Source organism: Oncorhynchus kisutch, linkage group LG14 (assembly GCF_002021735.2).
Source record: "Oncorhynchus kisutch isolate 150728-3 linkage group LG14, Okis_V2, whole genome shotgun sequence".
In the NCBI taxonomy this organism is placed as follows: Eukaryota; Metazoa; Chordata; class Actinopteri; order Salmoniformes; family Salmonidae; genus Oncorhynchus; species Oncorhynchus kisutch.
This window is the reverse complement of record NC_034187.2, coordinates 32,628,819-32,700,907: the sequence shown is the minus strand read 5'-3', so window position 1 is coordinate 32,700,907 and position 72,089 is coordinate 32,628,819. Positions and strand designations below refer to the sequence as shown.

The 72,089-nt window shown below is 41.4% G+C and overlaps 1 protein-coding gene and 1 long non-coding RNA gene across 3 annotated transcripts; both read left to right on the top strand.

The window, feature by feature from the left end:
- The first annotated feature begins 12,699 nt into the window (after positions 1 to 12,699).
- foxa2 (forkhead box A2) lies at positions 12,700 to 15,442 on the top strand. The gene is made up of 2 exons (XM_020499795.2): positions 12,700 to 13,101; positions 13,858 to 15,442. The coding sequence occupies exons 1-2, from the start codon at positions 13,030 to 13,032 to the stop codon at positions 15,037 to 15,039; spliced, it is 1,254 nt and encodes a 417-aa protein (XP_020355384.1). The 5' UTR covers positions 12,700 to 13,029; the 3' UTR covers positions 15,040 to 15,442.
- A 2,212-nt stretch (positions 15,443 to 17,654) lies between these two features.
- On the top strand, positions 17,655 to 37,180 carry LOC116353362 (uncharacterized). 2 transcript variants are annotated; one of them, XR_004202764.1, is made up of 3 exons: positions 17,655 to 17,986; positions 34,506 to 34,698; positions 36,389 to 37,180. It is a non-coding gene; the product is annotated as an uncharacterized LOC116353362 (long non-coding RNA). The 2 variants fall into 2 exon arrangements; XR_004202765.1 differs by having other exon boundaries at positions 17,672 to 17,986; positions 34,509 to 34,698.
- The last annotated feature ends 34,909 nt before the right edge of the window (positions 37,181 to 72,089 follow it).

The following is a 72,089-nucleotide window of genomic DNA, read 5'->3' as shown; positions in this document are numbered from 1 at the left end:
TCCACCACATCTCCTTTGAATCAGCTGTTTTCTCAGAGGAGAAATGCACGCACATATTTAAAAATTATACGCTACTTATGCATTTATCTTGCACAACTAGTTTAATTAGTGTTTATAACTTTACAAATTATTTTGGGATTCCACCCCTGTAAAGGTAATTTGCCTGATGACGTGCAAGTGGAGAAGGACAGTCATTTCATATAAGCGCATTTGTTTCCATGTTTCCTCTCCTTGGCTCCTCGATTACCTTTGACCTTTTTCAAAGTGTCGAGGAGAGGACAGAGAGGAGGTGAACAAATCCAATTGGGATTCTCCCTAAGTCATTTTTTTTATTTTATTTTTATTTTACCTTTGTTTTACTAGGAAAGTCAGTTAAGAACAAATTCTTATTTTGACGGCCTAGGAACAGTGGGTTAACTGCCTGTTCAGGGGCAGAACGACTTTGAAAAAGATACTCATTGCCACAGACGTTAATTCAGTGTCTATTCCACGTTGGTTCAACGTCATTCTGTTGAAATGGCGTGGGGGACAAACGTTGATTCAACCAGTTTGTGCCCAGTTGGTAAGGAGATTCTCAATTGGGCAAAAGTCTGTATCAGTATCAGCTAACAACATCATACGTTAGAGCAATCTGGTTCCCGACAGTCGATTATGTACAACACAACCATTAGTAGATGCATGCAACTTCCGAGCATGGGAACACGACCATCATGTGTTTAGCTGATACGTAAAATACCTATCCAGGCGTTGTAAGATCTTGCATGGGTCCGCAACGCCTGGGCAGAGGAACGCGCCCGGAGAGTCTAATTTCATACGGAGTGCATTTGTTTCCCCGTTTCCTCTCCTCGTCTTCGGTCCTAGATTACCTTTGACCTTTTTCTAAAGCAGGCGAGGAGAAGACGGAAGAGAGGCGATAGGAGTTGAGCAAAACCAATTGATTGTATTGGTTGCAATGAGAAACATCATCAATCACACGACTATTTGAAAGGAAAGTAAAAGATAATGGCAACACACTTGAAACAACATTGCTGGATAAAGAGAACGAAGTAGCATCAAAAGTTCTCAATATCACTCTGTACTACAGATAAATAGTGTAAGTTATTTCTTACCAAAATGAAGTATCCTATAATATGCCTACCCATATGTCAGGAATGGTCCATACAATGACTTTGTATTTAAACCAACTGGGATCACTCTCTAGTCTCCAGCCAAGGTTTACACCCATTCCAGTGTTACTCATGATGTAGGCCTAAGGCTTGGCAGTCCTTCAAAATGATTTAAAAGATTTGCGAGAGCCCAGATACAGGCAGGTTTGTATGTATATATTGTATAAATTCAGGTAATAACTCCAGATGTAGCCCCCAGTGGTCGTGAGATGGTCATGAATTAAGTAAGCATTTTTTCAAGTGATCAATTTCTTATATAATGCATAATGGCTCCCTCCTCTGGACACATGCTGAACAACATCATTACACCCCATCATTGCCTTGTCACCAGGTGTCGCTCTATACAAGAGGATAGTCAGGTCAGGGGCCTGTAGCCCCAGAGAAGCACAGGTTCAATCGGGATTCTGTACGGTGAAACACTCCCAACAACGCATTGCTCTAACAAAATACTGTATGTAATAGATATCATTTCAATAAAGATTGCGATCTCTCAAACTGAGGTGGTGGAACAGGGTTATAATCCGTGGTGGAAAAAGTACTCAATTGTAATTAGCTCAACAAAGAAATACTCATGTAAAAATGAAAATCACCTAGTAAAATACTACCTGAGTAAAAGTCTAAAAGTATCTGGTTTTAAATGCACTTAAGTACAGTGATGTAAAAAGTACTATATTAAAAGTTAAAAGTAAATTCTATTAATCAAATTCCTTATCAAGCTAATCAGATTGCACAATTTTCCAACACTCAGACATAATTCACAAGCACCGTATTTGTGTTTAAGTGATTCTGCCAAATCAGAGGCAGCACCTAACCATAGAATGCGTTATATTAATAGCTGTGTGAATAGAATCATATTGCTGCCCTGCCTGAACTTTTGGGTGTCAGGGAAAATGTATGAGTAACGAGTACATATTTTCTGTAGGAATGTAGTGGAGTATAAGTTCTCAAAAATATAAATAGTAAAGAAGTACAGATATCCCCCCCCCCCAAAAAAAAGTACTCAAAGTACACTTTACTGAATGACTTTAATAAGAAGATGGCACTGATAGACATGGCAGCTCTGTTTCTAGCTCCTACATGACTGGTTATAATGTCCTTTATTATGTTTTTCATCTTTAGCAAAAGAAAATGAATATGCCTCTGTGAGGACGGCTTATATTGCACACAATATATATAGTGATATATTGTGAATATATGTATGTTTCATGACACATTAAATGACTGAAATGTATATATTTTTTCTACACAGCAGATATTACAATTTACCCTCTTCACGTACCATTTGTCTATGCACTTACACAAGCACGTTTTTGATTACCTTTTTATTTTCTCGTGTGTATTTCTTTTATATGACTTAGTATTACTGCATTGTTGCGGAGGGCTCGCAAGTAAGCATTTCACGTAACAAAAACCCATTCATTTTTTTTTCATGTAACAAAGGATCATGGAGATGGACGTCTGTCTTCGCGACGTCCTCATGTCTGCTTGTATTTGTACTAGACCAGCTTTGCTCAAGAGATTCACTGCACTTATCGTCTTCTTCTCATTTCCTTCTCCATGCCAGGTGTCCAGGTGTCCACGGGTATAAGACCAGACAAGCAAACAAACAACACAACAGCAAACCACCTCACAGACAAGATTTGTCTGGGCTTTGGGAGAGATGCGAAGAGATCTTGTTTGCACCATGGGCCAGTTCCATTTCAGTGTGATGACAGAGGAACCCTCTCAGGACAGGACAGGCCTTGAGTGACTTCTGGGTGATACAACTGCCTCAAAACTATATCACAGAGCACCACGAGCCCCAATACACTTTGTTATAGCCCTAGTCTTTATCTAAGCTAATCAGAAATATCTTTAAGATGATAGTAGCATTTCACTGCCATTCAGAAGTCTTCCTCTCAGGACAGACTGTGTTGTAGCTCTCAGCATCCTTCCATCCTGCCACGCGTCATCTGATTAGCCAGTCCATTAATGACATAGTGTGAAGAAACTTGAAACACTCAAATACTTGTTTAAAAAATGTGTTGGATATAGAGTCTATTATAAACCATCCCAAATATACTAAGGCACCCTTACCAGACAGCCTAGGAAACCAAAGAGCACCTAACCATATGAACTACTAGTACTCTGATATCACAAACATGTTTTAAATTGGTTAGATTCTATGAGACATTGAATAAACCGACAAATAAACAGACATAGCTACCATGCTTATTTCAAAGTTGTAGTTATATAGTCTTTGAACATTCCCTACGTGTTTGTTTATTCTGTCCTTCCTGGAGGACAAAAGTCCATGTCTCCAATCTCTAATGCAATCTCACAGCCTACAGTATTTATTTCCCCCAGCTTTTTCCCACATTAAGGCCCAGGTGAGAATTGAAAGCAACGACTCGGGTCATTTACACCTTTGCGTATGTGTATTAGGGACAAAGGTGTTTTAAAAATGGCAAGTGGCTGACAAGATCAATTTTCAATTCCTCTGTCTCTTTACCAGTCATGGCAGTAGCATACAGTAAGTGGCCATTTTCCCTAAAGGCTAATAAAGTAGCATGTAAGTTAGAGAAGAGATAATCAATTAGGATTCATAACATGGGTTTGTCACTAAAGTCAGGTTTCCACTATGCAATGCCAGAAGCAATATCTGACCATTGGAGTCAGAAGAATGCAAAACAACGCAAAAGAGAGCACGTCCAGGTTTACTTCTTGATATACTACAGTATCATGACTGGAGGATGACACCAGTTTAATGTCTATTATGATTTTGAGATGACTGCAGGAAATAGAGTCAGCAAGGATTTCCTCAATGGTAGTAAATGCAGATGAAGTATATTGGAGTGTTAGATTTGCTGAGCCCAGCTGTGGCTGAAGGTTTCCCATGACCTTGCAGGGCTGCCGTGAGGGCCACACATATACCCTCCTGCAAGCAGGCACAATACGCAACCCCTGAAAGGGATGGCCATTGAACTCTCAGGCAAGTGGCAATATTTGCTCACCTGAAATACACACATCTTGCCAATTGGTGTCGGGGTGGGGAAGGGAAGGGCCCCTGGTACAGCTGCGGCCTGGAGAAAGGGCAGAGCAGGAAGTTTTGTGGGGGGCTCCCCTGCTGAGCGGCTGTTTAGCAGTGGCGGACCCATTGTGTTTTATGTGAGGCAGGGCCATATTTGTTCCAAGCTGCAGGAGGCTGATGAGGCGCTAATCTGTTGAGTGGCCGTGTCATTGGGCCTCCTTTGCCAATGGCCTGTTAGCTGTCAGGGCCTGTAAAAAAGGCCACATTTACAGGCTCCGCAAGACTCTGCCAAGGGTGTTCATGGGTAAGCAAACACAGATTGGACACTTATGTTGTTGGGCCGGCAGGGAGGCTTTATCGCCGAGCTCCTGGAGTGACACGTAGGGAGATCTCTTTGAGCCCTCTTCATTACATAGCCGGCCCCCGCAATGTTCCTCAGTAAACACTACAAAAGACCCATATACACATCTACATATGGATTGCTACCGGAAAATACAGGAAGGATGCTGGACTACTCCTGAACATACAGTACCAGTCAAAAGTTAACACACCTACACATTCCAGGTTTTTTCTTCAGTTTTTCTGTTTTCTACATTGTAGAATAATAGTGAAAACTATGAAATAACATATATGGAATGATGTAGTAACCAAAAAAGTTTAAAAAAAAATCAAAATACTGTATATTTTATAGTTGAGATTCTTCACCCTTTGCCTTGATGACAGCTTTGCACACTCTTGGCATTCTCTTAGCATTCTCTCAATGTCACGGTTTTCTGTATGTGAAAGAGAGTCAGACCAAAATGCGGCGTGGCTATTTGCGATCCATGTTTAATGAAAACAAAGTAAACACGAATCAAATACAATAAACGTAACACGAAAACCGAAACCGCCTAATACTGGTGCTAAGTAACACAGCCAGAACAAGGACATAAGGACAATCACCCACACCCCCCAACACCAAACAGGCTACCTAAATATGGTTCCCAATCAGAGACAATGACTAACACCTGCCTCTGATTGAGAACCATATCAGGCCAAACACAGAAACAGACAAACTAGACACACAACATAGAATGCCCACTCAGATCACACCCTGACCAAACAACACATAGAAACATACAAAGCAAACTATGGTCAGGGTGTGACACTCAAACAGCTTCATGAGGTAGTCAGCTGGAATGAATTTCAATTAACAGGTGTGTCTTGTTAAAAGTTAAATTGTGGAATTTCTTTCCTTCTTAATGCGTTTGAGGCAATCAGTTGTGTTGTGACAGGGTGAGGGTGGTATACAGAAGATAGCCCTATTTGGTAAAATACCAAGTTCATATTATGCCAAGAACAGCTCAAATAAACAAAGAGAAATGACAGTCCATCATAACTTTAAGACATGAAGGTCAGTCAATATGGAAAATGTCAAGAACTTTAAAAGTTTCTTCAAGTGCATTCGCAAAAACCATCAAGTGCTATGATGAAACTGGCTCTCGTGGGACCACCACAGGAAAGGAAGGCCCAGAGTTACCTCTGCTGTAGAGGATAAGTTCATTAGAGTTACTAGCCTCAGAAATTGCAGCCCAAATAAATGCTTCACAGAGTTAAAGTAACAGACGCATCTCAATATCAACTGTTCAGAGGAGACCGTGTGAATCAGGCCTTCATGGTCAAATTACGGCAAAGAAACCACAACTAAAGGACACCAATAAGAAGAAGAGTCTTGTTTGGGCCAAGAAACACAAGCAATGGACATTAGACTGGTGGAAATCTGTCCTTTAGTCTAATGAGTACAAATTTGAGATTTTTGGTTCTAACCACCATGTCTTTGTGAGACACATGTGTCTTCCCACCGTGAAGCATGGAAGAGGAGGTGCGGAGGTGCTTTGCTGGTGACACTGTCTGTGATTTTATTTCGAATTCAAGGCACACTTAACAAGCATGGCTACCACCATCCCATCTGGATTTCACTTATTTCAATTTTTATTTAACTAGGCTAGTCAGTTAAGAACAAATTCTCATTTACAATTACGGCCTAACCTCAGCCAAACCTGGACGACGCTGGGCCAATTGTACGCTGCCCTATGGTACTCCCAATCACAGCCAGATGTGATACAGCCTGGAATCGAACCAGGGACTGTAATGACACTTCTTGCACTGAGATGCAGTGCATTAGACTGCTGCACCACTTGGGCGTGGGACTATGACTTGTTTTTCAACAGGACAATGACCCAAAACACACCAAGAAGGAGAGTGATGGAGTGCTACTTTGAAGAATCTAAAATCTAAAATATATTTTGATTTGTTGAACACTTTTTGTGTTACTACATGATTACATATGTGTTATTTTATAGTATTCATTTCTTCACTATTATTCTACAATGTAGAGTAAAAAATAAAGAAAAACCCTTGAATGACATGACATGATGACTCCTTGAATGACCTGACATGATGACTCCTTGCTGTCCCCAGTCTACCTGGCCATGCTGCTGCTCCAGTTTCAACTTCCACCTGACTGTGCTGCTGCTCTAGTTTCAACTGTTCTGCCTTATTATTATTCGACCATGCTGGTCATTTATGAACATTGAACATCTTGACCATGTTCTGTTATAATCTCCACCCGGCACAGCCAGAAGAGGACTGGCCACCCCACATAGCCTGGTTCCTCTCTAGGTTTCTTCCTAGGTATTGGCCTTTCTAGGGAGTTTTTCCTAGCCACCGTGCTTCTCCACCTGCATTGCTTGCTGTTTGGGGTTTTAGGCTGGGTTTCTGTACAGCACTTTGAGATATCAGCTGATGTACGAAGGGCTATATAAATAAATTTGATTTGATTTGATTTGATTTGAATGAGTAGGTGTGTTCAAACTTTTGACTGGTACTGTATATCAGCTCTCAACAGATGCACCATCTTTTAATTTCACCTTATTCTGTTAACTCACGCACATGATTTATAAACAGAGGTAGTCTGGTGTGGCTGTAGAAATGTATTTCTGCCTCTGAGGCGGTGGGATCTAGTGGGGGGCCAAATGAAAGGCTCTGCATCTCTGGTGGCAGGCTCAGGTCAGCCGTGGCTGTGTCAGAGATAATCCCAAACATGACGTTTTCCATCAGCCTGGAATAGAGAGAGGACAGATGCAGATATGGGACTGGTGGAAAAGGAAATGGTCAAATGCCATCAGATGTATAACCAAATATTTTCTAAAGGTCCTGATGTTTCTCAGCTTCAGCTCAATGGATTTCAAGATCTCAAGTCGTTGTGATGATTACAATAATCTTTTATGTTTCAGACTATCAAAATGTCTGCATGTGGTGAATCATATGATCCCCAACTATTCCCTATGGATGAATCCAACCAGGTGTTAGCGGCTTTTGGAGAAATCCCTTGATAATGTTTACCATTAGATGGGCCATTAACTGTTGGATTCATTTCCAATCAGCCCTCCTGATTGGTGCCTGTTTTCTGAGACCATGGCAGGTGAGTGCGAAGGACATTAGCTGACTGATTATCAGGGTTGGTTGGAGTGACATTAGACACAGTTCTTCCCATGGGATCACACCAAGTTAATTAGCATAGCACTACTTTGCCTCATGTTTAATTGCCTTCTGTCTGTGATGAAATGTGTATTGACATTGCAGTTCACTTCTAATGAATAACAATGGATAATTGGGCAATATTAAATATGTTGCCCAATACACATCCGTTCAGATGGTTTAACATAACATAATCAGACCTGGAGCACTATGCAAATGTGTTGTGTCCAAGCTACTGTACAATATGTTAGCAAAAATAGAGGCTCATAGACAAAGATAAGAATTGTTCAGTAACTAACTTCACAAATAATGCTCCCCACATTATACACTGAGTGTACAAAACATTAGGAACACCTGCTCTTTCCATGACATAGACTGACCAGGTGAATTCAGGTGAAAAATATGATCCCTTATTGATGTCACCTGTTAAATCCACTTCAATCAGTGTAGATGAAGGGGAGGAGACAGGTTAAAGAAGGATTGTTAAGCCTTGAGACAAATCAGACTTGGATTGTGTATGTGTGCTTTCGACACCTTGTAGAGTCCATGCCCCGACGAATTGAGACTGTTCTGAGAGGATAGGGGGGTGCAACTCACTATTAGGAAGGTGTTCCTAATGTTTTGTACACTCTATGTAGTTCTTGTTGTATTATGTCCTTGTATTACTGTAAGTCCTTTTCTCTTAACCTTTTTGAGATGACATCTGATGTTAGCCACTCTCAAGATGTTGGGTCCCATGATATCTCCTCCTGTGGTCCACTGGGTAGACAAACACCAAGTTGGATCGATACAGATCATCACTCAGCTTAGGCCTCCTTTCTACATGACAAGGGAAAAGTAGCACAAATGAAATTGCCAGGCCCTGGATACAGCACACATAAAACGTAGGCTATTGCGTGGCATTCCCGAGCGCATTCCTCTCAATATCCAAAGGTGCGTATTTGAGGAAATCCTTAGGCCATTTGTGCCCGTGTTTGCCCCAGGACCCAGTGGGGTGAGTCGGTGTAATAACTGCTGCCCCCTCCCTCTGAATCACATCACTATGGCTGTCCTGCCTATTTATTTAGCCGGGTTGTGTGCCTTCCCAGTCTAGTCGCTTTTCAGATTCATTTCCAGGTAAACACACTGTGGCAAGCCGCAAACCTGCAGCCAACAAGCGTTGTCACAGCTGTGGCATATAATGGGAAGTCCAAACTCCGGGCCTGTTCTGGAATGTTTACTGTCACCACAGGCACTTGGCAGCAAACATTTTCCATCGCTTTCCGAAGAAAGAGGCTCACTTTATAAATTTTATTTTTACGAATCACAAGCTTAACTTATTGACCCCAGTGTTTTGTATGAGGTAAGGCAACAAAAACTCGAAAAGGGGGAAACTAAAGTGAATTTTTAAAGGTTGATGAAAACTAAAGAAGCACAGTGGCAAGAAATCCTACTCTGAAAGCGAAGCTTGAAGCAACACATTTCTGCAACAACTTCTGGGTGTTTGAAGGAATGTTAGATGGTCCTACCTTTCTCACAGAGCAGAGAGGAGCGCACCCAGTTTCCATCCCAAAGCCCAGCTCTGTTTCCAAGTACCTCTTAGGATTACCCTGAGGTGAAGGGGATCCAGAGAACTAGGCTTTGTGATATGATGGCGTGATATGATGACGTGATATGATGGCGTGATATGATGACGTGATATGATGACGTGATATGATTATGTAATTGAAGGTGTGTTGTCATAGCACAACCAGGTGTCAGACTGTCACCTTTCCATTGGTCCACAAGGGAATCTCTAGTGTGGTAAGGACTGGAGTGTTCAACTCCGGTCCGTTAGGGCCACAGTGTTTGAAAGCGGCCTTTGAAGGCTGGAGCTGTGCACCTGTGGGTGAGAGACATAAATTCATATTCAATGTTTCATTCATGGGGGCAGACAAGAAATACATGTAGCCTATCCCCCAAGAGCTGCCATATCCCCTTAGCTTCCAGTACCTGGTATGAATATCAAATTGGCTGAGAATAGAAGCCAAAATCTCCATAAAATCAAAGCATAAAGTGCCCTGATGTGAAGCTGACCATCCAGTACCATCCAGTTTTTAAAGACCCTGAACCATAAAGATCCAATACCATGCAGTTTGTAGAGTCCCTAGTGAGACTGGCCATGTAACATATTGTACAACCAGTATTCCTCTTGTATGGTGGCAGAAAGGTGAGAACCAGCTAGCGGGATATTGCACTGCAATGCCAGCGCTGAAGTATTATAGCACAACCCCTTCTGAAAAAGGTGAAAAAAAAGTGGGATATCCTTTTCTGTCACCCATTGGACAAATGATTATTGCACTCACCTCCATCTCACACATGACAAAGCATTGAGGCATATGCAAGTTTGTTAAAATGGTCTACATCCATTGTTGCAGGCAGAGGTCTGGCCCAGAGGCCATTTTAGCTGTTATATATAAAATAATGATGTAAAAATATTGATGTCTAATGTTTGTAGACAAATTATGAGATTAGGATAAATGGACTATTTTATTATTGATTGATGTATTTGTTATATGTTGTATGGTGCTGTTTTGTACTGATTATTGTGCTTTCCTTGTGTTTCGTCTGTATTGTGTGTTTTCCATCAGGGACCAGGTTGGAAACAAGTGAATCTTGCTGTAACGTGTTATCCCCTGTGTTTTATTCAGTGCATATTTTTTCCAATCAATATGGACATAATAACGTTATATTATAGTTTTTGTTTTTATAGTAATGAACAAATGTGTGAAGACATGTGGAGGGGATACGCTGGTTAACAATTAACTCCGGAATTAGCTAAATATTTTACAAGAACATTGGTCATATTGTCATTTATAGCATGTTTTTTTTTTAAGAATATTACTTTGTGATAGTATGGCCAGTCACATTTTACCATATTTATGTACAGTTGGGAAAGAGGTCAATGACCTATAGTTGTCATGGACACAATGTATTCAGAACTCAACACTCTTATAAAAAAGGTTTCCAAAATGGTTCTTTGGCTGTCCCCATACGAAACCCTTTTTGGTTCCAGGTAAAACCTTTTTGGGTTCCAGGCAGGGGGCCAGTAACAGAACGACTGCTCGATGAAATCCCCAAGCTGACATGGTAAAAAATATGTTTTTCTACCCCTGAACAAGGCAGTTAACCCACTGTTCCAAGGCCGTCATTGTAAATAAGAATTTGTTCTTAACTGACCTGCCTAGTTAAATAAAGGTCAAATAAAAAATCAACTTTTGGGTTCTGTGTAGAACCCTATGTGGAAAGGGTTCTCCCTTGACCCAAAAAGGGTTTTTCAAAGGTTTATCCTATGAGGACCTGCAGCCTAAGAACCCTTCTAGGTTCTAAATAGCACCTGAAATGATCCAACAACGTCAGCATGAATATTGCAATGCTCAGCTTTTTAAAACATTGTAATGCAAAAAATAATATATATATATTTTTATAAGAACAATACTTTTCAATGTCTATACCATGACGATTTCGGCTTATATTACGCCTCTCAATAAATGGAAATAACTGTGTTGAATGTGTAGGCTATGTGGTCCTTAGACACACCAAGGGGTGGTCATGATCTCATTTCCAAGTTAAGCAGACGGTCTGTTGTCCCCTCGTCAACACCGAATGGTTTACTCTCCTTTACTAATGGGTTTTTACCGATAGTTATGCTCTTACATCTATATGCAGTCAAATAGATGTTCAACCAACGGCACGTGGCTGGCACCATTCTGTGTCCTCACTTTGATCCGGTAAATAAGATAGGAAGTTATTCTATAGGCTAGTTGATTAATTAATGTAACGATAGGCTATAGAGATTTTAGAGGGTGTTGTTTTCTGTACGTAGTCTAATGCACCACTAACAATTATTGTTGGACAAATATAACCAAGAGAGGGCGCTGAAACGTAAATCTTCCTCTAATTGTTCTCGCGCACAACACTAATACATTATCACAAAAACATGTAAATAATTCTAAAAAATAAGGAAACCTTAAGACATGGCCATTATTATTGTTTTATGAAATCTGTAGTGAAAAAAACATGGAACATAACATATTACTGATTAGGCCTATTTGTAATTTATCTGCCATGATTTTAAATGTTTATTTTTCATATTTGTTGTACTTTATTTTATTTTTATAATTTCAAATAGGCCATTCCCTATTCCCTAGGCTACACCAAAATGTAAATTCGTTAGTGGCTGGATTGATTTTATTCTAGCCTAAATCATTCTTACTTTTTTTCCTAAAGCCTATCAGCCGACATCGAGGCAATCCGTTAAATCGTCAGTGCTCAAACACATTGAATAAACTTTACTTTGTTTAAGGTATCTAGCGCTTGTGTCCTGGGAAATCAATAGTCCACACCTTGACACACACGCGCGTTCACGGACGACACGTTCTCTTTCCTATTTTAGTCCACACATTCAATAGCAATAGAAGCTACCAAGTGAATATTACCTTGAAATTGTCAAACGCAAAACCGTGGCAATATGTTTTGATATAGGCTACATATTAGGGCCATATGTTGTTATTGCTTGCAATTGAGGTTGAAAATATCAATATTATTCTTAAGGGGACAATAATATACGTTTTTACCGTAAAACTGGTTGTGAAACCTGAATTGCTTAGGCTACGAATGATTCAGACTAATGTATCAAACTTAAACTAAATAATTTCTCTATCACTTTACCAAAGCTATATGAAATTGGGTGGCTTAAGATGGAGTAGACTTCGATAAGATCGAGTAGACTAATGAAATAGTACATTACCTCGTCAAATACTCAACTAAATCTAGGTCCTTGGTGGTAGGGAAGAAAAACAATTAAGATGCATTTAAATTCCTTTTTCAAGCAACGTCTGAAAAGAACATCGCAAGAGAAATAACGCATGATAAAAAAGCAGCGCCAAAACAGCAATTACCCCCCCCCCCCCTTCTGAAATTCAATAAGATTATAATGAATATTTTTATATGAGACTGGTATTTTTATTCAGCGCAGGTGTACAATAGGGGGGCAAGTCGAGGAGTCTAACGCCTAGGTGTGAGGAGATTATTCAAATAGGGCAAGTGAAGAAGTAGGGATTGGAGGCTCGCCTGGCGCACAGAGCTATATCATAGAGTTTACAGCCAGCTCGGAACGTCATTTGAACTCCGGTCATCATCAGACGCTTTTCAGCGCCCGTGGGCACGGCTGGCTGAAAGACACACATGCGCCAGTCCTTGACTAAGGATCCTACCAACGACCCGAATACCCCGTGGTCCCAAATCACCGTTTGTTAGAGCGCGTTTTGCCATTTCTTCTGCGGAGAAACGGTTTGACAACTATTCGGAACTTCCATGATGCTTGGAGCAGTTAAAATGGAAGGACACGAACACACAGACTGGAGCACCTACTACGGAGAGCCCGAGGTGGGTACCTTAAATATTTTTTTTCGTCTGCAGCCGATCCCATTTTATACAACTCAATATTAGCCCAGAGATAATATTAACTTTGTGATCAAATATTGACTTGAGGCGCCTCCAAATCCTGCCCCATCTCTACGCACGGCACTATCCTAACGAAGTTGTGCTTGACATGTAGGGAAAACTTTTTACTCAGATTGTAATTCCATATGTCTACATTTATCTTTACAAAATCATACATAGTTGTGTCATTTTACCCAATGAGCAAACATTTGTTTAACCGTTTTGATTGGTGAACGATGAATTCAAATATTTGTGTTGCATGTTCTATAATATTGTCCACACACTAGAACAATTTAATCAATTTTCTCTTTGTATTTAAGCTGATTACCTGACGTAAGATATGGTGACAATTCTTCGTTTTTACTTCCTTGATGTAGGCTAGACATTTAAGCTATTGGTCACATCATCGAGTGAAATTATATTTCTGTCAAGCAATTTGCTTTACCAAATTTAGCATTGGATTTCAGAAGATGGAACTGCGCTGGGATTGCTTGCTTTGATATCAATTTCGATCATTTATGTTTACCATTATAATAATACTGATTATCGTAGTTTTGCTGGTTGTTATAATTTTTGCTGATATATTTGATATTATGTCATTATCATAGCTTTATTAGGTTCACTACATATGAACACTATCAACCCTTCCCGAAAATCTCAAACAGGCTAACAATACTTGTTTTCTGTCTTGCTTTCCAGTGTTACACCTCGGTTGGCAACATGAACACAGGCCTGGGCATGAACTCAATGAACACCTACATGAGCATGTCGGGAATGAGCACCACGGCCAACATGACAGCCAATCCCATGAACATGTCCTATGTCAACACGGCCATGAGTCCCTCCATGACCGGAATGTCACCGGGCACCGGAGCCATGAACGGCATGGGCGCTGGCATGACAGCCATGAGCGCCACGCTCAGCCCCAGCATGAGCCCCATGACCGCGCAGCCTCCGTCCATGAACTCCCTTACGTCCTACGCCAACATGAACGCCATGAGCCCCATGTATGGACAGTCCAGCATCAACAGATCTAGGGACCCGAAGACATACCGGAGGAGCTACACTCACGCCAAGCCCCCTTACTCTTACATTTCTCTCATCACTATGGCTATCCAACAGTCCCCCAGCAAGATGCTGACGCTGGCCGAGGTCTATCAGTGGATCATGGATCTTTTCCCGTTTTACCGACAGAACCAGCAACGCTGGCAGAACTCAATTCGCCATTCTCTATCGTTCAATGATTGTTTCCTCAAAGTGCCTAGATCTCCGGATAAGCCCGGTAAGGGCTCGTTTTGGACCCTCCACCCGGATTCGGGGAACATGTTCGAGAACGGCTGCTATCTGAGGAGGCAGAAGCGGTTTAAGTGTGACGGCCAAAAGAAGATGTGCAAGGAGTCAGGAAGGAAGACATCCGAGGGCGGCTCGAACAGCAGCTCGGAGAGTTGCAACGGCAACGAGTCCCCCCATTCCAACTCCTCCCCCAACGATCACAAAAGGTCTCTGTCAGACATGAAGTCGATCCAGGCTCTGAGTCCGGAGCACGCCGCCTCACCGGTGTCCCACTCCCAGGTGCATGGGCACCTCATGTCCCAGCATCACTCGGTCCTCGCACACGAAGCGCACCTGAAACCCGAGCATCACTACTCGTTCAACCACCCCTTCTCCATCAACAACCTCATGTCTTCGGAGCAACAGCATCACAAAATGGACCTAAAGACTTACGAGCAGGTGATGCACTATTCCGGCTACGGTTCCCCCATGGCCGGGGCGCTATCCATGGGTTCAATGGGAAAAGTGGGTTTAGATTCCTCGTCAATACCCGCTGACGCATCTTACTATCAAGGCGTCTACTCCAGGCCTATTATGAACTCCTCATAAACTCAGTCCCCAAACAGAAAACGGACTCTTTCCAGCAATTTGTACATTTGTAAACTGATAGTTTGTGCATGTAGGACTATTCCATATATTTTTGACGTTTCCCACTGATTTAGTTGTCAAGTTGGTTTAGTAATTATTTTGTAAAGGGATGTTAATAATAATGTGACAAAATCTGTTCAAAATGCGACGTTAAGAATGGACCAAAAGACAATAAGCCTAGTGTAAAATGCATCTGTATAGGCACTACCTACCGGGATTCTTAAATGAATTTAAATGCATCGTGGGAGACTGAAGTTCTTCAATCATTTGTGTAATTCTTATTTATGGCTTGTAAATGTGTGTTCTTGTAGTTGACGACAAGAACAGAATCTATATTAAAGTGTTATTTGGAATTTTTTCTGAACACAATTTTGTTATTTACACTGTTGGTCTTGGCCTATTACGCATCAATAAAATAATAGGCCTATTATTATTATTATTAGTAGTAGTAGTATTAGTAGCATTGGTATTATTATTATTAGTAGTAGTAGCATTATTATTATTAGTAGTAGTAGTTGTAGTAGTAGTAGTAGTAGAAGTAGTAGTACTATTCGTATTATTACTAGTAGTAGTATTAGTAGCATTGGTATTATTATTATTAGTAGTAGTAGCAGTTGTAGTAGTAGTAGTACTATTAGTATTATTATTATTAGCATTAGTAGTATTAGTAGTATTAGTAGCATTGGTATTATTATTATTATTAGTTGTAGAAGTAGTAGTAGTAGTAGTGGTAGTGGTAGTAGTAGTAGTAGTAGTAGTAGACCTTGTAATATGCAGCAGTGGCAGCATCAGATATGCCTAATATTTTAAGATGACAATATTTTTTTCAGGTCTTCACTCTTATAAAAGTGTTCCGTTGTGTCCAATAAAATAATATTTAGGAGGAGTTACATCTTTAAACACCACGAAAAGGCGCATTTTATTTAGTGAGCTGTGTGCTCATAACGATACTGATCATCTAGTTGTGTAGTGAGGATGGAGGGAAAATAAGTTTTGAGCCTCTCAATGACCAAACCATTTTCGAAAACATAAAGAGCAAACTATAGGCCTATTGATAAGTGGTAAAATGTTGACAATGACAACAACAACAAAACACTAGGTTTATGCACAATATCGAACATTTACGATTTCTTTCAAATTTTGGATTGCAGTTATTAATCTGCACCTTCATTTCCCCTGAGATAAAAAAAAAAAAGTCGTACAACTATCTTATAAGTGTTTCTTTGTGCCTCCCATGGGTGACAAGTGGACTATTCTCACTTTGGCCAAAGATGTTTAATTTAATTCCATCTATCATATTGTAATATTTAAAATGTGAATGAAATTCATATAAATACTAAGTATAGCCTGCCTACTTGAAAAATAACAGGAAGGCCCACTCACTGAATATGCTCCCAATCACTGACGATGATCTTCGTCAGGTCAAACAGAATGAATGATCCCATCCACATGATCATTAAGCAAATTATGATATAATTCATATTCACACAATTCCTACTCGAAAGAAACCAGAAAAATTGACATATTTATCCACATGTCTCCTAGATATTTAGCAAACAACATAACGTATATTAACTACCTGAAGGATATGTTACAAACTTTGATTCCAAGTGACAGTGGTGAAATAGGGGTGGATGGAGGGCAGAGACAAGGATAGGCGTTGAAAATGGTCAAAAGCAGTCAAGCTATGCTATAGAAGTGAGGACATGCCCCAAACAACAATATCCAGCTCAGCTCAACACAGGCATGTGTTTTCTATCATAATATTATGCTAACGATCTTTTCAAACGTGATATCAACAACAGTTAGGGGCGGCTCAATGTCAGATAGCAGAAACAACAACAGCAATGTTAAAATGTTCTTCATGCGATAAAGGCTTTATACAGTTATTATACTAATAATTACTAGGCCTATACAAGTAATTACCTCGGCACACGGCTTTTGTTTTAGTCATGTCTTTAGTCATGTTACAACCTTAAAATGCATTATGAAACGTATTCATCAGTAAATCGTAAACCCCCCCCCCACACACACACCCGCACACACACAGTGAGTCCCCCCTGATGGAAGACACACTCATGTTGAGATCTTTGGATGAAATGTGTTTAATTATCACATAAAAGTGTCCCGTGGGGTCAGAGAAAAGTTGTGGGGAAGGGGGCTGATTGAGAACAGTCTACTGAATGTGATGCTCCGCCTGCTTTGTTCTGTATCACTAAGCCATTGTCTAGGGGTACTTTTAAACTACTGAGAGATGCCTTCTCAATGAGCCTAAAGATAAGATATAGTTATAGTCGAAATTATTCAAAAATCCTTACATTCCCAAAACGGCAAGACACCAATTATTTTCCTCCACGGACCGGGGGATACCAAGCCCCTGCCGGTGTACTTAGAAATCCAAGGGCAGGGAGTTTGTCCCTTTGCCAGATAGGACACTGCTTCACCTTCTGAACACGTAAAGGGTGCATGCGTTTATTCTCCAGTCCCTCTCACAAATCGTACTTTAAACACCCGTGATCTGCGAATAAACAAAGGCAGTAAACAATGGAGTGGAGGCTATGCCCACAATATAGGAAGTACATGCACAACCAAATTGCAGGAGTGTAAACTTTGAAGAGGACGTCACCGCTCAGTAAATGTACACAGACATTCAATTTCGTTCTCTTCATTTTAGACATAATGCGTAAGTGATTATTTTTTTAGCACACTGATCGATATCTCGGTAAAATAATCTTCTTTTTTTTTTAACTAGCGGGGCAGTGAAATCTTTGCTTTGTGCTAAAGTCAACAGTGACAGAGTTTGAGCTCAAATAAATGCCGTGATGTCTCCAGCCCTTTGCAGAAGGCTGAAGGAGAGGTTCCACATTGGGCTCCTAGCTTGCCACTAAGCATCCACCGTATTTCACAGGTATGGACATTTTATTGTATATTTCCTAACTTTGTTTCAATTCAATCGTTGTGTGATGATAGTTATTCGTTCGGGGCCGGGGGTATGCTAGATGAGAATTGAGCACTGGCTGAAATCCTGGTTAGAAAGGTCCTCGAGCAGGCCCAATTGGGTTTCATGACAATGGTTGGTTCAAAGCTTCAAAAAGGCTGATGTGATTTGCATGTTCTGTGATAGAGGTTGTTGCCTCTTCATTCAGTGTCTTTCAATTGCATGTCAGAGAGCTATCGCAGCTGATATATATCATTGATGTCACGAGAGGAGCACTTGCTCCATTGCGCATGGAACTCTGTTTTATAGCCTACATTGAAACCCTGCGGTTCCAACATTCAAATGTTAGCGTCCGAGTGGTTTATAGCCTGTCATTTTTTTTATGTTTCATTGCTATCCATATTTGAGTGTTTTGCTGTGTGCGTCAGGTTTTCAGGAACCCATTGAGTATTTTCTATTGGCTTTCTTTTGGGGATGATTTAAAGATAATTTTACACACACTGCTTGAAAATAATTCAAACACTAATCAATACTGGAATTTCAAATGTCAAGATCATTTTTTAAAATGAATTAGCTATCATAAATTATCGTCATTGTCTTCCCCATCTTATTCATGATACCTATTTACAATTGGTTGCGGACTTCTAATGATAACATATGGCTAATAAAATAATGATGATAATAATAATAACAATAATAATAATAATAACAATAATAATAATAAGAAGAAAAAGCCTGCGTAATAGGCTTAGGCTACTGTATAAAAAATACACCATTGTGCTCAGAAAATAGTAGTAGCCTAGTAAAAGTTGTAATGTTGAGATGAAACCGTATGATGCGTCCAAAACACTGGGGACCGTTTTCAATAATTAATTCCCCTCCAATCTCGCTCTCACAAGGAGCAAGAGCCCTCGAAAATACCCATTACCCATTATTAAAATAGCATATGCCGACGCACTTCTACTCCGATCCTTTGATGGAGGTGATAACCTCAGTCAAGCCTCCTCCAGGATGGAGTGAAATGGGAATGGCCTTTAGGAACCCTAGTTCAAAGGTAACCGGCCTTAATCGGCACTGGAGAACCTTCTTACCAAAAGTGCACGAGAGTTTACCCACTGACATCAGCCTCCTAGGCCTACATCATCCAATGTATTAGTTACCTGAGATAGCTAGGCTACACGACATGAAGGACCAGGACCTTCATTGTTGTGGGGAACCATTTATAAAGGCCCGCCTCCGAAAAGTTTTTTGTTTTCGCTTAAGTTAAAAGATATCGGCAATAGAAATATATGCATGAGTCCTCGCTGGCTGTTCAGGCAGATGCACGCGCGTATAAGCACGCGTGTATAAACACACGCACGCACGCACGCACGCACACACACACACACACACACACACACACACACACACACACACACACACACACACACACACACACACACACACACACACACACACACACACACACACACACAAAGGGGTTTCACATTTCAGCGCAGAGATGCCTCTGCAAAGGGCCTGGGCACACCATCACAGGCAACCCCTTCACTGTTGTTATAGCAACAAGATGAGCGATGGTCCAACTTGTTGATCCCTTTACTTTGCTAACCCATTTTAATTACATTTCTTACCGGTCGCCCTATTTGCATATTTCTAGATTAGTTTGAGTAACACGAGGAACCAATGGCATTTCTCAAGACCGAAACCTAGTCTGGATTTATTGGAACAAGTTGTGGTCAAACTTGGATGAAATTCCACTTGCTGTGAGGACGCCAGGTTTTGTTCATTCATGCTCCCTTCTAGACTCTGAGGCTGAACTCGCGGATGCCTTATCTGTACTTCTGTTTGCATTTCTATTGCATGAGCTTTGGAACAAAATTCTCACAACACTGGGACACATCGATATAAGGTCTATAAGCATCAAAGCAAAATGTTGAAAACTGGTTTGAAATAGGTTTTCATTTTGATTACAGATATCGCTGGCCCGGGGTATTGCTCTTCATGATGGAACCATGGATTGCATCATTTGAATTAACCAAGTTTATTCATAGCAGTAGATGCACATGGTCCCATAGACCCATAGGCCCATAATAATATCATGTGTGACGGGTTACCAACTCTGGCCCTATATTCCCGTTGAAAGCACTAGTAGCCTAAGCTCACATGCAGCCACCACCAGGACCTGGAACACCCAAGTAGAACGGTCTCCCGGGTGATAGCGGGACACCGGTCTAACAAGCTGTAATTCGGTTTTAGCCTATTGCAGGGGTGGGACCGTCCACACTGCCACAATTTAACTCCTCTTTCACGCGAAATACTCCTAATCCCATATTTTAGTAAGGGAAACTGCTATCCTACAGTATGTTAAAGACAATAAAGTGAAAACTCAAAGCCACCCATGGTTTCTCAGCAGTCAGTTAGTTCCTCTTGCTTCAATTAACACTAGCTTTAGTGGCCATTTAATTATCTGACACTTTGCATGAATAATTCTCAATGCGGGAGCGCGAGTTTATGCTATTCAAATAAGTGCATACATTTAGGATCCAGTACATATATACATTTATTTAGGGAAGGGATATAATTCCTTTAGCCAAATAGATTTCTAGAAAAAATCAGCAACATAGATTATGTCTGTTGCTGATGGCAAACCTATTTTCCCTCTGGGAATACATTATCATTTTCATTATTATTATTGTCATAATTTTTTAAAATGACAATTATTATTACTATTTATTATTATTCATGTAGACTATTAATAATTAGGCTACTGCTTTAAAATTGATGATCGAATTGCCCATAGACTAAATAACAGACGTTGAGACCATTAGGTGCAAACGAGAAAAAAAAATTCAATATCGAGAAAGGTTGATAATGGATCCTTTGAGAACTACAGATAACAACACCAATTGATTTACTGATTTTCAACGATAAGCATTTTGACTAGAATAATTTGACACTTTCAATTAGATGGGGGGGGGGGGGGGGGGGGAAACTAGATGTAAAAAAAAAGAATGATATACATTTTCGTTTTCTGTAATCCACCTAATATTGGTATGCACCCTGCTATAAAAGCCCATAGATGATGAAGGAGAAGGAAAAAGTGAAAAAGCTAAGAATAATCTGTTCATAGGTTACCCCAATAATTTTTTCTTACAATATTTCTAATTTGGTATGATAATTATCCGAAGTACAAAATTGGAAAAGATACCTTATACACCTTTTAAAAACATGAATGTATTGCCAGGTTTCACATGATTTTGACCAATATTTTCAATGTATTTAGCCATTCATATCGGAAGTAGTATGAGAAATTAAATTGATTTGAGTCAAATGGTGATAATAAATATGGTTGCCTGAATGGTGTGTGAAACACCCTGTGGTCAACCCAATATGGGAAACTGTGTCTGCCTGATTCTGTGGCAGAAGCCTTCTCTGTTCACTTTACAGTAAACCTCCTCATTGTCTGTTTGTACCCTAATTGAGTGGGTCCTAAATGTTAGTTCCTCCAAAGCTCCACCTTGAATGAATCATTGGCTGTTCTAATGGAAACAAAACGCTATGGAGAGGGATATGGAGAGGGCTCTCAGAAGCATTGAGAGTAGGCAATTGTACACATCCCAATGTAGCACAGAAGGGCGTAATGTAACAGGATGAAAAGAGAACAGATGCCCACTCTACTCCCTGTGTGTTGCTCCGGAGAGGAGTCTGTATTTAGCTGCTGATACTGTTTCAATGGAGACTACACTAGGAAGTATCCCATTCTCACTGATAACTATCAGGAATTAGCAGAGTCATGTCATGTGCCACACACCTCTCTATCATACCCAGGTGTGCATCTTTTGTAATAGAAGTGTGGGGGATAATACAATTTTTGTTTTGTTATCGGTCGGATAAACACTCCAAACAGCCTATCTGACCTCTCGGAGGCGTCCGCATGTTCCAAAAGCACACCGTTGCCTCGTTATGTATCACATTCCAATGATAAAACTGGGTGGGGGGGACAAAAATGCCATTTCAAAATGTGTGTGTGTGGGGGGGGGGGGGGGGGGGGGGGGGGGTCTGGCCATACCTACACTTCTCTCCGATACCTCGCTTATTGTACATGCTGTTCTTCTGAACCTAGCTGTCACTCCTATAGATACATACTTCTGCTGTACACACCTCTTAACTTGACATCTCTTTCCCATTCATTTGAGAATGTCTGATTTCTGAACAGACATGTCAGAAGAAATATACAGAGACAGCTTGGAGGAAACAACTCCTATTTGAACTACAGCTTTGAGGAAACAACTCCTATTTGAAGTATAGCTTTGAGGAAACAACTCCTAGTTGAAGTACAGCTTTGAGGAAACAACTCCTAATTGAAGTACAGCTTTGAGGAAACAACTCATATTTGAAGTACAGCTTTGAGGAAACAACTCCTATTTGAAGTACAGCTTTGAGGATACAACTCCTAGTTGAAGTACAGCTTGGAGGAAACAACTCCTATTTGAAGTACAGCTTTGAGGAAACAACTCCTATTTGAACTACAGCTTTGAGGAAACAACTCCTATTTGAAGTACAGCTTTGAGGAAACAACTCCTAGTTGAAGTACAGCCTGGAGGAAACAACTCCTATTTGAAGTACAGCTTGGAGGAAACAACTCCTATTTGAAGTACAGCTTTGAGGAAACAACTTCTAGTTGAAGTACAGCTTTGAGGAAACAACTTCTAGTTGAAGTACCGTATTGAGGAAAAAACTCCTATTTGAAGTACATTTTGGACGAAACAACTCCTATTTGAAGTACATTTGGGAGGAAACAACTCCTATTTGAAGAACATTTTGGACGAAACAACTCCTATTTGAAGTACATTTGGGAGGAAACAACTCCTATTTGAAGAACATTTTGGAGGAAACAACTCCTATTTGATGTAAAGGTAACACCATTCATTACATCTGGCTTGCTTTTCTCAGATGATAAATTCCAGCCATATTTTCAGGTTTGACCCACCAGAGCAGGTAGAAATCAAAGGTCAGAGGGTCAGTATGGGAAAAGGAGGAGTGTGAGATGGGAGTGGGGGACATGGTGAGAATGCAGCCGGTGACTGTGATGTGTCCGTACCTCCCTAACACGGCAGTGTGACATTACAGACCAGCGATTCCTCTCAGCCTGAGCCAGGCCGCATGGCCGTGTGGTCCACACATCCACACACACAGGGCCGCACTGGCGTCACAGAGAAACAAGTCAACAATGCCCATTGACAGTACCGAGGCAGCAGCTGGTGGGACAAGCACTAACCTAAAGACAACCTATTCTGATCAGGACGGGGTGCCTCTCAGTACCCCACTGCTTTTGTATCACTCAGAGTGGAAGGATTGTTGGTGCTTGTCCATCTACAGTATGCACGGTAGAAATAATCCTAGATTTATAGATGTAGTATCTTAATTTGACCACCCTGTTGTTGTAGGACATTTCCTGTATAGCCAATAGATATAGCAGAAAATGCAAACTCGTAGTGTATTCAAGGTATAAAATGGCTTCTAAAGTTTGTAAATTTCACTTAAACATTTCCGACTTGATTTGCCCTAACTTTAAATGTATCAACCAAAATGTCTATGAATTATAATCCAAACAATAACTCACACTTCCTGTTGCTGCAGCATTATTTTCCTGATGTGAACAAACTGGCTCAAATTAAGATCCTACATCTGCATTGAAGAGTCATCTGAAAATATATGCAGTGATATGGATACAAAGTAATCCGCAAAAACAATGGACATCCTTGTGGATAAATAGGATGAAAGGATAAATAAGACCACAGACGTACAAGTGGTGTTGATTCTGCTTGAATGAAGCAGATATTGCTTTTTTTTTAGGTTGGTTCGGCTTTGGTTCATTATAAAAATACAATCACCGTTTTTGATTGTGGTTTCAATGATTTGGGTTTAATGCAGTAACAACACAGAATAACATAGTTAATAAAAGTCCCATGATGGTAGTGACTGACCATTATTGATGTCACTTATTAACCATAATTTAGTCACGTTACTTTACTTTAAAACAATATTTCAGTTGTTGTGTATATTACTCTTTTGTTTTATTTGATGACTTTATTATTTAATTCCAAGTCATCTCATCTCTATAGAGCTGCTTCCTATGCTGTCTGACAAAATCACATTTTTTTTTTTAGTTCTTCAAAGTTAATATGGCATACATTTATGACTGCTGAATACCAACTATCAATCACTTAGATCGTGTATTTTCAGGTAGGGATAGCTGGCGAAGCAACAGCTGCTCTATATCCCCTCACGATCGCGCATTCTTCTGTCTCTTCGGTAGAGGTTTAAAACAAAGACATACCCGACAAGTCGATACGCAATGAATTATGGTCATTGTAGTTAATTACCACGTTTTATGTGCTAAACAATGTATAATATTAGCGTGTTGGAAACTACAACTCTTTTCTACATAGCATAGTTCAGTCTGGATCTGATGTATATCTAGAGAAATGTGCAATGTGCCACGTTGAGCTCACAAAAAAAAATGGAATTCAAACGTCTGTCAATTAGTTGTTACAAAACGGAAAAATAACTGACATTTCAGTTCATGCTCAGTACTAAAAGCAGATGAACATTTAATGGGGATAACAAGCAAGAGAACAGTGAAGAGAGTCTCAGGCATGCTAGAAAGGAAGATAAGCTTCTCAAGGAGATATATGAAGCTCAGGAAACCCATGGCAAGATAATACATGTGTGTTCAACCATGCAGCAAGACACTGTATTAAATCAAGATTAGAGAAGTCCAAAATATGAATCTAACTATTTAGCGGGATCAAAATTGAGAAATGTGTGTTGTGTTATTTAAGTGCTTTCTATAGCCTTTTTCGGTAACAGAGTATTCTGCAGTCACATTTCCCAATGGGTTTGATGCGAGTGTTTGAGAGTGAACCCTGTTGGCAAAGCCAGCATAGAACAATATGTCATTCAGCTGCGTTAAAGAGATTCTTGCTCAGCTGTGATTGATCCGACATGCTTGCTTTATTCCCCCCGAGGCCTGAAAACCATGGGGTTTTAGATTCAGACTCTGGCAGTACTGATGGATATCTCTGAATGTTTCTCTGCCATAGACTCAGACCATCTTTTATTGCCTTCTTCCTCTGTTTCCACCCAGTGCAGACATTCACACACAGACATGTCCCTGGTATGTCTGCCAACCTCTCTCCTCGCCCGACTTCTCTCCCCCAGGGAACTGAGGCCTGAGCCCTACAGGTCAGTCACAGCCAAGGACACACAACTCATTAAAAGTTAATGAAACCTAAAAACGCAGTGCGCCAGCGATTCATTTAAACCCCAAACCAATCTCAGCTTCCAGCAAAGGCAAACAATCCCATGTGGCCAGCGTCGTAACCAGGGTTTGAGTTTCAGTGCGGTCCGGAAGATACATTTTCTAGAAGTTAAAGCTCATTTGCTGCATTTCTATATAATTAAAAAACGTCAAAATGCTATTTGGAGAACAGAAAAAAACAAGCAAAAATGACTCCAGCCTTTATCACCTTGGCTGCTGTAGGTTAATTCACCTCAGTCGATCTACAAACACATAGCCTATTAGCTATACAATTGTAATGTTATACCCCTGAAAAGGGGAAATTATTCTAACTTAATATCAGTGCCGAAACGAAAATGTATGGCATTTTCAGAACTGTATTGTTTGTGTTTTAATGTAGGCCTAGTCCTATAGGCAAGATAGGCCATCTGGAGATGTTGATATTGAAACATAGCTTTTTTTAAAGTTCCTAATTTATTTGATACGATTAGTACAGATTTTCTAAGGGGACCCCACATGGGGCCCCAACCCCAAGTTTGGGAACCACTGTACTAACCTCTCTCTGCTTGCTTCCTGTCTCTCTGTCTCCACTGCTTCCTCCTGCATGCATTGCCTCCTCCATCAGCCTCACCACTGAGCGCCAAATCACTGTCTGTCTCAGTAGCCTATCTGTAAAGCAAAGTTATTATGATAACCTAGTAGCGTATTATTTTGCTCATGCTGAGGTAGGCTCCGTTTAACGTTAGCTTCTTACTTCATCCTAGCTGGCCAAGTAAACGAGCCAGAGCCCTTCAACTTTACTGCAATAGAAGTCTCTGACGGCAGCTAGCCACTTGACTGACTGACATATATCTCTATTAGCGACTATTTCCAGTTGTGCACTCATTCTCCGAGAGTCGGTTTTTGTTTGTTTTGGGGATGTCTTTAGACGGCAGGAGTCGCAGGACGATTTTAAAAAGATTTTTTCCCCCGGTATCTCGCAAACAAACTGACTGCAGTGTCTCTAGTTGCCTACTTGAGTGGACACAGAGCTGGGGTAGTTCGTTTTACGTCTCAGGCCTTTAGTTAGCCGTTCGAGAGGGCGTAGTTAGCCGTTCGAGAGGGCGTAGTTAGCCGTTCGAGAAAGTGGTGAGTGTGCTGCAAAAGAGGAAAATCCGTGAGACAAATCGGGGGACGCACGCGAACATAACGAACAAACCGCTGTTTATGATTCCGGTCGTATGCAAAGAGGCTGGCGCTAATATAACGCACTCAGATCAATAATATACCCGTTCTGAGCTTGAATCAACGCTTGGAACAATATTTAGATGTAGGATATATATATATATATATATATATATATTTGTATATTTTTTATTTTTTTATTTTCTTCAAATTATAAATAATTACCGAGGTATATATATATGTATATTATATATATTTTTTTTATTTCTTCTTCAAATTATAAATAATTACCGAGGTCCGGACCTTGGTGTCCTCATTTGTAGTTACGGCCATGTGTGTGGCCCCAACACTCTACTCTGAATAACAAACTACGTAATATTTTCTTCTGTATATGTTCCCTATGCAGACATGTTTGGTGTGATAGGCTATCTTACAATAGGACTTGTCCAATTTATTGAATGCGAGGAAAGAGTGTTCTGCAGGGATGAATTCTGTAATCTGCTTCCAAGTTGAATGTAATATCTCTACACCGCCTCAGCTTGTCAGGGAGGCTAAAAGATATGCGTTTTCAACATTCATGAGAATCACTGACATTCAAATAATGTACTAATTTGAATACCATAGAAGTGGAAGCTAAATGTGTGTTAAGTCTTGTATTTGTTCTTCTTCATGGGTATACCAGTACAGAGGACTGTTCCTGATCTGTGCATTGTTTAACATGCATAGGCTATTTCGCCACTTTTAAATAACCCACTCCTCGCTATTTTTCACAGGGAAGCCCTCATCTAATAACATTTCGACTCAATTTAATAACAACCAATCAACAGCAATAACATGTCAATGTGTGTAAAGATGAGTGTCATTCGGGAAACCTAAGCGTATTTGTTTCTTTAAAACCTCCACTTTAACATGACCCCCCACACCCCAATAGAGGTGTCCTCTGAGGACTCAAATTAAATTCCCTCCACTGTCAGCCTTTTAATGAATTCACATACCCTGACTTGAATTAAATGAATCCCCAATTTAATCCCATATAAATGGCTGTGTCGTTTATCACGTACAGGCTGATGCTCAGCTGAAGGGTCCTGGAAAGCTGGTTGGTGTCTATAGAGCAGTTGAGCAGATTACCATTAAAAGACAAGAGCTGTACATTTCCTCTTACAGAGTATTCCCCTGATACATACTATTTAACCCATTGTCTGTTCACGGCTGACAGTGACATAGTTTGGAGTGGGATTTAATATCCTGTCAGATGAAGAAGTAATCCATCCAGATGTATGTGTCATGATCCGATACCTTTATTTTCCTATGTGCAAATAGAGGCATTGAACAGATTATACCAACAGAGAGAGAAAAATGTGTGGATGCAATGTTATTTCTGGTTTCTTCAGTGTATTGGTGCAACACACCTTTGATACAGTTACAGCAGCTGTGTGTTTGGACTTGTTTGAGGTCATTATTCCAGAGACTGTTGCGTTACTATATTGATGCAAATTTCAGGTGGGGTTAACATGCAAAGCAAAGCATTACTTAAATGATGAACTCTTTGAGGCAGTGAGCTGATTGATAATAGTTTCTCAACAACTAATCCATACAAATGCTATAGTATCATGTGGTACGGTCAAATATTGCTAATGCGCTTAAGATGCAAATGCATACCAGCCTCTCACAGAGGTTTGAATAAGAGTGTGTTTTAGTTTTCCTGATTGGACTTGAACTATAAAATCAACGTGTACAATTTTGTTGCCATAATCAGTGTGGCGTTGTATGACGTTTGTTCCATAATTCAGGATATATCTAATGATAGAGGAATTGGTAGGGCAAAATAGGAACAGTTGTCTGGTTTGTTGTCTCTGGCATTAGACGCTGAGCGTAGTTAGCCAACAGATATGGCAGTGTCACATCTCCAAAATGTCTGATATATAGCTGCTAAGTAAGCAGTGATTTGGGATGATTTTGTGAGTGACAGATGGTACCTAAGTTCACGTTAGCTGTTCTGACGGAGGTTCCAGACTCTATATCCCATTCCACCAAATGTCTGACCAGATATACTTTTTGGAGGAAGCTTGGTCAATTCTCTGCCCAGCCTGGCTCGTGTACCTATCATTATTATAGAAAAAAAGAAGAAACTTTTCAATTCACTCCCATACCAACAAATCCTTGACAGATGCTGTTCTGTCACTATTCATACTATTGTGCTGCCATTACAACTAAATGCATCATTTGAGTTTCAGAAATCCATCCTGTATGTATCCAACACCAAATGTTTGGTGACTGAAATCCTACGTTGCAGGGTGCATAATTGCTAGGAAACATTTTACTGAACATTTGGTGATAAAATGCAGCCCCCCCCCCCCCCCCCCCACACGCACACAGCTTAAAGCAATTAATTCAGGATCCTGACACAAACTCTCCAATCCTTTGACAGCTTGGAGCTGAAATAAAAATGCTAGTTCTCCTGGGAACGGCAGGAGATAGCCGGCTCTTTTCTGGACTGTTTGCTCACTGGCCCTGAGAGCAATCTTCCCCAGTCAGAATGAAATGCAAGGACACAAACAATGTACCTCAGAGAGAATGGGAGATGGGGAATGAACAGTTTGGACTATTTGCTCAGCAGAAGGGCAGCCACAATGGCTGGCCGATGGCTTTCCCATGCATCAAGCCTCTTAGTCTTAGGCCTCCCTTTGTTGCCGGGTTTCATCGCTCTGGCCAGATAAGAGCCCAGCTGCCCTATACTTTTAATTCCCATTGAACACCGTACTGTATCGTCATTTATCTGCCTACATACTGCCTGCCATGATGTTGTTGTCTGATTGAACAGGTTATCGCCTGTGTGTCTCGATGGCTAAGGTTCACCTTAGCATGTGCTGTCGTTTAAGTCTTGAATCCCTCTCTCTTCGATAAACAGCGGGCGGTGGTTAGGGTGGGGGGATAACGCCTGATCCCTCTTCTCTACAGAAAAGGAGGCAGCACAAGTCAAGCACAGGATACGATAAAGATACCCATTTACATACAGTTGAAGTCGGAAGTTTACATACACCTTAGCCAAATACATTTAAACTCAGTTTTTGCAAGTCCTGCCATTTAATCCTAGTAAAAATTCCCTGTCTTAGGTCAGTTAGTATCACCAATATATTTTAAGAATGTGAAATGTCAGAATAATAGCAGAGAGAATGATTTACTTCAGCTTTTATTTATTTCATCACATTCCCAGTGGGTCAGAAGTTTACATACACTCAATTAGTATTTGGCAACATTGCCTTTAAATTGTTTAACTTGGGTCAAACATTTCGGGAAGCCTTCCACAAGCTTCCCACAATAAGTTGGGTAAATTTTGACCCATTCCTCCTGACAGAGCTGGTGTAACTGAGTCAGGTTTGTAGGCCTCCTTGCTCTCATACACTTTTTAGTTCTGCCCATACATTTTATATAGAATTGAGGTCAGGGCTTTGTGATGGCCACTCCAATACCTTGACTTTGTTGTCCTTAAGCCATTTTGCCACAACTTTGGAAGTATGCTTGGGGTCATTGTCCATTTGGAAGACCCATTTGCGACCAAGCTTTAACTTCTTGACTGATGTCTTGAGATGTTGCTTCAATATATCCACATAATTTTCCTACCTCATGATGCCATCTATTTTGTGAAGTGCACCGGGCCCTTCTGCAGCAATGCACTCCCACAACATGATGCTGCCACCCCCGTGCTTCATGGTTGGGATGGTGTTCTTCGGCTTGCAAGCCTCCCCCTTTTTCCTCCAAAGATAACGATGGTCATTATGGCCAAACAGTTCTATTTTTGTTTCATCAGACCAGAGGACATTTCTCCAAAAAGTATGATCTTTGTCCCCATGTGCAGTAAACCTTAGTTTACTTTTTTATGGCGGTTTTGGAGCAGTGGCTTCTTCCTTGCTGAGCGTCCTTTCGGGTTATGTTGATATAGGACTCGTTTTACTGTGGATATAGATACTTTTGTACATGTTCCCTCCAGCATCTTCACAAGGTCCTTTGCTGTTGTTCTGGGATTGATTTGCACGTTTCTCGCAAAGTACATTCATCTCTAGGAGACAGAACGCTTCTCCTTCCTGAGCAGTATGATGCCTGTGTGGTCCCATGGTGTTTATACTTGCGTACTATTGTTTGTACAGATGAACCTGGTACCTTCAGATGCTCGAAAATTGCTCCCAAGGATGAACCAGACTTGTGGAGGTCTACAATTTTTTTCTGAGGTCTTGGCTGATTTCTTTTGATTTTCCCATTATTTCAAGTAAAGAGGCACTGAGTTTGAAGGTAGGCCTTGAAATACATCCACAGGTACACCTCCAATTGACTCAAATTATGTAAATTAGACTATCAGAAGCTTCTAATGCCATGACATTATTTTCTGGAATTTTCCAAGCTGTTTATAGGCACATTCAACTTAGTGTATGTAAACTTCTGACCCACTGGGATTGTGATACAGTGAATTATAAGTGAAATAATCTGTCTGTAAACAGTTGTTGGAAAAATGACTTGTGTCATGCACAAAGTAGATGTCCTAACTGACTTGCCAAAACAATAGTTTGTTAACAAGAAATTTGTGGAGTGGTTGAAAAACAAGTTTTAATGACTCCAACCTCAATGTATGTAAACTTCCGACTTCAACTGTAGGTCTACATTATTCTGCATGTGGATAGTTCATATGGAGCAGGGCTTACCATGAAGGAGATTCAGCTCAAACACACAACTTACACAATGGGAGGAGCCGCGAAAGTGAAATAGACATTTCAACATTGTATTTCAGCCTTTTGGAGCCCACTGCTGAGTACTGCAAGACGGCCCTTGAGAAAGAGGTGAGATGCGGTCATTAAATGACCTAATGCCAACTCGAGAGAGTAAATAAAGCTAATCGTTCCTCTGACTGAGAGCAGGAGCCATGTTGTGGTCTTTTGTTTCAGTTTGTTAGTTTGTGTTCGCATTTACATTGTTTCGTTTTTGGTGGAATGTGTATTCAGACTCAACGTTTGTCATGTCTATTTGACAGGAATTACTACAGTTCCCTCTCGTAGTCCGCTGAAGAAATGTAGCTAACAATGATAACAGTTTATTGAAAAAACATCTCATGGCATACACACACCACGCACACACTCAAATACACACCCATCCCCCACTAATGTCAGAGTCCCTCTGGGTGGTCAGGGCCAGAGGCACTCAGATGGTGGTGACTCTGACGCCCTGTAGAACAGTGTATCTAATGGAACACGTTGCAGTTGAATCACTGTCACTGTTAACTTTCTCAGGTTGTTGCCGTTTTGTAGGTCATTCTTCTCATTGGCTTGTCATTTTCTGTTAAGCACTTTGCTCATGGATTCATTCAGGGGGACAGCATGGCGTTGGAGTGGAATGTCCAAAGACAGAGCAATTTTATGTCAATCACGTTTTCCATTTTTTAAATGAGTTGTTATTGTACATCAAATATACAATACAGATTAAATGTAGCTTGGGTGTTAGCAAAGAGAGCATAATCATTAAGAAACAATAAGTGCTTGTTTTGGTTGAGAGTGAGCAGCTTCGCAGTTTGGTGAACACCTCTGAACGTTTAGTGAGCATGTCAGAGCTCAGGTATGGGAGGATAAATAGGTGTGCTACTGGGCTGTGTGAGCGGAGAGGCAGCCACCTGTGTGGTAGGTGGTGCGGGCCCTGGCAGCCCTCTCAGCTTCACGCTCCACTGACCCTGAAATAAACTCTGTTCAAGGCATTTCAACCCTGCTTAAGGTTGTCCGTGGCCGTGTAATTTATGAGTTCTGAGAACATGAGTTATGGGCTCCGTACAATGCACAATGAGTCATACAAGAAATTTACAACACTCCTCCAATTACCCCAGGCGCTGACGACCTCGGGCTCACCGGGCTATTGTCTTGTGTCAGAGAGCACTCGGATGACTCACTCAGTGTTGATGTTACGATGCTTAAGGTCATCTGAAATGTACTGTGTTCATGACGGTCTTTAGTCACCTGTATGGTTGTCTGAAGCCAAGAGGCTGCAGTCACAGCCATCAAAAATCATGCCCTGCAGCTCCTAGTGGGTGGTCAGACACAGAATGAACTGTCATTGGCTGCTCCTTTGACATCCCAGAGCAGAGAACATGACTCGATGCACTTTGCATTAACTCTATTTTATAATGCATGTTTCATTGTATTGAAAATGTATGCAGGGATCTAGGCAGGTTGATTTTTCAATGAAATCATATCATTTTTTTTCTTTAAGTAAGTACATATTTTCAGGGGAATTATTTTCATTCTTATCTTAAATTGTGGCTCGTGATGGATTGATTTAACAGCTGATTTAATCAACAATTGCATGATTTGAAACGGCATAAAATGGCAATGTCACTCACAATTTGATAACCACTAGAACATAATATTGAATGAAATTGCAGAATAATACATTGATAACTTAACTATATAACACATAGCAATATGTGACTTTTATCAACTGAAAGACTGTACAATATAAGGCAAGGTTTGCTTGAAAATGTACAATTATGTATCGAAATGAACACTTATAGGGGAAGTACAAGTTGACCTCGTGTATTATTTAATGTAGAGGCAGATAGATACATAATTAAATGCCTTCATAATTAAATCTGTTGGACTACATGGTTTTTATTTTTGCCAGAGCTCTAGAAATTTAAGAAGAAGAAACAAAAAGGAAAGCATTTTGTACTATTCTACAAATGCAATGATTTATTTCTATCATTTTTGTGCGATAGTAACATTGTTTTCATAGGAGATTGAGAATAAGTACACTTAATACAATGACCCATTTGTCAACAATTTGTCTGTAGCTAGGTTTAAATTAAAATAACTATTTGAATGACATGACATTTGACTATAATTGTATCATTGTATTGTTTTTCTTGAATTATATAAATAGGAAATGAACAAAAAGCTAGTAGAGTGCAATTGCTATGTCCAAAAAACATGTAATATGTGTTTGAGGTGTGCAAAAACAGAGACAATTATTGAAGCCCTTTCTCTTCTTCAGCATGTAGGGTTATAATATCATTTCAAAATAAATGGTACCTGACCATGGTGGTGTTGGTTGATTAATTGACAGACGAGCATAATTCAAAGAAGCTATGCAAATGCACATTTGTATCTGGTTGACAGTGTTCTCTTATAGAACACGTGGTTACAATATACATTCATCCCTCAATTTATCAAAAGGATGACCGTTGTTAGCTTTCACCAGTTGCAAAGATCTTATTTTCAATACATTTTTACAGACAAATGACCATATATTATATACATGGGAAATGTTTTATTTTATGACTGCTGTTTTATTTTCAATCATGCTCAGTATTCTCATTTGTTCTATAACAGTGTGCTTAATGTATGATACTTACTAGTTTTGGGATACTTCTGAGTGTTGTGCTTTTTGCATTGGGTCCGTGAAACACACCTAGTACTCATCACAAGCAGCCCACTGATGATGTCATTCACCTTACTACCTCTCTATCTGGAGGTGTCAACACCCCGCAAACACCTTTGACACACGTGCTTGAATGTTGCAGGCGAGTTAGCTAAACATTCCTAGGCGTTGCCCATTCTCCTATCTATACCTGCTTACCACTACTCACACTGAGCTGTTTTAGCTTCGTCTCTGTGGCCGACACAGCAAAGTCAACTCTCTCACAGGAAAACAAGCAACTCACATAACCAGGCTTTTGACAATACATTTTTTATATGTGTGATGTCCTATTTTGTACTAAAACATTACAACATGGTATACAACTTTATTAAAGTAAGCCTCAAATGTATATAGGTTTTGAGTTTTCTCCCCATTCTTAAATGTGACTGAATAAAATGTTTTGCTCTGAGGCTTTGGGAATGATTGCTGCCATCCTATGCTTATTGGCACATTCAGCTTGTTTGAGTTGATTTGAGGTGCTGGGTCTCTGAGGACGGATCGCAGAACTATAACCACATCAAATAATGAAGGGAAAGGTGTTTCTTGAGCCTCTCTCTCTCTCCCTCTGTCTAGCAGGGCTCTGCTGAGGAGGGCTCCATGGCTGTGCTGTCAGAGAGGTTCCTTCAGAGAGAAGAGGGATAGGAAGGAGAGGAGGCCACAACGAGAAGAGGAGAGGTTCGAAAAGGAGAAGCAGATGGATCTGCCACCACACACAATGTCCCTTCTGTCGTGTGCTGTGCTGTGACCGCCCCATAGCAGCGGCCAGGTATGTCAGCTATGTTTACCAAGCCATCCATCTCCTACCTGCCCTTCTGAAACAGGAACCTTTGTTTGAACCATACAGTCGTTAAGCCACTCGTTGACTCAGATCAACACAATTTATTTCCTGGTGGGTGCAGCAGGATGGGATTATGGTCATCTTAGTTTTGACCTTTATTTGACCTTTTTTTCTGAACCCCCCCCCAATGTTAATGTATTTAGATGATTCAGAAAAGATTGTCTGATTGTGGTCAGGCGAGGTGCTGAGTTATTGAGGGGACACACCAATGGTCCTTATCATGGCTGGCCAGGGTTAGCAAATAAACTGTCCATGGACGACAACACACATACACTGGGAGGATTAAGGCTCTGTGACTTTCATACATGCGTGGTATAAACAAAGAACATGGTACAAGTGTATGAAAAAGAAAAGAAAATGGCTACCAATATAACACAGCAAATATGGATAAGAGGATCTGAAAGGAACCAATTATTTCCAAGTCACTGGAGTTAATAAATAGATTTTTATTTCTGTTTGCCAAACGCCTTTACATGTTGTCGTATTTGTGTAGGAGGAATTTCAAATTTTTATTTAAAAAAAATTATAGATGGAGATTAAGTGAGTTGAGGCAAGGAGAAACTGGGAAACTCCATCTGAGATGAGAGGGGATGTTGTAAAACCTTTTAAGTCAAGGCAACAACATCAGTGGTTCATAGCAGTGTTTAATAAAACCATTATCAATATAAGCACTGACTCATACCAGAATGAATCACCTTGATCTAATTGTTGATGGAACAAATAGCGCAACACATTTCCTAAGTGAGATTCTGGCATGAAAACCTATCACAAAACTCTTTAACTGCTGTGTGCAAAACCGTTTTCATTTATCTTTCACTTCTATTCACTAGGAGAGAGCAGATATCTGAATGCGCCACATTAATGATTGACTCATAGCTTGCAAAGTACCCCTACATACGGTGTCCCCTTTGTTCACTTACGTTTCACTATATTTTTAGCCTTACACTCAAGTTTCCACCACCCTCTCCAACTCTCATACAGTATTATTGGCTTTGGGGGTTGGGGTGGGTGGACCGAGACAAACTCTCTTTAGAAAACCATCAGCAAGTTCAGGCAAATGGGAGATAAGAGCTGTCGCTGTTATAAGAATGAGGCTGTGTAGACTTAATTCTCTGCTAAGATAAATGTGTCCAGACTTTTCTGAAAGCAAGTTAATGTTTCCCCTTTCTGCCATAAAGCCCACATAGACAGGCATGAAATGAGCCCTGGACTCCTCATTCACATCATGAAGTAGAGAACAAACCAAGAATAGGGTCCTTTAATTAACTACGGGATGGTAAAACAGGAGCAAATTTGAATGACTTGTTTTGTTCATGGTCATATTTTCTTTTATCAGGCACCATGTTGAACAAAAATGGAGGTGGTCCTGATTAGATTCCATCGTAATAACATTTTCTTTGGAAATGTCAAGCTCTCGTTCTTATCACCACACCATTTCAGTATGTTTCTGACACTATATGACATATTGAAAGCTCAATAATGCTTTGATAGTTGAAGTCTTGTGCTGTTGTATATTTGAGGAAAAGAGTGTCGCACCAGTTTTTCTAAGAGATGTATCCTATGGCAAAGGTGTTTTGTTGGGGATTAACTTGTGTTATTTTGGCTTTATCCTCCACAGATGGAGGTGGAATGGGACCAGTGATGCCTACAATCTTCTCCCTGCATCACCTCAGATCCACAGACACAGAACCACAAAGGCACTTTCCTCTCTGAGTACTTGTCTACCTGGCTACGTCTGCGTCTGACCTGTCTGGATCTATGAAATATCAAAGCTTGTGTCAGGCAGCGTGAATAGGGAGAGAGAGGCACCATTAATGATTAACTGTTCTAAAAGCCTATCAGGCAGGCCATGTGACATGCTCGCAGCATTTTTTGAGCAGATTGGGGGAAGCTAGTGAGCAAACACAGGTGCTTTGGACTGGAGTCGCCGACGCTGTCAGGGACAACCACAAACAAGAGCAGCACTGCCGAGCTAAATGAGAGCCCACCCACTTTACTTACTCCCTGGCTAGCTTAGCTTAGTCACTGACTGCAGTGGCTGGAGATCCTCACCAGAGACCAAGTCCAATGTCCCCCCCCAGTGTTCCATAACCTTTCACACAAACAAATCAAACGGGAGGATTGGAGTCGCTGTGGTCTCAAGCATAGGGGAAAGCAAACAAATGAATTGTGTTCCAGTTCTCACTTTCTAAAACAAACCAAATGTGGGTTGAACACTTGTTCTTGAGAATAGTGGAGGCAATGAGAGATATTCTGAAAGGTGCTAAGGGTGTTCAGAAATATGCAGGATGACAAACTGATTCTCAGGAAATGGAGTGGTTGATTTGATTGTTTCATTAATGTTTCATGACAGGTGGATGACGAATAGATCATAAAGACACAAAAGCATATTTTCTGTCAACAAAGTAGACTGTTTTGTTGTCCTGATTTTGTTTAGATTTTTCTGGAGTTGTTTTCAAGGTTTTATAAACACGATCTAGGTCCAGACACTTAACCTTTTTTCTCCTCAATAACGCCTGTCCCTTTGTAAAACGACTGAGTGCCTTCTGTAGCACAACTTTGATAACACAATCAGATGATATGATGGCGTTAACTGAACACGGCTTTCCGGCAGCGAGATAAATGAACAGCACGATAACGCTAACAAAAGCCTAGCTCTGATTGGTAGGTCTATGATTGGAAAACAGGCAGCATGGAAAGTCTACACAATAAGGGCAATTCATTACATTTGTTATTTTCTACATGACCTGGGTCAGATGGACACTTTTTGTATCAGTCAAATATTTATTTGTGTGTTTTACAGGTCTTTCATTTCATACCCAGCAATTACAGAGAGATGATAAAAGTGTTTTAAAACAAACACTCCAAATCAACAGGAGAGGAGATGAAGTTGTAAAGGCAGAGCGAGACAGAGAGAGAGAGAAGCTGAGACAGAACAAGAGGTAGAAAGAGACATAGAGAGAGAAGCTGAGAGAGAACAAGCTGGAGAGAGAGACAGATAGAGAGAAGCAGAAAGAGAACAAGAGAGAGGGGGGGGTAAAAACAGGGAATGGACTCAGAGGGTATGCTAATTTGGTATAGAGCAGACCTAACTCACTCTATTAAATGTATCATAACAGGAACATTTTACATTAGGCTAGAAATTCAAAAGGAAATGATCTCAACGGAGAAAAATGTCCTCCAGTGTGCTACCTATATCACCCCCACTAGAATCCCCATACTTTAATAAGACAGTTTCTCCATCCTGGAGGGGGAAATCAATCATTTCCAGGCCCAGGGACATGTACTAGTCTGTAATGACCTAAATGCAAGAACTGGACAAGAACCTGACATCCTCAGCACACAGGGGGACAAACACCTACCTGGAGGAGACAGCATTCCCTCCCCCATATGCCCCCCTAGGCACAACTACGACAACATAACCAACAAAAACGGGTCACAACTCCTGCGGCTCTGTCGCACGCTGGGTATGTACATAGTCAATGATAGGCTTCGAGGGGACTCCTAAGGTAGGAACACCTATAGCTCATCTCTTGGTAGTAGTACTGTAGACTACTTTATCACTGACATCAACCCAGAGTCACTCAGAGCGTTCACAGTCAGCCCACTGACACCCCTATCAGATCACAGCAAAATCGCAGTCTACTTGAACAGAGCACTACTCTATCATGAGGCATCAAAGCCAAAGGAACTGAGTAACATTAAGAAATGATATAGATGGAAGGAATGCAGTTTGGAAACCTACCAAAAAATGATTAGGCAACAACAAATTCAATTCCTTTTTGACAACTTCCTGGACAAAACATTTCATTGTAATAGTGAAGGTGTAAACTTGGCAGTAGAAAATCTAAACAGTATATTTTACCTCTCACCTTCCCTATCAAATCTAAAAATGTCAAACAGAAACCGAAGAAAGTGAACAACAATGACAAATGGTTTGATGAAGAATGCAAAAACCTAAGAAAGAAATTGAGAAACCTATCGAACCAAAAACATAGAGACCCAGAAAACCTGAGCCTACGCCTTCACTAAGGTGAATCACTAAAATAATACAGAAATTCACTACGGAAAAAAGAAGGAACAGCATGTCAGAAATCAGCTCAATGTCATTGAAGAATCCATAGACTCTAACCACTTCTGGGAAAATTGGAAAAAACTAAACAAACAACAACACAAAGAGTTATCTATTCAAAATGGAGGTGTATGGTTAAACCACTTCTCCAGTCTTTTTGGCCCTATAACAAAGAACAAACAGCAAAAACATATACATGATCAAATACAAATCTTAGAATAAACTATTAAAGACTACCAGAACCCACTGGATTCTCTAACTACATTGGATGAACTACAGGACAAAATACAAACCCTCCAACCCAAAAAGGCCTGTGGTGTTGATTGTATCCTCAATGAATTGATAAAATATGCATACCACAAATTCCAATTGGCTATACTTAAACTTTTTAACATCATCATTAGCTCTGGTATCTTCCCAAAGGATTTGGAACCACAAAAGTGGAGACATATTTGACCCCAATAACTATCGTGGGATATGCATCAACAGCAACCTTGGGAAAATCCTCTGCATTATCATCAACATCAGACTCGTACATTTCCTCAGTGAAAACAATGTACTGAGCAAATGTCAAAATGGCTTTTCACCAAATTACCGTATGATAAAAACCACATATTCACACTGCACACCCTAATTGACAAACAAACAAACAAAAACTAAGGCAAAGTCTTCTCATGCTTTGTTAATTTCAAAAAAGCTTTCGACTCCATTTGGCATGAGGGTCTGCTATGCAAATTGATGGAAGGTGGTGTTGGGGGAAAACATACGACAATATAAAATCCATGTACACAAGCAACAAGTGTGCGGTAAAAAAAAAGAAAACATATTTCTTTCCACAGGGCCGTGGGGTGAGACAGGGATGCAGCTTATGCCCCACCCTCTTCAACATATATATCAACGAAATTAACGAGGGCACTAGAACAGTCTGCAGCACCGGCCTCACCCTACAAGAATCTGAAGTCAAATGTCTACTGCTGTCTGATAATCTGGGGATTCTGTCCCCAACCAAAGAGGGCCTACAACAGCACCTAGATCTTCTGCACAGATTCTGTCAGACCTGGAACCTGACAGTAAATCTCAGTAAGACATAAATAATGGTGTTCCAAAAAAAGTCCAGTTGCCAGGACCACAAAGACAAATTCCATCTAGACACTGTTGCCCTAGAGTTCCCAAACTTTTTATAGTCCCGTACCCCTTCAAACATTCAACCTCCAGCTGCGTACCCCCTCTAGCACCAGGTTCTGCGCACTTTCAAATGTTGTTTTTTGACATCATTGTAAGCCTGCCATACACACACTATACGATACATTTATTAAACATAAGAATTAGTGAGTTTTTGTCACAACCCGGCTCGTGGGAAGTGACAAAGTGCTCTTATAGGACCAGGGCACAAATAATAACATAATCAATCATTTTGCTCTTTATTTAGCCATCTTAAATATAAAACCTTATTTGTTCATCAAAAATGGTGAATAACTCACCACAGGTTAATGAGAAGGGTGTGCTTGAAAGGATGCACATAACTCTGCAATGATGGGTTGTATTGGAGAGAGTCTCAGTCTTAAATCATTTTCCACACATAGTCTGTGCCTGTATTTAGTTTATGCTAGCGAGGGCCGAAGTACCTGTGGAATTGCGAATCCAACTCACTAAGGTGCTTTGCTATATCACATTTGACATTGTCCGTATGCTTGAGTTAATTTGCTTGTCTCTCCATTAAAAAAAACGTGTCAATACTTTGCCTCTTGATAACCAGCGCACTGCTGTATGTTGTAAAAGCTTTACATGGCCCCTGCCCATATCAAGTGCAGAAAATACACGAGATTTCAGGGGCCTTGCTTTAACAAAGTTAACCATTTTCACTGTAGTGTCCAAAATGTATTTCAAGTTGTCAGACATTCCCTTGGCAGCCTCTCAGTGGATGCTGCATTGTACCCAAGTGGCGTCGGGAGCAACTGCTTGCACGCTCGTTACCACTCCACTATGTCTCCCTGTCATGGCTTTTGCGCCATCAGTACAGATACAAACATGAGCAGCAGCTACGTTTGGCTACATACAGACCGTTAGTGGAATTCCCACAAGAGAGTAACGGTTAATGTGATTGGATGTTAATTATGAGACTAGGTTACCTGTATTTGACATTGTGTTGTTATTTCGCTGAACACTAGATGGTTTAATTTTATTTTTGGCAGTGAAACGAGGCTACTCAGGCAAGAAAAAAACCTCACCCAAATGTAAAGCCCCGTTGGAAAATATAAATGGACTGTTTGAAAATGTTAAGAAATATATAAATGAAACATTTAAAAAGTGAATCACATTTTCATTTGGCGTACCCCCGACGGCATTGCACGTACCCCTGGGGAATAACTGCCCTAGAGCACACAAAAAAACGACATATCTCGGCCTAAACATACCCTCCCTGGCACTCGAGGGCGCCAGGCTACCCTTGGACTCACCTGGACTCCTTCACGTTGTTGATTACCCCCTGTATATCTGTCTGTTCCTTGGTGGTGTTCCCTGTGTCCCCATTAATTGTTGTTATGTGTTCCTGTCCAGACGCTGTTCCTGTTCCGTTTCATGTCCGTCAGCTATTAAACCTTCACTCCCTGTACCTGCTTCTCATCTCCTGCGTCAATCCTTACATGCCGCAGGTAACTTCCACAAAGCTGTGAACGATCTGAGAGACAAGGCAATAAGGCCCTTCTATGTCATCAAAAGGAACATAAAATTTGACATACCAATTAGGATCTGGATAAAAATACTTGAATCAGTTATTGAACCCATTGCCCTTTATGGTTTTGAGGTCTGGGAACTGCTCACCAAATGGGACAAACACCAAATTAAGACTCTGCGTGCAGAATTCTGCAAAAATATCCTCGGTGTACAACATAAAACACCAAATAATGCATGCAGAGTATAATTAGGCCGATACCTACGAATGATCAAAATACAGAAAAGAGACGTTCAATTCTACAACCACCTAAAAGGAAGTGATTCCCAAACATTCCATAACAAAGTCATCACCTACAGAGAGATGAACCTGTAGAAGAGTCCCCTAAGCAAGCTGGTCCTGGGGCTCTGTTCACAAACACACCCTACAGAGAGATGAACCTGTAGAAGAGTCCCCTAAGCAAGCTGGTCAGCAACACAATTAGACTCAGCCAAATCATGAGAAAACAAAAAGATAATTACTTGACACATTGAAAAGAATCAAGAAAAAACTGAGCAAACTAGAATGCTATTTGGCCCTGAATGGAGTACACAGTGGCAGAATACCTGACCAATGTGACTGACCCAAACTTAAGGAAAGCTTTGACTATGTACAGACTCAGAGAGCATAGCATTGCTATTGAGAAAGGCCGCCGTAGGCAGACCTGGCTCTCAAGAGAAGACAGGCTATGTGCACGATCCCCACAAAATGAGGTGGAAACTAAGCTGCACTTCCTAACCTCCTGCCAAATGTACGACCATATTAGAGACAGATATTTCCCTCAGATTACACAGACCCACAAAGATTTTGAAAACAATCCCAATTTCGATAAACCCCCATATCTACTGGGTGAAATACCACAGTGTGCCATCACAGCAGCACAATTTGTGACCTGTTGCCACAAGAAAAGGGCAACCAGTGAAGAACAAACACCATTGAAAATACAACCCATATTTATGTTTATTTATCTTCCCTTTTGTACTTTAACTATTTGCACATAACATGACATTTGAAATGTCTTTATTATTTTGGAACTTTTGTGAGTGTAATTACTGTTCATTTTTATTATATTTCTATTTCTACTTCACTTGTTTATTTTCTACTTCACTTGCTTTGGCAATGTTAACATATGTTTCCATGCCAATAAAGCCCTTAAATTGAAATTTAATTGAGATAGATGAATAGAGAGAACAATAGAGAGAGGAGGGGAGAAAGAGAGACATAGAGAGAAGCAGAGAGAACAAGTGAGAGAGAGGGGGGGGAGAAAGAGAGACAGAGAGAGAAGCAGAGAGAACAAGTGAGAGAGAGAGGAGGGGAGAAAGAGAGACATAGAGAGAAGCAGAGAGAACAAGTGTGAGAGAGAGGAGGGGAGAAAGAGAGACAGAGAGAAGCAGAGAGAACAAGTGAGAGAGAGGGGGGGGGAGAAAGAGAGACATAGAGAGAAGCAGAGAGAACAAGTGAGAGAGAGAGGGGGGGGAGAAAGAGAGACAGAGGGAGAAGCAGAGAGAGAACAAGAGGGATAAAGAGAGACAGACAGACAGAGATCAAAACTAGGTCAGCAGTACCTCTGGAACTCTACTGTCCAGCTGACTTTTTGAGCCCAATTCTCAGTGTGTGTGTGTGTGTGTGTGTGTGTGTGTGTGTGTGTGTGTGTGTGTGTGTGTGTGTGTGTGTACACACACTCCAGGGGCTCACTCAAAGCTGTGTTTGTTTTTCCTTCTGAATCTGATTGAAGAAATATTGGGGTCTTGGTATAGAATATTGGAAATAAAAAAAAAGCCCAAATGTAATTTTATATTCTAAAAATAAAAACACTATATATAACTTAAAGTACTATTTTGAAGAAATATAATATTGTCTAACTTTTTGTGTCTGAAATTCTTTGCAATGATTTATTCTAGCTACCTGGTGCATTCAATTTGCAAACATTTCAATTTGTTTTGGTAACAAGACTGTTTAAAGAATAACAGTATGTTTCACTTCTTGTGAGCTTTCTTTGTGGACATGGTGTCCAAGCCTCAATAGAAACTAACGAAGTAGACCCATCTGATCAGCTCAACTCAGGTTATGCAGAAGATCCCTGTGGGGATTTACTGTGATGTGATCGTGAAGAGTCTGATCTGAGGAGTTACGAATCCTCACTTTCAGGGACTTACTGTAATTCAAATGCAGGAGTTGAGTCAAAGCGTTGAGGGCTGAGTTAAAGCGTGGGGGCCTAACATCTCGAGAGGATTTCAGACAACAGCTTTGTTGCCAAGTCATTGTGCCACTGTGAAAGTTGTAATGAGGTAAAAAGATGAAAGCTCAATGAACATAGCGACCCGCTCAAAGGCCCTTTTGATGTCACAGGCACAATATTCAAATTTGAAAAGAGCAAAGTGTGTCCTAAGCTGCAATGCACTGCACTAACCCCTAGTCTTTTGTCAGGCCTACACATACAACGAAGGAATATTCCATTCTGTGGAAAACGTCATTCATTAATGGTGAGTTGCTCTTTGAAAGGAAAGCTTACCGCCAATGTACTTGACTCTTATCTAGAAAAGGTGATCAAGGGATGGATAGTGTTCACTTGTATTTAAAATGTTGTTGTAGTTACAAGGAAATATGCTTTTTGTTTGCTATACACTGAAATAAATCATTTCCCCACAAATGCATGGAAATACACAGAAATGCAATATGTAAAGTGGAACTGACAGCGTTTAAACTACTTTGCAGACATTAAACCAACAGACAATCATAATATCAGTCAAAAATATCACATTCCCGGTTTATGCTACAAAACCAACTTCATAAAGCGTTTTTAAAATATGTTAAATTTGACTCAAAATTCCATGGGATTTTTGAGAGAATAGATGGATGCAGTTCAATGCATGATTAATATAATTCACCAATACATTTGTTGGAAACCCGATAAATATTACTATCAGGTTATAAATCCCAGCTGGCCTGGAACATTGTTTTTTTATCTCCACCCATTCACTTTCAGTTTCAATGACTCAATATTTTGAACAAAAACAGACGACTGTAACTAAGGCTGGGAATATCAATACAATCAAACCACAGGAGGTTAGTGTTATCTTAATTGGGGAGGACGGGTTCATGGTAGTGGCTGGAGCAGAATTAGTGGAATGGTCTCAAATACAACAAACACATGGTTTTCATGTGTTTGATGCCAATCCATTTATTCCGTTCCAGCCATTATTATGATACGTTCCCCCCCTCAGCAGCCTCCACTGAATCCAACTAGCAAGGGCAATGATCACAAGTCATAATGTGGCTAATAGGCTAGTGAACATATCAAACACAAGGCCCTTGGACTGAATAGGACAAACAAGCGAATATAAATAAGTAAAAAGTAGAGTTATCTACTTCATGAAATGACAGCCTGATGTGCTTGCATTGGGCAATTCAACTGCTTTAGTTTTTCCTGTTTGTAGTGTGCAGTGGAGGGAACGTGTACAGACACATGCCACAGTCCTAGCTAGGCTACTAACATTTTGCAGTCTGGCTTCGCTTTTTAAAGCTTGACAATGAATACCCAAAAAACACTAAACCTGCAGCAAAACACCATGCAAAGATAAAACATGTAGGCCTATTACAGCAACATTTGAGCTGTAGCCCCGTCTGGCTACTCAACCACAAGACATTTTGAGTGCACCAAATGTTTAATATGGCCCGTGCACTGATTGAGTTTGATACCCCTGGGCTAGCATATCTATTTATGTAGCTACCTATTTATTTAGCAAGCTAAAAACAAGGAGACTACCGTTAGCTAACTTGCTAGCTAGCTGCCGGGAGGATGTCATTGGAGGAGTGGGGTAGTGACCGACTTTTCCCCCTCATATCATTTTTCAGTGACTACAGCTAGAGATGCAGGTGTCATTTGGTTATCTAGCAAGAATGTGAATCGCTTTGCTATCTAGCTATGCTGAACTTGAACGACTGCTATCCACAGTTAGCATATATCTTAGTTGTCAAGCAAATGTATTTGACAGGCAGGCAAGTTCCTATTCAGTTCTCAAAAGATGGGTTGGGACAAGAATGCATTGGCAGGCGAGCTGCAGAAGGACGAGCTGGCTACTCTTCCCCATCATTTATCAGTAAAACTTTGATGGCCAACTACAAGCTGAGAGGGTTTATCTAGTGTTCCTTCGTTAGATTTTAGCTCATCTTTCTCCGGCTAGCAGTAGTTGTTGATCTTGTTGTTGTTGATGTGCATAGGCAACCCGAGGGAGAGAGAGCCTACTGCACCAGTTCATGGTTGTTTGATCAATAGGGCTGTGAAGTTCCCAAATGTAAGAGGACTCCCATGGTATTTACATATTTGCAGAAATCCATTCAGGTGATTTTTGTGGCTTTTGGCGAATGCGATCAAATGATTTAAAGTTGCGCTGTTGCTACTGCATATACGTAAACACACAGTCCAGTTCAAAGTGAATGATGGCAGGTCTGTGTGGCAAATGGCTTACTTCCATATAGGCCTACTGTAGCTCTGACTGGCTATGGTACACCGGTCTGCTTAGACAACTTCCTGGACAAGACACATGCTTTTATTAGGTTTTATTTACTGCAGTGTCTATTAATTGTCCAAACTCACATCTGTTTTCCCACTCTATATTGCTATAGAACTTTCACAAATGCCCAAGTACACGTAATTCCCAAACATTCTATGAATTAAATGAAAATGTGAAAATGACTATATCGAATGTGTCATATTCTTCCTATTCTTCCTGGGGTGTATACACTCCTAGGTTCTTTGGCTGTCTCACAAGAACCCTTCTTGTTTCCAGGTAGAACCCTTTTGGCTCCAGGTAGAATCATTTTGGTTTCCATGTAGAACTCTCTGTGGAAAGAGTTCTACATGGAACCCAAAAGGGTTCTACCTGGAACCAAAAACGGGTTCTTCAAAGGGTTCTCCTATGGGGACAGCCAAAGAACGTTTTAGGTTCTAGATAGCACCTTTTTTTCTAAGAGTGTATGAACAGATTTGAATGAGATTTCATATTGCTAAAATGCTGTCAGTTCTACTTTAAAAATGGTCCAGTGAAATCTAACTTTTAAAAGTTCCTATTCTGTTAACTCATACACAAATAATGTTGTTGAACTGTCCTATACTTGTGTATTCGTGGCCAAATTATCAATTGGAGAAAAATCACTTAAAAAACCCCACATCAAACTTGTATCTCAAACAGAGCATTTCGAAAATGCTTGCTATTTCCTCGTTGTTACGGGTGTGTACGGGAGGCGAAGTCAGGTGCAGGAGAGCAGAGTAGAGTTAACAGGTGCACTTTTATTCCGGTCAATAAATAAGCACAAAATGACATCAAAGTGCCCAAAACACAGAACATGTACAAAAGTCTAGCGCGTGAACATACCCACATAACAATAAACAATTACACACAAAGACATGGAGGAGAATAGAGGACTAAATACATGCAGTGTGATTAGATAATGAAAACCAGGTGTGTATGGAAAAAAGACAAAACAAATAGACATATGAAAAATGGAGCGGCGATGGCTAGAAAGCCGGTGACCTCGATCGCCAAACACCGCCCGAACAAGCCGACTTCGGTGGAAGTTGTGACACTCATAGAGTATGTCCTACTGTGGAGGATGAGCTGGCCATCAGTGGTTTAGAGGAAGATGAGCTGGCCAATCAGCAATCTATTCACATTAATATTTTTTTATGACCGGTATACACTCACACCCTTCTGTCGTTGGGGTACGCCCACACCCTTCCAACACAGAAAATCTGCTTATTTACATACCTGATTACCTGATGGACAGTTACTTTAAGAAGTTCATAATTGAAGGGATTTAATTCAACTTGCTGAAGATATCAAAGAACTAGATATAAAACCCAGTATCAGGTGTTCTATTTAGTCTCTTTAGATCGGCTGACTGAAAAGACATGCGCTACATCAAAGTGAGAAAATGTATGAGCAGTGGTCAAATCTTAATAGCGTCACATTGGAGGTGGCAAGGCACACAACAGCCACACTTGGGTCATGGGTCACTGCAGGGCTGACTCCGAGCACAGCCACCGTAAAGTAAGTGGCCCGGGACTATCTCTGCACATCAGGCATCTGCAGATTTTTCCCAGACAAGAAGAGCAATCAAATAGATGAAAGCGATAAAGCGATTAGGTTATAAGGTAAAAAGGACAAATACCTTTTGACCCACACAGACTTCAGAAAATCTGCCTTGAAGGATACACGCTCAGTCTAGAAATAGATCAGCTTTGGACATCAACTTCCCTTCGTTGACTGTGCTACTCAGAGTTATAATCTCCTTGGTTAGGGCAGATGCCACTGCCGTATAACATCATAATGAACATGGAACAGAAGGTACATTTCGGTGTACTGTGTAGCACCCCCCCCCCCCCCCCCCCCCAGAACAGTGGGATTTTTTGAATTTCATCTGGTATCTGATTTATTCTCAGTGACAGGTGTACCTCCGGCCAGGTAGGTGTGGACAGGTAGGAGCAATAGATGAAGTCTACTGACCCCCCTCCACCTGCACCTCCCCCCCAATCGCCTTGTCTGTCAGCTGCCCCCTTTCTTCCCTCACAGTGCCATGCTGCTCAACCCATTAGTGAGTATTCATTTTCCACATGGCGCTTAGACAAAGGCTGTCTGCTCGGGTAATGGAGAGAGGTCGGGGCGAGAGAGGGCAGGCAGGGGACCTCTCTGTAGCGATCGTCACGTCTGAACTCAAAGCAAATGACAGGTGTACAGCTCGATGCCTCGCCGTCGTTCAATTACTTGAGTAAATGCTGATCTATTGGTCTCCTGCAATTGAGTCACATCATAAGGTACAGTACATCTCAGGGCTGAATGTTATGACTGTCACAATGAAGCATGGAAAATTACAGAGATGCATCAACTAGTCTAGCCAAGTCATTTAAAAGAGATATAACAGTCATAATAATGAACAGTGAACAGTTTTATCAGCAGAAATTCACTGGCCTACAAGGCATTCAGTTGTTTGTTTTATAATATCTAGATGCAATATGCATCTTTATGGTTCGGTGCGGAGTAGAGAATGTTTATCTTTTTTACATTTGTGTGTGTGTCTGTATGCGTGTCTGTGTGTGTGTGTGTCTGTATGACAGCTGTTGTAAGGTAGGCTCATACAGGTAGCAGCTGGGCTGGCTCACCTGTCGTATAACTGAACATGGCCAATCCCTTCCATCAGCAGTAGAGAGGCAGGAAAAGACTGGACTAAAGCACCCAGAGACATAAACAAAAGGACTGCATGGGAGGGGCAGAGAAGGATTCAGGAGCAGAGGAAGAAAAAGGCTCAGAGAGGAGAAAGGTTCACAGTAAATATGTTTTAGGAACAACATTGGATCAGGCATTTTTCAGTCATGTTTTATAATCTGGCATATCATCACCTTTTTTTGGGGGGGGGGGGGGGGGGGGTGTTCCCAATTACTTACCTGGCTTAAGGTTGAATTTAAAAACTGCAACAGTACATCATCTCATCCCGACAACAATGGAAAATGTGAAATCTGATTAAAAAAGGAAAACTGATTATAAAGAAACCAATCGTATAGCCAATTGTTTTGTTTTTCACCTTAAAAATAGAGAGAAGTCTCTTAATGAATCTGGTCAAAAATGTCAAAAAGTGTAGAGGAAAATGCAGTAGCAGTTTTCATGAGATGGAGGACCCAGGAGTCTCAGCAGCACTGAGCGATTGAACAAGAGACCCGATCTAGATTGGAGGGTCAGGATTTAAACGATAAAGAGATGACAATAGAGATAAGATAAGTAAAGCACTTTGGAGACTTTCAGATGGTCTCTCTCATCGACCAAGGCAACCAGATAAAGTAAGAGGGCCCTGGAGAGAGAGCAAGAGAGGGCAAGAGAGAGAGAAAGAGAGAGAGCAAGATAGAGAGCAAGAGAGAGAGAAAGAGAGATAAAAAGAAAGAGCAAGAGAGAGAGAAAGAGAGAGAGAAAGAGAGAGAGCAAGAGAGAGAGAAAGAGAGAGAGCAAGAGAGAGGGAAAGAGAGAGCAAGACAGAGAGAGAAAGGGAGAGAGAAAGAGAGAGAGAAAGAGAGAGAGCGTAAGAGAGAGAAAAAGAGAGAGAGCAAGAGAGAGAGAAAGAGAAAGAGAAAGAGAGAGAGAGAAAGAGAGAGAAAGAGAGAGCAAGAGAGAGAGAAAGAGAGAGAGAGAAAGAGAGAGAGAGAGAAAAAGAGAGAGAGCAAGAGAGAGAGCGTAAGAGAGAGAGAAAGAGAGAGAGCAAGAGAGAGAGAAAGAGAGAGCAAAAGAGAGAGAAAGAGAGAGAGAAAGAGAGAGAGAAAGAGAGAGCAAGAGAGAGAGAAAGAGAGAGCAAGAGAGAGAGAAAGAGAAAGAGAGAGAGAGAAAGAGAGAGAGCAAGAGAGAGAGAGAAAGACAGAGAGCAAGAGAGCAAGAGAGCAAGAGAGAGAAAGAGAGAGAAAAAATGAGAGAGAGAAAGAGAGAGAGAGCAAGAGAGAGAGCAAGACAGAGAGCAAGAGAGAGAGCAAGAGAGAGAGAAAGAGAGAGAGAAAGCAAGAGAGAGAGAAAGAGAGAGAGAGCAATAGAGAGAGAAAGAGAGAGAGAAAGAGAGAGAGAGCAAGAGAGAGAGAGAGAGAGAAAAAGAGAGAGAGAGAAAGAGAGAGAGAAAAAGAGAGAGCGTGAAAGAAGTGGAGCGAGAGAGAGAACAATGGGAGGCAGCGAAAAATTACAAGCAGTGTAAACGATTGCTTCCTGAAAACATCTGACAGAGCGGGCTATGCCATGGAGACCAGGCTGCCCTCCCCATCCATTAGCCCCTATGACTGACTGGCTGCCCAGCTGCCTAGCGCTGATTCATTGAACACACTGACGGATAGCTGCTCCATGGGTGGGATCCATGTGTATACCTGTACCTGTACGCTCAGAGGTTCTGAGTCAATTCCTTGAAGGATCTGATGTGTCACTGCTGACAGCACCATCAAAACAAACACTCTGCTTTTCAAAATCATCCGACCACCAAATAAGAGTTGATTCATTTGTCGCATTTTGACACCACTCCTCTTAAGTGAATTGAGAGCACATTGTCTTTTAATGAATAACATAGGAATGTCTTTTATAATTTCTACTATTAATTAAGAGAAGGTTTAGCTGGCATTTGGAAAGGTGTAATAGGTAACCAAAGACTCAAACATAGTAGTGAGTGATTGGGCTGATTACCTACATGGGTCTACTAGCTAAATGTGTACAAAGAAAGGCGTAGGAGGAAATTCTACATAAAGAATCTTTAAAGACAGACTGGCAGGCCAATGAGTGATCATAGATTTATGGATCAAGACACAAAACAAGAAAGTTCCCAGTGTTCATCGGAGGGCAGTGAATCCAAAATGAACTCCTTTTATGAGGCTGACTTTGCCGGTGCGACGGCGCTACAACAAAGCGGGTAACAAAGCAGGCAGTAAAGGAGGAGTTGGGACAAGATAGAGGCACAATGAGAGAATCAACTTTCACGTGGCTGAATGGAGGCAGAAGCCCGGCCCAGCTGTTTTTAATGGCGCTGCATTGACAGGCTGGCAGGCTATTTTTAACGGTGCGCATCGCTCCTTTCAGACACGCACACAAAACTCCCTTTTCACAGAGCTTTGTCAGTAACCTGCGGTGACCTGCATTCAAGGCTGTTTCAGGGTCCCCTGCACAAAAGGTGCCAGTGAGGGGGGAGTTGCAGCTGGATGATGACCACTCCAGTCCTCGCACCCCCAGACCCCCCCTCCCCAGACCCCCACAGACCCCAGGATGGACAATGGTTGGGAGAGCAGAAAAACGACCTTCTACTTGAAAAGTTTGAGAAAAAAGTAAACAAACAGACGTGCGTGAACTTACACACTTGTTTACCCTACTTCTCTGTCTAACACACACACACACATATACACACATACACACAAAGAGTGTACAAACAAATCAGGAAACAAAAGGGCTCTTGTAACAGGGCTTGGGATCTTGATGAAAAATATTAAATAGAGAATGTCAACAGCACACGCACTCCTGGTGAGGGCCTTACAAACAGACAGAGTAACTCAGCACACACATTACCTCGCCACAGCTCAACCTCTCAGTGTAATGATGGCTGCTTTAACGTCAGCTTTTAAAACCTGTACACACCGCAAACACACTCCTCCTGCAGGGGTAAGAGGTCAGGGTGGGGCAGGCGAGAGGTGTCCGGGCCTGTTCTCTCCTCCAGACGTACCTGCCAGCCAGCGTCATGGGTCACCAGTGTCCCCGCCTGACCACTTCAACAGGAGTCACCTCCTGAAAGAAGCAGATTAAGATATCAACGCTGTGGCATTCCAACTGTCCTCCGTCACAACATGGTCCTATAATACCTCCTGACAGGAGAGCTTTACCACCAGGCATCAGATTCTCACATCCATCAGTAAGCTCTCTTCTTAGGGAATGGGGCAAAAGAAACAACTCACAGAAATATGCGGACCCACCACACTCAGAGCAAGGACCAAGGACCAAGGGACATGGACCAAGGACCAAGGACCAAGGGACATGGACCAAGGGACAAAGTAGGGTGCTGAGAGTGTGAATCACTCCCTCAAAGATAATCACAAAGTAGTGCACTGGGTCTTTACTGGTCCTGTATTAGTAGACCCATATAGAGGTCTGTAGTAGGAGCAAACAATCGTTTTCAGCATCTCAGCTTTGGCAAAAACGGTAGTGTTTGTTTAATTAGGAAAGGATCTTGCTGGGTTCAATAGTTGGAATTGTAAGAGTCGTTGCCTTGTCCCTTTCTCTGTGATCACCATTCTAATGGGATCCAGAAAGAACAAAACCCTGTCCCTTTCTCTGTGATCACCATTCTAATGGGATCCAGAAAGAACAAAACCCTGCCCCTTTCTCTGTGATTGTCAAGGATTTCCTCCTCTTCTTCCGAAGAAGAGAGGCGAAAAGGATCAGAGGACCAATATGCAGCGTGGTAAGTGTCCATGGTTCTTTTAATATGTAAACTTACACATGAACAACTGATACAACAAAACAAGAAACGTGTGAAACCCTAAACAGCCCTGTCTGGTGCAAACACAGAGACAGGAACAATCACCCACAAACACACAGTGAAACCCAGGCTACCTAAGTATGATTCTCAATCAGAGACAACTAATGACACCTGCCTCTGATTGAGAACCATACTAGGCCGAAACATAGAAATAACCAAATTATAGAAAAACAAACATAGACTGCCCACCCAACTCACGCCCTGACCATACTAAAGAAATACAAAACAAAGGAAATAAAGGTCAGAACCCTGTCCTCAAACATTTACACCAAAAGGTGCAAAGTTATGGGTAAAGACAAAAAACATTCACATCAAACACATCAAATATCAATGAAAACCACCACTTTTTGTGAAGTATTAATTTACCATCCTTAAAAAACACCTAATGTAAATGTGCATTACTGTATTGTACATAGGCTGGGGTTTGTACCTGTAGACTTTCCATCACCGTGAAGAAATACAATGACCAATACAGTAATTGAGTACATTGAGACATCAAGTAGTTTGTGATGATTTGATGATGTGGCTCAGTTGCGGGTTTGATTCCCACGGGGGACCAATACGAAGAACAAAAGGATGGAAATGTTGCTCTGGATGTTGCTCTGGATAAGAACATCTACTAAAATGGAAAAGGAATGAATAGACCATTTCAGTTTTCACATTTGCAAAGTATTTCAAGAAACTGCAAGGTATTTCAAGAAACTGCAAAGTATTTCAAGAAACTGCAATGTATTTCAAGAAACTGGAAAACATTTATCAAGCATTTTTATATTCCACAATTATTATCAGATAAACTGTTTGTTTTTTACAGATAATTATCAGACAAGTTATAAAATGCTGGTAAACACTGAAATAGCAATACATTAAGTTAAAACATTTTCACAAAAACACTGGGCCTTTACTAGTCCTGCATTAACGAACCCATATAGATGTCTTCTGCCTGGGCTAGTAAAGGACAGAGAGTAAAGTGAGTGCATGTGTGTCAGTGTGTGTGAGAGTGTTTATGTAAATGTGTGTGCGTATTTGCGTAAATGTGTGAACATGATGTGTTTCCACATGTGTGTACGCGTGTGCGTGTACGTCAAAGTTTGGCCTCAACGTTTTGCCTCACCCAGCGGTCACGCTAAACAGGGTCAGTGTCTCACCACCTGTTGCTAGGCTGACAAGGAGGAAGGGGCCATAGACAGGGACGTAGACAGGAAGCAGAGGCAGCAGGTGCTGTGTTATCATCTCAGAAGAAACACAACCCGATCGCTGATTGGCTGAATACCTGGGGTGGTTGGAGTTGTCAACAAAGCAGCATGACAGAAATATGATGCTAAGTTTTCGAACTACCGGTTGTTTCTTTGAGAATATACGGCATAAAGCGATCTGTTGCACATGCTGCCACTGTTTTGAACAGATTAGATTATACTATTTAGAATCAGCAGCCAGCTCATGAACAAACGACTGCACCAGGGAGAACACAACAAGCATACAGATGCAATAAGTGAAAACACATTGCATGACAGCAAAGCCACTACATAACACAAAACTAAACAATACATTAATTGCACTATAAGAGTGACAAACGGTGCCCACAAACTGTTAAGGTCTACATAAAGCTCTACCAACAGCAGAGCTTTCTTTTCAGCACCATGGAGGGAATCCATAGCACCTCTACATCTGGCTATCAGCGAAACAGTTCATTCAGCCTCATTTACTGCCTTTTAAAAAAACAAAGCTGATATGGCTGACTTGCTTTAAACAAATGTGGTTTCTACTGACAGTTGAGATATACAAACTATGGCATAAAGGAAAGATGAGTGGATAAGAGGCAATCTGTAATTTCAATTAAGACATTAATGAGAGTCAATTTAACTATTTGTTCAGCACTTTTGAAATTCAGAATTCAGAATTCAGAACATGGGCCATTCTTACAGTATTCCCTGCACACAAGTCAGAACCGTAGGATAAATAAAAGGGGCATATACAGTGCATTTGGAAAGTATTCAGACCCCTTGACTTTTTCCACATTTTGTTATGTAACAGCATTATTCTGAAACGGATTAAATCGTTTTTCCCACTCATCAATCTACACCAGATAGTCCCAAACGGGGGTACGCGCAATGCCGTCAGGGCTACGCCCAATAAAAATGTGTTTCACATACATATACATACATATATATACAGTTGAAGTTGGAAGTTTACATACACCTGAGCCAAATACATTTAAACTCAGTTTTTCATAATTCCTGACGTTAAATCCTAGTAAATACTCCCTGTCGTAGGTCAGTTAGGATCAACACTTTATTTTAAGAATCTGAAATGTCAGAATAATATTAGAGAAAATGATTTATTTCAGCTTTTATTTCTTTCATCACATTCCTAGTGGGCCAGAAGTTTACATACACTCATTTAGTATTTGGTAGCATTGCCGTTAAATTGTTTAACTTGGGTCAAACGTTTCGGGTAGCATTCCACAAGTTTCCCACAATAAGTTGAGTGAATTTAGGCCCATTCCTCCTGACAGAGCTGGTGTAACTGAGTCAGGTTTGTAGGCCTCCTTGCTCGCACACACTTTTTCAGTTCTGCACACACTTTTTCTATAAAATTGAGGTCAGGGCTTTGTGATGGCCACTCCAATACCTCGACTTTGTTGTTGTGAAGCCATTTTGCCACAACTTTGGAAGTATGCTTGGGGTCATTGTTCATTTGGAAGACCCCATTTGCGACCAAGCTTTAACTTCCTGACCGAAGTCTTGTGATGTTGCTACTATATATCCACTTAATTTTATTTCCTCATGATGCCATCAATTTAGTAACGTGCACCAGTCCCTCCTGCAGCAAAGCACCCCCACAACATGATGCTGCCACTCCCATGCTTCACGGTTGGGATGTTTCCTCCAAACATAACGATGGTCATTATGGCCAAACAGCTGTATTTTTGTTTCATCAGACCAGAGGACCAGATTTCTCCAAAAAGTTCAATCTTTGTCCCCATGTGCAGTTGAAAACCGTAGTCTGGCTTTTTTTATGGCGGTTTTGGAGCAGTGGCTTCTTCCTTGCTGAGCGGCCTTTCAGGTTATGTCGATATAGAACAAATTTTACTGTGGATATACTGTAGATACTTTTGTACCTGTTTCCTCCAGCATCTTCACAAGGTCCTTTGCTGTTGTTCTGGGATTGATTTTCACTTTTCTCTAGGAGACAGAAGGTGTCTCCTTCCTGAGTGGTACGACGGCTGCATGGTCCCATGGTGTTTATACTTGGGTACTATTGTTTGTACAGATGTACGTGGTACCTTCAGGCATTTGGAAATTGCTCCCAAGGATGAACCAGACTTACTTTCCCGAAACGGATGACACAAACAACTGGATTCGTTATCCCTTTCATGCCCTGCCTCCAGTCCATTTACCAATATCTGAACAAGAGAGCCTCATCGTAATTGCAACAAGCGGTTCTGTGGTTCTGAGGTTGAACAGACTAGTGATAGGGGTTGCAACAATGGCGGCGGATAATTTTAGAAAGAGAGGGTCCAGATTGTCTAGCCCAGCTGATTTGTACGGGTCCAGGTTTTGCAGCTCTTTCAGAACATCAGCTATCTGGATTTGGGTGAAGGAGAAGCTGGGGAGGCTTGGGCAAAAAGCTGTGGGTGGTGCAGAGCTGTTGGCTGGGGTTGGGGTAGCCAGAAGGAAAGCATGGCAAGTCGTAGAGAAATGCTTATCGATTATCATGGATTTATCGGTGGTGACATTCAACCTCCAGTTCCAACACGACAGTAAATCTCAGTAAGACAAAAATAATGGTGTCCCAAAAAAAGTCCAGTTGCCAGGACCACAAATACAAATTCCATCTAGACACTGTTGACCTAGAGCGGTAGTTCCCAAACTTTTTATAGTCCCGTACCCCATCAAACATTCAACCTCCAGCTGCGTACCCCCTCTAGCATCAGGTTCAGCACACTTTCAAATGTTTTTTTTTTTGCCACACACAGTCTTGTACAAGACTATAAAAAGTTTGGGAACCACTGATCTACACAACTCCCCATAATGAGAAAGTAAAAACTGGTTTTTAGAATCGTTTGCAAATGTATATAAAAAAATATGAATATCACATTTACATAAGTATTCCGACCCTTTACTCAGTACTTTATTGAAGCACCTTTGGCAGCGAGTACAGCCTCGAGTCTTCTTGGGTATGACGCTACAAGCTTGGCACACCTGTATTTGGGGGGTTTCTCCCATTCTTCTCTGCAGATTCTATCAAGCTCTGTCAGGTTGGATTGGGAGCGTCGGTGCACAGCTATTTTCAGGTCTCTCCAGAGATGTTCAATTGGGTCTGGGCTGGGCCACTCAAGGACATTCAGAGACTTGTCCCGAAGGCACTCATGCGTTGTCTTGGCTGTGTGCTTAGGGTCGTTGTCTTGTTGGAAGGTGATCTTTGCCCCAGTCTGAGGTCCTGAGCACTCTGGAGAAAGTTTTCATCAAAGATCTCTCTGTACTTTGTTCCGTACCTCTTTCCATTGATCCTGACTATTCTTCCAATCCCTGCCACTGAAAAACATCCCAACAGCATGATGCTGCTACCACCATGCTTCACCGTATTCACTGGCATTGGCCAGGTGATGAGTGGTGCCTGCTTTCCTCCAGACGTGACGCTGGCATTCAGACCAAAGAGTTCAATCTTGGTTTCATCGGACCAGAGAATCTTGTTTCTCATGGTCTGGGAGTACTTTAGGTGCCTTTTGACAAACTCTAAGCAGGCGGTCATGTGCCTTTTTACTTCCGTCTGGCCAGTCTACCATAAAGGCCTAATTGGTGGAGTGCTGCAGAGATGGTTGTCTTTCTGGAAGTTTCTCCCATCTCCACAGAGGAGCTCTGGAGCTCTGTCAGTTTGACCATTGGGTTCTTGAACACCTTCCTGACCAAGGCCCTTCTCACCCGATTGCTCAGTTTGGCCAGGCGGCCAGCTGTAGAAAGAGTCTTGATGTCACGACTCCCACCGAAGGTAGCTCCCCTGCCTGTTCGAGCGGTGCTCGGCGGTCATCGTTGCCGGTGTCACGGGATTCTTCTGTTGAAGGAGAGGCGGACCAAAACGCAGCGTGGTTATTGTGATACATCTTTAATGAAGATGATAAATGAACAATATACAAAACAAGAAATATGAAAAACCGAAAACAGCCCTATCTGGTGTAACAAACACAAAGACAGGAACAATCACCCACAAAACCCAACACAAAACAGGCTACCTAAATATGGCTCCCAATCAGAGACAATGACTAACACCTGCCTCTGATTGAGAACCATATCAGGCCCAAACACAGAAACAGACAAACAAGACATCCAACATAGAATGCCCACTCAGATCACACCCTGACCAAACAAAACATAGAACATACAAAGCAAACTATGGTCAGGGTGTGACAGCCGGTCTACTAGCCGCCACCGATCCCTTTTTCCTTTTCTGTTAGTTTAGTCTTATTAGTTGCACCTGTTCCTTTTTGTGTTTCCTGATTTTTGTCTACTTAAACCTGTTATGCCCGCTTAGGTTTGTGCGGGATTATTTGTTACTCTGTTGGTTGTGGATGTGTTTTCGTTTTGTTTTCTCCGGACTGCTTGTCCTGTGTTTTGGGCTGGTCAGTGTTATGCTCCCTGTATTTGGCGTGACCATTTTGTGCTGGAGAATAAATAATTACATCTCACCGAACCCTCTGCTCTCTGCGCCTGACTCCTACCCACCACTCCTAGTAAACCCTGACACTTGATGGTTCCAAACGTGTTCCATTTAAGAATGATGGAGGCCACTGTGTTTTTGGGTACCTTCAATGTTGCAGAAATGTTTTGGCGACCATTCCCCAGATCTATGAATCAACATAATCCTGTCTCGGAGCTCTACGGACAATTCCTTCCACCCCATAGCTTTGTTTTTGCATTTCCAAATCATGTCCAATCAATTGAATTTACCACAGGGGGACTCCAATCAAGTTGTAGAATCATCTCAAGGGTGATCAATGGAAACAGAATGCACCTGAGCTCAATTTCGAGTTAAATATCAAAGGGTCTGAATGTTTATGTGAATAAGGTATTTCTGTGTTTTTTATATACTGTAAAAAATTGCAAACATTTCTAAAAATCAGCTTTTGCTTTGTCATTATGGGGTAAATTTAGTGTAGACTGATGAGGAAAAAATAGAATTTCATCAATTTTAGAATAAGGCTCTAACGTAAAAAGTGAAGGGGTCTGAATACTTTCTGAAAGCACTGTAAGCAGACAATGAAAACTCTTACAATTTTTGATGATGAGATTTCTCTAAAACATGCTATAGGCTATATTTGCACCACCAAGTCAGAACAGTTGGCTAAGTTATTAGGGGGAAAGGGACCAAATTATTAGGGTGAGGCACATGGGCTACTATCAGATATTCACTTAGTATTACTTTCTTAGCTGCAGTATACATATCTCCCTGGCATATTAAATAATTTATGCAGCAGCACAGAATACATTTTTGGACTGTTGTGCTGTGCTCACTGTTTTATTTTTTTAACATTATTTTACTAGGCAAGTCATTTAAGAAGAAATTCTTATTTACAATGACATCCAAACCAGGACAACACTGGGCCAATTGTGCCCCGCCCTATGGGACTCCCAATCACGGGCGTGATACAGCCTGGAAACGAACCAGGGTCTGTAGTGACACCTCTAGCACTGAGATGCAGTGCCTTAGACCGCTGCGCCACTCTGGAGCCAACAGGAAGGTGACACGGCGATCCGTATTGTGGGCAAAATTTGTCATGAAACTTTGTCATTAAAGGCTGGCATTCTCTGGATTTAGGGTGCTTTCAGTACAACTGGAAACTGGAAGAAAACAAGGTCGAATCATGACATCAGTGATCTTCAGTTTAGAAAGACTTGAAATTGTCGTGGGAGCTAGCTAACTAGCTAGCAATCTACCCGCTAGTTATAGCTAGCTAGCTGCTTCTCAAAGGCTAATTGGTTAACTGGTTAATTTCCCTAAAAATCGACCAAACTATTTCCCAATGTTTCTCAAAATAACTGTAGCGGGCTAATTCATCTGATCGTGCTTTGTAATACAACCAGTTTTATGCTGTTTTAGTCCACACAACATGACGCCCTGCCACCTACAGTAGAACCAGATGTACACCGTGGGGGGGAAACAATACAATTGACCACCGTCATGCTTTTCCCCCCTACCAGATCCGCGATGAGAAGGTTGTAGCCACCGTCATGCTTTTCCCCCTACCAGATCCGCGATGAGAAGGTTGTAGCCACCGTCATGCTTTTCCCCCTACCAGATCCGCGATGAGAAGGTTGTAGCCACCGTCATGCTTTTCCCCCTACCAGATCCGCGATGAGAAGGTTGTAGCCACCGTCATGCTTTTCCCCCTACCAGATCCGCGATGAGAAGGTTGTAGCCACCGTCATGCTTTTCCCCCTACCAGATCCGCGATGAGAAGGTTGTAGCCACCGTCATGCTTTTCCCCCTACCAGATCCGCGATGAGAAGGTTGTAGCCACCGTCATGCTTTTCCCCCTACCAGATCCGCGATGAGAAGGTTGTAGCCACCGTCATGCTTTTCCCCCTACCAGATCCGCGATGAGAAGGTTGTAGCCACCGTCATGCTTTTCCCCCTACCAGATCCGCGATGAGAAGGTTGTAGCCACCGTCATGCTTTTCCCCCTACCAGATCCGCGATGAGAAGGTTGTAGCCACCGTCATGCTTTTCCCCCTACCAGATCCGCGATGAGAAGGTTGTAGCCACCGTCATGCTTTTCCCCCTACCAGATCCGCGATGAGAAGGTTGTAGCCACCGTCATGCTTTTCCCCCTACCAGATCCGCGATGAGAAGGTTGTAGCCACCGTCATGCTTTTCCCCCTACCAGATCCGCGATGAGAAGGTTGTAGCCACCGTCATGCTTTTCCCCCTACCAGATCCGCGATGAGAAGGTTGTAGCCACCGTCATGCTTTTCCCCCTACCAGATCCGCAATGAGAAGGTTGTAGCCACCGTCATGCTTTTCCCCCTACCAGATCCGCGATGAGAAGGTTGTAGCCACCGTCATGCTTTTCCCCCTACCAGATCCGCGATGAGAAGGTTGTAGCCACCGTCATGCTTTTCCCCCTACCAGATCCGCGATGAGAAGGTTGTAGCCACCGTCATGCTTTTCCCCCTACCAGATCCGCGATGAGAAGGTTGTAGCCACCGTCATGCTTTTCCCCCTACCAGATCCGCGATGAGAAGGTTGTAGCCACCGTCATGCTTTTCCCCCTACCAGATCCGCGATGAGAAGGTTGTAGCCACCGTCATGCTTTTCCCCCTACCAGATCCGCGATGAGAAGGTTGTAGCCACCGTCATGCTTTTCCCCCTACCAGATCCGCGATGAGAAGGTTGTAGCCACCGTCATGCTTTTCCCCCTACCAGATCCGCGATGAGAAGGTTGTAGCTACTGTATCCCTGTCCTTCGACTGTTGTTGGATGTAGATGTCGGTTTATCAGGTCTCAGGCTCCAAAGACATGTACTGTATGAATATTTATTTACAAGTTCATTATAATTCGTGTTTTGCTTTAGCGCCATCTGTACCTGATAGAGCGCGAGTAACTCATTGGGAGGGAGACTAGAGCAGACCCAAAAGTTCTGATTTAGTGCACATTTGAGCACCCAAGGACAGTGCAGTTACTTTGTGCTGTTATAATCTATGCTGTGGCATCCTGGGATTTCATTGTGGCAGTTCCCCCTCGTAGCAAATAGCTGGCAAAACAAATAGTTTTGCCAGCTATTCCAAGCAATGTTCGCATGGCCTATGCGCAGCGGAGGGGCAGAGTAGTATTTGTATTTATTATGGATCCATTAATCACCCACTCTTCCTGGGGTCCAGCAAAGAACTGAACAGCTTGTTTTGAACAATATATTTTTCAAACAGGAAAATGTACACACCTACCACACTTTTATGAGCATTTAAAACATAATCCATGAATTATATAATATATACAAATATTTGTTATACTACTTCTACTACTACTGTAGTCCCAAGCATACATTACTTTGTTAAATTACCTATTGGACTTGACCTCCAAAACGTCTGCTGAGAGACAAGGTGCATATGGAAAAAATACGCAAACAATATATGATTTTATAAAGGTTTCGATAAAGGGAAAGGTACAATACAGTATGCTGTACTTTGTTTGAGCGTGATGTCATGAGTAGGACAGGGTTTCAGTTGAATATGTTTTGGAAACTACCTTTCCAGATGCTCTCCCTTATAGAAGAAGTATCCCTTTGTTTCAGAGCATGCTCTATATAGACTCAAAGCATTGCGACATTTACAGGCTACTGCTTTGAAGAGGAGACAATTGCTCTGTAAGTAGTAAAAGGACCCACCTGTCCTGCTTCACCTGCTCTACTGCTGTGGGTTGGTTATGGAGGATAAAAAGACCCTAAAGGTTAACGTCATGAACTCCCTTCTTACTAGCCAATGTGTAAATTCAAATTGTAACAGACAAGTAGAATTTTATTTTCATTGTCTCCTTTCGGCTAAGGCCGGAGTAAGCCTGATGAGTCACTCACAACAGGTGTGCTCCATGTGTTCGCAATAATATCCACTCTAGTTTGAGATGATTAATGAATAATAATATGTGTATTTGCAAGTTTTGTAGCTTGTAGGGCAGTGTAGAAATGCAGATGTGTGAGAACTTGCAAAGTATTTTTCCATTGCAGGTGATTATTGTGATTTTGCTGAGATGTGTCAAATGTACGCCAGACATACAATGTATTCAATCAGGTAATGTATACATTCATCTATCAAGGTCTCTTACATGTTGAAATAAAGAAATTAGCACTCTGTAGCACTCTGTAACACCTACATGATATTGGTGTCTCACATCAGTCTCTGCCGGAAGAATATAAGATGGTGTATGTGTGAGAGAGTGTTTGTGTGTGTGTGTGTGTGAAGGAGAGAATTGGCACACTGGCCCACCTAATTGTTATTGCGTCTGTGTTTGGCCTGGAGACAGTCGATAAGAATCAGGGATCAGCCTGGGGGTTGTGTCTCCCACTCCCAGTGTCTTAGTTGTAATGCATCCCTCCACTAACAGGGATCAAGGTATTAGGGATTCAGGTTATTTGGATTGATTTTATGTGCTGTCATGCTGGGCTGCCGACAGCCTCATATTTGAAGAAATTGCAAATTCCTCTTCTGAAATGTCAGCAGCATTTAATCTTTCCCTGAGTGGTCAATACAGGATTCTCTCCACGATCCCCGATCCGACCACGTTTATTAAACCGAGACCCCTGCAGTGTTCTCTCCGTTACCCAGTAACCATGACATCAGGCAGCACAGAGAAGGATTGGACCAGGCTGGATCATAACATGGGGAGTGAGGGAGTAAAAATTCAACATGAATAACTTTTCATAAAATCTCTGACCATTGTAGACAGATTGTGTATGGATTAGGCAGTTTGCTGTGGATTATTTTTGTCCATAGAGATGTTCGGTAATATAAACGAAATACAGGAAGTGAAGATCAACCTCTCTCAGGTAACTAAGAGGATGCAGAACACCTTTTACAAAAACACAACAATTTCCATCCCTGTAATCCCTGTAAACATACAGTATATCCTTCAGAATGAACTTGTAGTGAGTCAGAGCCTTATACCGCTGTATCACCAAACAGTACTAAATGCATTTATAATAATATGATAATAATGTTCTCACCTTTATTGGAGGTCAATGTAGCCATCATACCTGAGACACTGCAGGTCCCTAGTGTCCAGAATGGCTCTGTAAAGGACAACCGCTCAGTTTCGTCTAGCAGCATTTGCATGCCATCTCCGTCTTTGGTTTCTCTGTGTCATAGCAAATGTTTCTCTTCTTTACCCAGTGTTGACAGGAGCAACTGAGTACCCCCTCCATTCACCACAATCAAATTTACTCTGGCTTGAGTACACGTTTACTGGGGCCATGTGTTTAAGGCAAACACTTAGGGTGCTGGTTTGGTTTGTCATTGACCAATATCCACAGATATAATCCCATCAAGTTCACTGGGAGCATTTCAGATGATTCACTGTGTCCTCTATGCAGTGAATGAAAATAAGCTGAGATTTTTCTGACATTCGTATGAAGTAACTCAAGTCTCTCCCCTTGAGTTTGTGTGAGTGGGTCTGGACAAACTTACTGATGATATCATGGCAGGATTTCACAAACAGTAAAGTTACAATGTTGACATCCACCACGCTTTAAGTATCTACAGTACAATTATAGAAGCGGTACAACTAGCTAACAAATATTGGCTGGGTCCGTATACTGTGTGTGAACGGCACACTGCTCCCTGGTTGGTTGTTGATAAACCCCTGGCTGACACCAGCCAAGCAGCCCTCCTCTGACATCACCTACAAAGAGAGAGAGCCTTAATAAAACAACCAGGACCCATGTAAATATCCAGGGCCCAACAGTGGCACACTCTGTTGGCTTACATACTGCAGGCTGTGTGGTCTTTTTGCTCCAAATTTGCTCTGAAAACTAATCATGGCCTGATAAAGCCCATGGTAAATATGGGAGAGATTGACATCCACATGTCAAAGTTTACATAGCCCGACCAAGTGTACATATAGGACAGACCAGGGAGTCAGGGGACCTGGCTGCAGTGGCTGGACCTGGGTGGGTCCAGGCTGGGGAGAGACTGACAGACCATGTGAGATACAGCCATGGAGGGGAGAGATCAGAGGAGGGCAGTGGCTGGAGTTGGGCTGTTTGGGAAATGCAAGCACTGGAAACAGCAGGGATACCCCAGGCGTTTCCCCCGTTTTCACATTTGACCACTGACAGAGAATAATATGTGTATGATAAAGGAATGATACAGACAAATAAAATGCCTCTGTGTGGCCACCAAAGTAATGTTTTCTTCTCTCAGGCTACCACAAATTGCATTGAAATCTTAACCAAGATAGCTGATAGCTCTTTCCGGCATACGCTCCCATCACCCTTGAAATTGCCTGATAATCCACAGCAAAGTCTGTGGTGCTAACAGGGAAGGTTAACCCCTGACTGATGTGTCTGATGTTAATCTATAGATCATTTAGGGAGAGGCACATTGGGTCAAGCTACAGATATTGCAGTGGCTATTAGTTCCTCTATCTGCCATTATTACACAGTCACATGCTCAAACATTGTGCAGGGTTGGTATGCCAGGCACAGATGCCTAGGGTAAACAGACAGGCCTGTGAGGCTTGCACAAAATATTGATCCAACAGCAGATGGGAGCCTTGATATCAGCCATTCAGTTTTTCTATGTCTGTGTGGCCTTGTTGTCTGCATGTGCTGTCGTGTTATTACATAGTGTTATGTTGTGTTGTTAGTGATGCTCCAAAAGGTTTTGTATAATTTCAGCCAGTACATTTGAGAGTAGTGCTCACGAGTTAAAACTGCTTTTTTTTGCAATTCGTACACTATGTTACGAATTCCAATTCGTACACTATGTTACGAATTCCAATTCGTACACTATGTTACGAATTCCAATTCGTACACTATTTTACGAATTCCAATTCGTACACTATTTTACGAATTCCAATTCGTACACTATTTTACGAATTCCAATTCGTACACTATGTTACGCATTTGTAGGTGGTTAAGATCCCGGACTGCAACTTTATTTATATTGCCATTTGTGTTTGGAAACTCATTTAGCAAGATGTTTTTCTTCCAAAATAGAAATGGTAAGTGAAGATATCTGAATGATCTCAAATCTAGCAATGCAGTGCTGAGCGGTGTGGAATTTCCTTTCACTATTGAATTGAATATAAAAAATATATATTGTATATTTGATTATTACTATTAGGGCCTATATGTTTGTAGGAATGAACAGATGATTAAATAAACGCACCTTTAAAAATGCTTACTAGGCACACATTGATGCACTTATGCAGGCTACAAAATCATTATTTTCCAAGAACACAAGAACAGTTTTAATTTCTCTAACTGAACTTTTGCTCTTCCTTCCGTAATCCCATTCTACAGCCAGATGTTTTTTTTCCATTATAAAACACAATGGCGAAACACATGCATCAACTTCCTTTGTCAGGTTAAGCTGTGCTTAAATGCAAGATGTCATTCACAGAGGAAAAATGGATTGAATTTTTCCATGACTTCATTCAAAGCTCCGATCCCTTTTCAAGGTCGGACTAAATTCACTTAGTTGTGAAATACCTTGGTGAAGAGAGATGGAATAATGTGGATATGGAATTATGGCTTGTATTTTGCCAGGACAGAGATTCCAGTCCTTAAGTCCTCTTATAGAGGGGTCTAGATAGTTTCACGTATTCAAAGTAATTTGAGTGTGACAACTAATATCATGCTGTGAAATATTTAAAGATTTCTGACCCTTTTACTGGCCAGGGAAGATAATTTCTTTGCAAAGCTGACATGTAATATTGAAGCATCACGTCATCATAAAATAAATGTATAGATGAGTTAAGAATAGCCCATCTCTCCATCTGATATGTGGAATTCTTTAGACCACAATAGGGGGTCACATATATTGTTGGACCATACGAGTGTATGCAACATTTCAGACATCTTGTCAAAATAGCATGGGCAGGATAATCCAACATTCCTCAATTGAAAAGCCTTATTGAATTATCACTGCATATTCACGACTAATTATGTTTTTATATCAGGCTGCTCCTCCCAGCTCCCCTTGGTCCAGAGGCCCATCATGTGTGTAGGCCCTTCCTGTGGATCAATCGCCCAGAGCTGCCTGGCCAAACACGCCATTGATGGGCCGACGCTCTGCAAAGCTTCCCCATCGCCTCCGTGGCATGCCGCCATTCAATTAGTCTTGGTCAGGGCCTGGCATTATTATTCAGAAATTAGCGATTATTTCCTTGCGCAAACACGCTGGACTGAGGTGTCATCCCTGGCGCGCCCCGCTGCTGGCTACACAAAGAGGCCGGGACTTGGAGAAGAGACCCAAGTACGGCAGGCTGCTTCCCCTGAAAGAGGGGCCTTCTCCCCTTGCTCAGTGCTGGACCTCACGGCTCCTCACAGCCTGGCCTGATAAAGTGGTATTTGCAGCATACAAAGGAGCCATCAGGCTTAACTCCCGGCACAACCCACTGCCCCCTTTCCTCACAGTGTGAAAACACAATGAGCCGGGACCTTGTCTTCATCCAAAGGTATATCACAGTAATCTGACAATACATGGTGATCAAAGTCTATTCAATGCTAATCAGGACAACAGATCAGCATTATGGTCTAATTAGAGACAGCCTAGGTCCTATTCTAGTGAAATACCAGAGCATTGTCAATGGAGTAAAATAGCATTAACTCTACAGTAAACAATGGATGACTGTGAATTAGCAATAAGGCTGCTTCAGCATTTTGAAGCTGATATAACGGTCTGTGGTTTCTACAGTCCAGAATAAACACGTCTGCATGTTTCAACCTCCTGATCCACATTTTAACTTCTGGATCAACCTCTCTGGAGAGTTTGTGCTGTTGAAGAACCTGCCTTAACTTCACGGACCTGTTCTGTTCTGTTCTGCTCTATTCGTGCCCAGTACATCACTGGGGCCAAGCTTCCTGACACCTAGGACCTACAGTATATACTAGGCGATGTCAGAGGAAGGACCAAAAAATGGTCAATGTCCAGTCACCCAAGTCATTGACTTTTTTTTTTACACTGCTGCTACTTGCTGTTTATTAACTATGCTTAGGCACTTTCCAAATGACCTCAACTAACCTTTACCCCTGCACATTGACTCGGTACTGGTACCCCCTATATATAGCGTTGTTATTGTTACGTACATTCTGTGTGTTACTTTTTACTTGATTGATTACATTTTTTTTACTTTAGTAAGTCCATTTCTCGAACTGCATTGCTGGTTAAGGGATACCTGATGAACAAGCCACAGGTCAAACATGGTAGAACAGCATCCCACCTCATGTTCTGTGCTGTCTCTGACTGGCTCTCTATTACCAACTACCTTAGAAATACAAAAACACATCTCCAACACATTCAGCGTTTTAAATGAGAAAATAGATAATTAATTGAGATATTGCTATCTCTCATTAAGAAAGCACTAGATCAACTACCCACTTGCCTTCCGGGAGGGGAGGGGGAGGGGGGGGGTCACATCGTGCCTGTAGATTTATCCCTCTAGATCTCCAGAACCTGGGTGGTCACGGCTCTTTCAAACTCTCTCTCCGGCTGCACAATACAGCCCTGCATTTAGTATACTAAGTCTACTATAACAAGGCTTCCAGCTACAGCTAATCCTATCAAAATGGACTCCTTTACAAAAACAATAAAAGCAAGTGCTGGCTAATGACAGTGATATGTTACGCATGGAATGTAGGGAAGGCAGGAATCAGTGTGTGATGGAAATGCTAAGCGTGGAACCAGGACATCCTTCCACCTGGGCCTAAAACAACAACGTGTTTTTTTAGATTCACCAATGTTTAGATACTCCTTAGCTACCAAAATAAAGGCCAGATGCGCAGGCGGATCGTCGTGTGGCAACATGTACACGACGAAAGACTCGACAGACGCCGCTCTGATAGAAGACTTTCCCTTTCAGACAGGGCACACAAAGATGCGTTAACCCTTTCGTTTTGACAGAATGTACATGCACATCACTCTATTAGTCATCACCCCATGAGAAAACATGACAACATTAACGCTTCTTTCTCGTTCAATGTTATTAGGTCATCTCAGTATGTAGAAGAGCAGACCCAAGACATTTTATCAGCCCAGCTTCACATCTGGCAGCTAGCATTACAAGACAAACCTGGGGTTAAACAGGAGCCATCACAGACGTCAGACAGACTACAGACATTTTGGGGCCAATAGGAGACACGCTTTTTACCTCCAAAAATAGCAGTATGACCCCTAAGCACTAGCTAGTGCACCCCCCTCCCTAACTTCCTTGTAGTTTGTGATGGTCCTGTTAAGGTCAGCTCAGTGCATGACCCCCACCCCCAGTCCCACACACAGGCAGCCAAGAAAAAAGACCCACATCAGTGTGGCCGTATCAATGTCACCGCTTTGTGAGCAAGTCTTTCAGAGTACATGGAGTGGCTTCAGCATCAATGAGATCAATAGCAGGGTTGATTGTGTAGGAGACACTGACACACAGGGACACACAGGCAATGCAGACGGGACTGAGATAGAGCTGGTGAGACTCACCATGTTGTGAGATCTCTATAATTAATATATATATATTTATATATATACAAAAATAGATATACAAAAATAGATATACAAAGTTAAATATATATAACAATATATATACAATATACAGAATATATTAAAATGGTGCAAAAACAAAACATAGGCCAATATTTACGTACAGCAAATTCATTGGTTAATTGTCCATAATCAGTTGAGTATATTTCATTTTCTTAATATTGGATATTGATGTACCGTATCATGTTATAGGATTTGTAAGAATGTCTCAGTTTCCTGTGTACTCTGCTGATCCCGACCTCTCCTGGCTGTGACCTCAGTCTTCTAGGTACACGGTGCTGGACAGGTCAGCTCTATTGATTTCCTATTCATTCTTGGCTCGGTGGAGACTGTCAACTCAAAACTAAGTCCTTGACCACAGAATAACCTACACTTTTTTCCCCCACTCTCCATTCTATTTGGGTCAATATGAAATAACACTGTCACTCACAGACAGTGGTGAGAAAAGTACCCAATTGTCATAGTTGAGCAAAAGTAAAGGTACATTAATAGAAAATGACTCAAGTAAAAGTGAATGTCACCCAATAAAATATTACTTAAGTATCATAAGTAAGGGTATAAATCATGTCAAATTTCTTATATTAAGCAAACCGGCACCATTTTCTTGTTTTTTATTTCATTTAAATTTACAGATAGCCAGGAGCACACTCCAGCACTCAGACATAATTTACAAATGAAGCATTTGCGCTTAGTGAGTCCACCAGATCAGAGGCAGTAGGGATGACCAGGGATGTTCTCTTGATAAGTGCCTGCATTGGTCCATTTTTAAGTCCTGCTAAACATTAAAAATGTAACGATTACTATTGGGGTTCAGGGAAAATGTATGGAGTAAGAAGTATAGTATTTTCTGTAGGAATGCAGTGAAGTAAAAGTAAAAGTTGTCAAAAATATAAATAGTGAAGTACAGATACCCCAGTAGTACTTTACAGTAGTTTTACTTAAGAACTTTACACCACTGCTCACAGATAACACAAAAGGCCCAGTACTATGTTGTTGTAACCGGAAGGTTATATACCTCTATAGCCATATACAGTATTGAGTCAAATGCTAATTTCCTTCTTCATCACTATCACTTTGATGTTACATTGTTATCTAATGTATGGTAACCACAGGTGAATATATCATTACTAAAAACCTGAGACCACCAAGTTTGCTAGTCTTCAGAAGTTGCTCTTGCTTCTTTTAATAAGAGAAAAGCCCAGACCTAATTTGCTATCATCAGGTTCCTTTGTCAGACCTGGGACTGGTATTTGGGAATAATCCTCTTCCATAGATAGAATATTGTCTCAACAGGCAGCGACAGGACTCTGTCAAAACCTTCCCAGAGACGATCCTTTGTGCCCTATATCATGTTGAAGGTTGAATAATTTCTTCTTCATGGCCAATATGAGATTTGGCGACTCAAGCTAGTTGTTTTTGCACATGCAAATCCACTATATGCATTCAGAGTTCAGGGAAACAGACAAGATGGAGAATGGGACCTCAGTTGTAGGATCTCTTTTATGTATTTTATCCAAATTGGAAGCTTACTTCCAAAGCCTAACTTAATTATCCCTACAATAAAACTATAGTAGCATCAATGATTAATCAATCACCAAAAATATTTTTGTTAAACTTTAACGATACAAACTTAACTTGACATTTTGGACTAATCCACTATGTAATGATCTGCTCTGATTTTCATATTTTTTCAAATGAGTCCAGATAAGATGTTTTATTGTCACACACACACTGGATAGGTGCAGGGAAATGTGTCGTTTTACAGGGTCAGCCATAGTAGTACGACGCCCCTGGAGCAAATGAGCTTGCTCACCTTTTTATCTTGGGTATTCAAACCAGCGACCTTTCGGTTACTGGCCCAACGCTCTAACCGCTTGGCTACCAGCTGCCAAATCTGTGAATAGTTTCCTTTACTGTATATTGAAAGTTTCTAGTTGTCCTTCCAAAAATGCCATGTATAATGTCATGCATAATATGTGCCAATATGACCTTAATTTGCCGAGCTGGCATGGGTGTCAACAGAGGGGTAAATAGCAAGTTGCAAATAGCCATTGATTGTTTAGATACTCCAGGTGACAGCTTGTCAGTGGAAGGAACTTCTGTTTACACCTCAAATTTCAGAGAATGTTGTGGGTGCATTAAATACTATTGATGCATTACAAAAGTGTTTTGGCTATAAAAAAGGATGTCATTTTTTGAAGATGAGCATTTAATTAACATTAAAATAATAAAAAGCTGAAACTTAATGGTGATTGTTTTACAAAATACATCATATACTGCATATTCTTTACAATTATTACTGTAAAATGATATAGATAAGTGACCAATATCACCTCTCTAACTGATCTCTGCCTACAGCTGGATATAACTTGTAGAATTGAGGGGGAAGGCTGTTTTAAATATATCCCTTGATTTGTGTTTTGTTTTGTTGGTTGTCACATTTAACAGATGGAATTAGATGGCTCTCCTTTATAGCAGAACACAGTACAAACCGTGTTGTTTACATGCAAATTAGTCAATATATTTACAAGATATTTGAGGAACTTTATTCAGGGGTTTGATGTAGACAATCCTTTTGTTCGTTAAAATGTCCAAACTATTCAAGAGATGTATTCTGTTCTTATATTTGGAATGCATTAAGTTCTGAAAAATGTCTGTCATGGCTGACAATGAAGGGTAATAGATGTTAGCATTGATGGTAAAGAGGACAAAAAGAAACAGCTCTCCATTGCGCACAAACTGCCTGGCACCACTAAAAATGAATCCATTTACTTCAAATTGTTTACTTTGTACTTTTGGCTGTAAAGGAAAGAAAAACCTTCAATTCATGAGCAGGAGCCAAGGCCTCAGCTTCCCTTTCATTTGCCACGTTTTTAAAAACTCACACGCCAAACGCCCTGGCAGCCAGCGCCGACAATAAGCGGGGGAAGAGAAAAGAGGGAGCGAGGAGACAAAACCAAACACAAAAACAGTAACATCTGCAGGCGCTTCCAGCCAGACAGTTTGATGTGAATAACTCAGCACTGCGTGCCCTGACCTCAACGAACAAAGGAGAGATGCCTCAGGAGCGGAGCGGGACAACCCGGGAGGCAAGGCGAGAGACCGAAGAGGGCCCTACTCGTTTCAGGAAGCTGGATTTATTGTCCCCAGCCCAGGCGAAGAGGTGCCACCAGGGCACCAGGCACTGCATGCCACTTGGACTGTCATAGTTTCAGCACAAAGATTGCTGCTTGACAAATGAAGCAGAGCCGTGCTGGAATAAAAC

Bases quoted from the DNA above. Each gene is read 5' to 3' on its own strand.
- foxa2 (XM_020499795.2), top strand. From the start codon at position 13,030: ATGATGCTTGGAGCAGTTAAAATGGAAGGACACGAACACACAGACTGG. The intron at 13,102-13,857 runs GTGGGTACCTTA...CTTGCTTTCCAG, and splicing joins CCTACTACGGAGAGCCCGAG to TGTTACACCTCGGTTGGCAA.